This window comes from Colius striatus, unplaced genomic scaffold, assembly GCF_028858725.1.
Source record: "Colius striatus isolate bColStr4 unplaced genomic scaffold, bColStr4.1.hap1 scaffold_34, whole genome shotgun sequence".
NCBI classification, from domain to species: Eukaryota; Metazoa; Chordata; class Aves; order Coliiformes; family Coliidae; genus Colius; species Colius striatus.
Genome location: NW_026908518.1, coordinates 3,286,733 through 3,358,821, shown reverse-complemented (window position 1 = coordinate 3,358,821; position 72,089 = coordinate 3,286,733).

Here is a 72,089-nt window from a genome sequence, read left to right as displayed (position 1 = left end):
CCCCATGCAGTCTAGCAGCCAGCACGGTGTCACATTTGCAGCTGCTTTCCTGTGGGAGCTATCTTCAATACCACACTTTTTCTGTTCAGCTCCCATTGAAAGAATACATTTGTCAGTTACGGTATACCGCTGAGTATGGGAGCTACAAGAAAGCAGGAAGGCAGACCCCAGCTACAGTAGTAAGTAGGTCCCCATGCAGTCTAGCAGCCAGCACGGTGTCACATTTGCAGCTGCTTTCCTGTGGGAGCTATCTTCAATACCACACTTTTTCTGTTCAGCTCCCATTGAAAGAATACATTTGTCAGTTAAGGTATACCACTGAGTATGGGAGCTACAAGAAAGCAGGAAGGCAGACCCCAGCTACAGTAGTAAGTAGGTCCCCATGCAGTCTAGCAGCCAGCACGGTGTCACATTTGCAGCTGCTTTCCTGTGGGACCTATCTTCAATACCACACTTTTTCTGTTCAGCTCCCATTGAAAAAATACATTTGTCTCTTAAGGTATACAACTGAGTATGGGAGCTACAAGAAAGCAGGAAGATAGATCCCAGCTACAGTAGTAAGTAGGTCCCCATGCAGTCTAGCAGCCAGCACGGTGTCACATTTGCAGCTGCTTTCCTGTGGGAGCTATCTTCAATACCACACTTTTTCTGTTCAGCTCCCATTGAAAGAATACATTTGTCTCTTAAGGTATACCACTGAGTACGGGAGCTACAAGAAAGCAGGAAGGCAGACCCCAGCTACAGTAGTAAGTAGGTCCCCATGCAGTCTAGCAGCCAGCACGGTGTCACATTTGCAGCTGCTTTCCTGTGGGAGCTATCTTCAATACCACACTTTTTCTGTTCAGCTCCCATTGAAAGAATACATTTGTCAGTTAAGGTATACCACTGAGTACGGGAGCTACAAGAAAGTAGGAAGATAGATCCCAGCTACAGTAGTAAGTAGGTCCCCATGCAGTCTAGCAGCCAGCACGGTGTCACATTTGCAGCTGCTTTCCTGTGGGAGCTATCTTCAATACCACACTTTTTCTGTTCAGCTCCCATTGAAAGAATACATTTGTCAGTTAAGGTATACCACTGAGTATGGGAGCTACAAGAAAGCAGGAAGGCAGACCCCAGCTACAGTAGTAAGTAGGTCCCCATGCAGTCTAGCAGCCAGCACGGTGTCACATTTGCAGCTGCTTTCCTGTGGGAGCTATCTTCAATACCACACTTTTTCTGTTCAGCTCCCATTGAAAGAATACATTTGTCAGTTAAGGTATACCACTGAGTATGGGAGCTACAAGAAAGCAGGAAGGCAGACCCCAGCTACAGTAGTAAGTAGGTCCCCATGCAGTCTAGCAGCCAGCACGGTGTCACATTTGCAGCTGCTTTCCTGTGGGACCTATCTTCAATACCACACTTTTTCTGTTCAGTTCCCATTGAAAAAACTACATTTTGTCTCTTAAGGTATACAACTGAGTATGGGAGCTACAAGAAAGCAGGAAGATAGATCCCAGCTACAGTAGTGAGTAGGTCCCCATGCAGTCTATCAACCAGCACGGTGTTACATTTGCAGCTGCTTTCCTGTGGGAGCTATCTTCAATACCACACTTTTTCAGTTCAGCTCCCATTGAAAAAATACATTTGTCTCTTAAGGTATACAACTGAGTATGGGAGCTACAAGAAAGCAGGAAGATAGATCCCAGCTACAGTAGTAAGTAGGTCCCCATGCAGTCTAGCAGCCAGCACGGTGTCACATTTGCAGCTGCTTTCCTGTGGGAGCTATCTTCAATACCACACTTTTTCTGTTCAGCTCCCATTGAAAAAATACATTTGTCTCTTAAAGTATACCGCTGAGTATGGGAGCTACAAGAAAGCAGGAAGGCAGACCCCAGCTACAGTAGCAAGTAGGTCCCCATGCAGTCTATCAGCCAGCACGGTGTCACATTTGCAGCTGCTTTCCTGTGGGAGCTATCTTCAATACCACACTTTTTCTTCTCAGCTCCCATTGAAAAAACTACATTTTGTCAGTTAAGGTATACCGCTGAGTATGGGAGCTACAAGAAAGCAGGAAGGCAGACCCCAGCTACAGTAGTAAGTAGGTCCCCATGCAGTCTAGCAGCCAGCACGGTGTCACATTTGCAGCTGCTTTCCTGTGGGAGCTATCTTCAATACCACACTTTTTCTGTTCAGCTCCCATTGAAAGAATACATTTGTCAGTTAAGGTATACCACTGAGTATGGGAGCTACAAGAAAGCAGGAAGGCAGACCCCAGCTACAGTAGTAAGTAGGTCCCCATGCAGTCTAGCAGCCAGCACGGTGTCACATTTGCAGCTGCTTTCCTGTGGGAGCTATCTTCAATATCACACTTTTTCTGTTCAGCTCCCATTGAAAAAATTCATTTGTCTCTTAAGGTATACCACTGAGTACGGGAGCTACAAGAAAGCAGGAAGGCAGACCCCAGCTACAGTAGTAAGTAGGTCCCCATGCAGTCTAGCAGCCAGCACGGTGTCACATTTGCAGCTGCTTTCCTGTGGGAGCTATCTTCAATACCACACTTTTTCTGTTCAGCTCCCATTGAAAGAATACATTTGTCAGTTAAGGTATACCACTGAGTACGGGAGCTACAAGAAAGCAGGAAGGCAGATCCCAGCTACAGTAGTAAGTAGGTCCCCATGCAGTCTAGCAGCCAGCACGGTGTCACATTTGCAGCTGCTTTCCTGTGGGAGCTATCTTCAATACCACACTTTTTCTTCTCAGCTCCCATTGAAAAAACTACATTTTGTCAGTTAAGGTATACCGCTGATTATGGGAGCTACAAGAAAGCAGGAAGGCAGACCCCAGCTACAGTAGTAAGTAGGTCCCCATGCAGTCTTGCAGCCAGCACGGTGTCACATTTGCAGCTGCTTTCCTGTGGGAGCTATCTTCAATACCACACTTTTTCTGTTCAGCTCCCATTGAAAGAATACATTTGTCAGTTAAGGTATACCACTGAGTATGGGAGCTACAAGAAAGCAGGAAGATAGATCCCAGCTACAGTAGTAAGTAGGTCCCCATGCAGTCTATCAGCCAGCACGGTGTCACATTTGCAGCTGCTTTCCTGTGGGAGCTATCTTCAATACCAAACTTTTTCTGTTCAGCTCCCATTGAAAGAATACATTTGTCAGTTAAGGTATACCACTGAGTATGGGAGCTACAAGAAAGCAGGAAGGCAGACCCCACCTACAGTAGTAAGTAGGTCCCCATGCAGTCTTGCAGCCAGCACGGTGTGACATTTGCAGCTGATTTCCTGTGGGAGCTATCTTCAATACCACACTTTTTCTGATCAGCTCCCATTGAAAGAATACACTTGTCTCTTAAGGTATACCACTGAGTACGGGAGCTACAAGAAAGCAGGAAGGCAGACCCCAGCTACAGTACTAAGTAGGTCCCCATGCAGTCTAGCAGCCAGCACGGTGTCACATTTGCAGCTGCTTTCCTGTGGGAGCTATCTTCAATATCACACTTTTTCTGTTCAGCTCCCATTGAAAAAACTACATTTTGTCTCTTAAAGTATACAACTGAGTATGGGAGCTACAAGAAAGCAGGAAGATAGATCCCAGCTACAGTAGTAAGTAGGTCCCCATGCAGTCTAGCAGCCAGCACGGTGTCACACTTGCAGCTGCTTTCCTGTGGGAGCTATCTTCAATACCACACTTTTTCAGTTCAGCTCCCATTGAAAAAACTACATTTTGTCTCTTAAGGTATACAAGTGAATATGGGAGCTACAAGAAAGCAGGAAGATAGATCCCAGCTACAGCAGTAAGTAGGTCCCCATGCAGTCTAGCAGCCAGCACGGTGTCATATTTGCAGCTGCTTTCCTGTGGGAGCTATCTTCAATACCACACTTTTTCAGTTCAGCTCCCATTGAAAGAATACAGTTGTCAGTTAAGGTACACCACTGAGAATGGGAGCTACAAGAAAGTAGGAAGGCAGACCCCAGCTACAGTAGTAAGTAGGTCTCCATGCAGTCTATCAGCCAGCACGGTGTCACATTTGCAGCTGCTTTCCTGTGGGAGCTATCTTCAATACCACACTTTTTCAATTCAGCTCCCATTGAAAAAATACATTTGTCTCTTAAGATATACCACTGAGTACGGGAGTTACAAGAAAGCAGGAAGGCAGACCCCAGCTACAGTAGTAAGTAGGTCCCCATGCAGTCTATCAGCCAGCACGGTGTCACATTTACAGCTGCTTTCCTGTGGGAGCTATCTTCAATACCAAACTTTTTCTGTTCAGCTCCCATTGAAAGAATACATTTGTCAGTTAAGGTATACCGCTGAGTATGGGAGCTACAAGAAACCAGGAAGGCAGACCCCAGCTACAGTAGTAAGTAGGTCCCCATGCAGTCTTGCAGCCAGCACGGTGTCACATTTGCAGCTGCTTTCCTGTGGGAGCTATCTTCAATACCACACTTTTTCTGTTCAGCTCCCATTGAAAAAACTACATTTGTCTCTTAAGGTATACCACTGAGTACGGGAGCTACAAGAAAGCAGGAAGGCAGACCCCAGCTACAGTAGTAAGTAGGTCCCCATGCAGTCTAGCAGCCAGCACGGTGTCACATTTGCAGCTGCTTTCCTATGGGAGCTATCTTCAATATCACACTTTTTCTGTTCAGCTCCCATTGAAAAAACTACATTTTGTCTCTTAAGGTATACAACTGAGTATGGGAGCTACAAGAAAGCAGGAAGATAGATCCCAGCTATAGTAGTAAGTAGGTCCCCATGCAGTCTAGCAGCCAGCACGGTGTCACATTTGCAGCTGCTTTCCTGTGGGAGCTATCTTCAATACCACACTTTTTCTGTGCAGCTCCCATTGAAAAAATACATTTGTCAGTTAAGGTATACCACTGAGTATGGGAGCTACAAGAAAGCAGGAAGGCAGACCCCAGCTACAGTAGTAAGTAGATCCCCATGCAGTCTATCAGCCAGCACGGTGTCACATTTGCAGCTGCTTTCGTGTGGGAGCTATCTTCAATACCAGAGTTTTTCTGTTCAGCTCCCATTGAAAAAATACATTTGTCTCTTAAGGTATACCACTGAGTACTGGACCTACAAGAAAGCAGGAAGGCAGACCCCAGCTACAGTAGTAAGTAGGTCCCCATGCAGTCTAGCAGCCAGCACGGTTTCACATTTACAGCTGCTTTTCTGTGGGAGCTATCTTCAATACCACACTTTTTCTGTTCAGCTCCCATTGAAAGAATACATTTGTCAGTTAAGGTATACCACTGAGTATGGGAGCTACAAGAAAGCAGGAAGGCAGACCCCAGCTACAGTAGTAAGTAGGTCCCCATGCAGTCTAGCAGCCAGCACGGTGTCACACTTGCAGCTGCTTTCCTGTGGGAGCTATCTTCAATACCACACTTTTTCTGTTCAGCTCCCATTGAAAAAACTACATTTTGTCTCTTAAGGTATACAACTGAATATGGGAGCTACAAGAAAGCAGGAAGATAGTTCCCAGCTACAGTAGTAAGTAGGTCCCCATGCAGTCTAGCAGCCAGCACGGTGTCACATTTGCAGCTGCTTTCCTGTGGGAGCTATCTTCAATACCACACTTTTTCAGTTCAGCTCCCATTGAAAGAATACAGTTGTCAGTTAAGGTACACCACTGAGAATGGGAGCTACAAGAAAGCAGGAAGGCAGACCCCAGCTACAGTAGTAAGTAGGTCCCCATGCAGTCTAGCAGCCAGCACGGTGTCACATTTGCAGCTGCTTTCCTGTGGGAGCTATCTTCAATACCACACTTTTTCTGTTCAGCTCCCATTGAAAAAATACATTTGTCTCTTAAGGTATACCACTGAGTACGGGAGCTACAAGAAAGCAGGAAGATAGATCCCAGCTACAGTAGTAAGTAGGTCCCCATGCAGTCTAGCAGCCAGCACGGTGTCACATTTGCAGCTGCTTTCCTGTGGGAGCTATCTTCAATACCACACTTTTTCTGTTCAGCTCCCATTGAAAGAATACATTTGTCAGTTAAGGTATACCACTGAGTACAGGAGCTACAAGAAAGCAGGAAGGCAGACCCCAGCTACAGTAGTAAGTAGGTCCCCATGCAGTCTAGCAGCCAGCACGGTGTCACATTTGCAGCTGCTTTCCTGTGGGAGCTATCTTCAATATCACACTTTTCCTGTTCAGCTCCCATTGAAAAAACTACATTTTGTCTCTTAAAGTATACAACTGAGTATGGGAGCTACAAGAAAGCAGGAAGATAGATCCCAGCTACAGTAGTAAGTAGGTCCCCATGCAGTCTAGCAGCCAGCACGGTGTCACATTTGCAGCTGTTTTCCTGTGGGAGCTATCTTCAATACCACACTTTTTCAGTTCAGCTCCCATTGAAAAAATACATTTGTCAGTTAAGGTATACCACTGTGTACGGGAGCTACAAGAAAGCAGGAAGGCAGACCCCAGCTACAGTAGTAAGTAGGTCCCCATGCAGTCTAGCAGCCAGCACGGTGTCACATTTACAGCTGCTTTCCTGTGGGAGCTATCTTCAATACCAAACTTTTTCTGTTCAGCTCCCATTGAAAGAATACATTTGTCAGTTAAGGTATACCACTGAGTATGGGAGCTACAAGAAAGCAGGAAGGCAGATCCCAGCTACAGTAGTAAGTAGGTCCCCATGCAGTCTAGCAGCCAGCACGGTGTCACATTTGCAGCTGCTTTCCTGTGGGAGCTATCTTCAATATCACACTTTTTCTGTTCAGCTCCCATTGAAAAAACTACATTTTGTCTCTTAAAGTATACAACTGAGTATGGGAGCTACAAGAAAGCAGGAAGATAGATCCCAGCTACAGTAGTAAGTAGGTCCCCATGCAGTCTAGCAGCCAGCACGGTGTCACATTTGCAGCTGCTTTCCTGTGGGAGCTATCTTCAATACCACACTTTTTCTGTTCAGCTCCCATTGAAAAAATACATTTGTCTCTTAAGGTATACCACTGTGTACGGGAGCTACAAGAAAGCAGGAAGGCAGACCCCAGCTACAGTAGTAAGTAGGTCCCCATGCAGTCTAGCAGCCAGCACGGTGTCACATTTGCAGCTGCTTTCCTGTGGGAGCTATCTTCAATACCACACTTTTTCTGTTCAGCTCCCATTGAAAGAATACATTTGTCAGTTAAGGTATACCACTGAGTATGGGAGCTACAAGAAAGCAGGAAGATAGATCCCAGCTACAGTAGTAAGTAGGTCCCCATGCAGTCTAGCAGCCAGCACGGTGTCACATTTGCAGCTGCTTTCCTGTGGGAGCTATCTTCAATACCACACTTTTTCTGTTCAGCTCCCTTTGAAAAAATACATTTGTCTCTTAAGGTATACCAGTGAGTACGGGAGCTACAAGAAAGCAGGAAGGCAGACCCCAGCTACAGTAGTAAGTAGGTCCCCATGCAGTCTATCAGCCAGCACGGTGTCACATTTGCAGCTGCTTTCCTGTGGGAGCTATCTTCAATACCACACTTTTTCTTCTCATCTCCCATTGAAAAAACTACATTTTGTCAGTTAAGGTATACCGCTGAGTATGGGAGCTACAAGAAAGCAGGAAGGCAGACCCCAGCTACAGTAGTAAGTAGGTCCCCATGCAGTCTATCAGCCAGCACGGTGTTACATTTGCAGCTGCTTTCCTGTGGGAGCTATCTTCAATACCACACTTTTTCAGTTCAGCTCCCATTGAAAAAATACATTTGTCTCTTAAGGTATACAACTGACTATGGGAGCTACAAGAAAGCAGGAAGATAGATCCCAGCTACAGTAGTAAGTAGGTCCCCATGCAGTCTAGCAGCCAGCACGGTGTCACATTTGCAGCTGCTTTCCTGTGGGACCTATCTTCAATACCACACTTTTTCTGTTCAGCTCCCATTGAAAGAATACATTTGTCAGTTAAGGTATACCACTGAGTATGGGAGCTACAAGAAAGCAGGAAGATAAATCCCAGCTACAGTAGTAAGTAGGTCCCCATGCAGTCTAGCAGCCAGCACGGTGTCACATTTGCAGCTGTTTTCCTGTGGGAGCTATCTTCAATACCACACTTTTTCTGTTCAGCTCCCATTGAAAAAATACATTTGTCTCTTAAGGTATACCACTGAGTACGGGAGCTACAAGAAAGCAGGAAGGCAGACCCCAGCTACAGTAGTAAGTAGGTCCCCATGCAGTCTATCAGCCAGCACGGTGTCACATTTGCAGCTGCTTTCCTGTGGGAGCTATCTTCAATACCACACTTTTTCTGTTCAGCTCCCATTGAAAGAATACATTTGTCAGTTAAGGTATACCACTGAGTATGGGAGCTACAAGAAAGCAGGAAGGCAGACCCCAGCTACAGTAGTAAGTAGGTCCCCATGCAGTGTAGCAGCCAGCACGGTGTCACATTTGCAGCTGCTTTCCTGTGGGAGCTATCTTCAATACCACACTTTTTCTGTTCAGCTCCCATTGAAAAAACTACATTTTGTCAGTTAAGGTATACCGCTGAGTACGGGAGCTACAAGAAAGCAGGAAGGCAGAACCCAGCTACAGTAGTAAGTAGGTCCCCATGCAGTCTAGCAGCCAGCACGGTGTCACATTTGCAGCTGCTTTCCTGTGGGAGCTATCTTCAATACCACACTTTTTCTGTTCAGCTCCCATTGAAAGAATACATTTGTCAGTTAAGGTATACCACTGAGTATGGGAGCTACAAGAAAGCAGGAAGATAGATCCCAGCTACAGTAGTAAGTAGGTCCCCATGCAGTCTATCAGCCAGCACGGTGTCACATTTGCAGCTGCTTTCCTGTGGGAGCTATCTTCAATACCACACTTTTTTTGTTCATCCCCCATTAAAAAAACTACATTTGTCTCTTAAGGTATACCACTGAGTACGGGAGCTACAAGAAAGCAGGAAGGCAGACCCCGGCTACAGTAGTAAGTAGGTCCCCATGCAGTCTAGCAGCCAGCACGGTGTCACATTTGCAGCTGCTTTCCTGTGGGAGCTATCTTCAATACCACACTTTTTCTGTTCAGCTCCCATTGAAAGAATACATTTGTCAGTTAAGGTATACCACTGAGTATGGGAGCTACAAGAAAGCAGGAAGATAGATCCCAGCTACAGTAGTAAGTAGGTCCCCATGCAGTCTAGCAGCCAGCACGGTGTCACATTTGCAGCTGTTTTCCTGTGGGAGCTATCTTCAATACCACACTTTTTCTGTTCAGCTCCCTTTGAAAAAATACATTTGTCTCTTAAGGTATACCACTGAGTACGGGAGCTACAAGAAAGCAGGAAGGCAGACCCCAGCTACAGTAGTAAGTAGGTCCCCATGCAGTCTATCAGCCAGCACGGTGTCACATTTGCAGCTGCTTTCCTGTGGGAGCTATCTTCAATACCACACTTTTTCTTCTCATCTCCCATTGAAAAAACTACATTTTGTCTCTTAAGGTATACCGCTGAGTATGGGAGCTACAAGAAAGCAGGAAGGCAGACCCCAGCTACAGTAGTAAGTAGGTCCCCATGCAGTCTATCAGCCAGCACGGTGTTACATTTGCAGCTGCTTTCCTGTGGGAGCTATCTTCAATACCACACTTTTTCAGTTCAGCTCCCATTGAAAAAATACATTTGTCTCTTAAGGTATACAACTGAGTATGGGAGCTACAAGAAAGCAGGAAGATAGATCCCAGCTACAGTAGTAAGTAGGTCCCCATGCAGTCTAGCAGCCAGCACGGTGTCACATTTGCAGCTGCTTTCCTGTGGGAGCTATCTTCAATACCACACTTTTTCTGTTCAGCTCCCATTGAAAAAATACATTTTGTCAGTTAAGGTATACCGCTGAGTATGGGAGCTACAAGAAAGCAGGAAGGCAGACCCCAGCTACAGTAGTAAGCAGGTCCCCATGCAGTCTAGCAGCCAGCACGGTGTCACATTTGCAGCTGCTTTCCTGTGGGAGCTATCTTCAATACCACACTTTTTCTGTTCAGCTCCCATTGAAAGAATACATTTGTCAGTTAAGGTATACCACTGAGTATGGGAGCTACAAGAAAGCAGGAAGGCAGACCCCAGCTACAGTAGTAAGTAGGTCCCCATGCAGTCTAGCAGCCAGCACGGTGTCACATTTGCAGCTGCTTTCCTGTGGGAGCTATCTTCAATACAACACTTTTTCTGTTCAGCTCCCATTGAAAGAATACATTTGTCAGTTAAGGTATACCACTGAGTATGGGAGCTACAAGAAAGTAGGAAGATAGATCCCAGCTACAGTAGTAAGTAGGTCCCCATGCAGTCTATCAGCCAGCACGGTGTCACATTTGCAGCTGCTTTCCTGTGGGAGCTATCTTCAATACCACACTTTTTCTGTTCAGCTCCCATTGAAAGAATACATTTGTCAGTTAAGGTATACCACTGAGTATGGGAGCTACAAGAAAGCAGGAAGATAGATCCCAGCTACAGTAGTAAGTAGGTCCCCATGCAGTCTAGCAGCCAGCACGGTGTCACATTTGCAGCTGCTTTCCTGTGGGAGCTATCTTCAATACCACACTTTTTCTGTTTAGCTCCCATTGAAAAAACTACATTTGTCTCTTAAGGTATACCACTGAGTAAGGGAGCTACAAGAAAGCAGGAAGGCAGACCCCAGCTACAGTAGTAAGTAGGTCCCCATGCAGTCTAGCAGCCAGCACGGTGTCACATTTGCAGCTGCTTTCCTGTGGGAGCTATCTTCAATATCACACTTTTTCTGTTCAACTCCCATTGAAAAAACTACATTTTGTCTCTTAAAGTATACAACTGAGTATGGGAGCTAAAAGTAAGCAGGAAGATAGATCCCAGCTACAGTAGTAAGTAGGTCCCCATGCAGTCTAGCAGCCAGCACGGTGTCACATTTGCAGCTGCTTTCCTGTGGGAGCTATCTTCAATACCACACTTTTTCTGTTCAGCTCCCATTGAAAGAATACATTTGTCAGTTAAGGTATACCACTGAGTATGGGAGCTACAAGAAAGCAGGAAGGCAGACCCCAGCTACAGTAGTAAGTAGGTCCCCATGCAGTGTAGCAGCCAGCACGGTGTCACATTTGCAGCTGCTTTCCTGTGGGAGCTATCTTCAATACCACACTTTTTCTGTTCAGCTCCCATTGAAAAAACTACATTTTGTCAGTTAAGGTATACCGCTGAGTACGGGAGCTACAAGAAAGCAGGAAGGCAGAACCCAGCTACAGTAGTAAGTAGGTCCCCATGCAGTCTAGCAGCCAGCACGGTGTCACATTTGCAGCTGCTTTCCTGTGGGAGCTATCTTCAATACCACACTTTTTCTGTTCAGCTCCCATTGAAAGAATACATTTGTCAGTTAAGGTATACCACTGAGTATGGGAGCTACAAGAAAGCAGGAAGATAGATCCCAGCTACAGTAGTAAGTAGGTCCCCATGCAGTCTAGCAGCCAGCACGGTGTCACATTTGCAGCTGCTTTCCTGTGGGAGCTATCTTCAATACCACACTTTTTCTGTTTAGCTCCCATTGAAAAAACTACATTTGTCTCTTAAGGTATACCACTGAGTAAGGGAGCTACAAGAAAGCAGGAAGGCAGACCCCAGCTACAGTAGTAAGTAGGTCCCCATGCAGTCTAGCAGCCAGCACGGTGTCACATTTGCAGCTGCTTTCCTGTGGGAGCTATCTTCAATATCACACTTTTTCTGTTCAACTCCCATTGAAAAAACTACATTTTGTCTCTTAAAGTATACAACTGAGTATGGGAGCTAAAAGTAAGCAGGAAGATAGATCCCAGCTACAGTAGTAAGTAGGTCCCCATGCAGTCTAGCAGCCAGCACGGTGTCACATTTGCAGCTGCTTTCCTGTGGGAGCTATCTTCAATACCACACTTTTTCTGTTCAGCTCCCATTGAAAGAATACATTTGTCAGTTAAGGTATACCACTGAGTATGGGAGCTACAAGAAAGCAGGAAGGCAGACCCCAGCTACAGTAGTAAGTAGGTCCCCATGCAGTGTAGCAGCCAGCACGGTGTCACATTTGCAGCTGCTTTCCTGTGGGAGCTATCTTCAATACCACACTTTTTCTGTTCAGCTCCCATTGAAAAAACTACATTTTGTCAGTTAAGGTATACCGCTGAGTACGGGAGCTACAAGAAAGCAGGAAGGCAGAACCCAGCTACAGTAGTAAGTAGGTCCCCATGCAGTCTAGCAGCCAGCACGGTGTCACATTTGCAGCTGCTTTCCTGTGGGAGCTATCTTCAATACCACACTTTTTCTGTTCAGCTCCCATTGAAAGAATACATTTGTCAGTTAAGGTATACCACTGAGTATGGGAGCTACAAGAAAGCAGGAAGATAGATCCCAGCTACAGTAGTAAGTAGGTCCCCATGCAGTCTATCAGCCAGCACGGTGTCACATTTGCAGCTGCTTTCCTGTGGGAGCTATCTTCAATACCACACTTTTTTTGTTCATCCCCCATTGAAAAAACTACATTTGTCTCTTAAGGTATACCACTGAGTACGGGAGCTACAAGAAAGCAGGAAGGCAGACCCCGGCTACAGTAGTAAGTAGGTCCCCATGCAGTCTAGCAGCCAGCAAGGTGTCACATTTGCAGCTGCTTTCCTGTGGGAGCTATCTTCAATATCACACTTTTTCTATTCAGCTCCCATTGAAAAAACTACATTTTGTCTCTTAAGGTATAAAACTGAGTATGGGAGCTACAAGAAAGCAGGAAGATAGATCCCAGCTACAGTAGTAAGTAGGTCCCCATGCAGTCTAGCAGCCAGCACGGTGTCACATTTGCAGCTGCTTTCCTATGGGAGCTATCTTCAATACCACACTTTTTCTGTTCAGCTCCCATTGAAAGAATACATTTGTCAGTTAAGGTATACCACTGAGTATGGGAGCTACAAGAAAGCAGGAAGATAGATCCCAGCTACAGTAGTAAGTAGGTCGCCATGCAGTCTAGCAGCCAGCACGGTGTCACATTTGCAGCTGCTTTCCTGTGGGAGCTATCTTCAATACCACACTTTTTCTGTTCAGCTCCCTTTGAAAAAATACATTTGTCTCTTAAGGTATACCACTGAGTACGGGAGCTACAAGAAAGCAGGAAGGCAGACCCCAGCTACAGTAGTAAGTAGGTCCCCATGCAGTCTAGCAGCCAGCACGGTGTCACATTTGCAGCTGCTTTCCTGTGGGAGCTATCTTCAATACCACACATTTTCTTCTCAGCTCCCATTGAAAAAACTACATTTTGTCAGTTAAGGTATACCGCTGAGTATGGGAGCTACAAGAAAGCAGGAAGGCAGACCCCAGCTACAGTAGTAAGTAGGTCCCCATGCAGTCTAGCAGCCAGCACGGTGTCACATTTGCAGCTGCTTTCCTGTGGGAGCTATCTTCAATACCACACTTTTTCTGTTCAGTTCCCATTGAAATAACTACATTTTGTCTCTTAAGGTATACAACTGAGTATGGGAGCTACAAGAAAGCAGGAAGATAGATCCCAGCTACAGTAGTAAGTAGGTCCCCATGCAGTCTATCAGCCAGCACGGTGTTACATTTGCAGCTGCTTTCCTGTGGGAGCTATCTTCAATACCACACTTTTTCAGTTCAGCTCCCATTGAAAAAATACATTTGTCTCTTAAGGTATACAACTGAGTATGGGAGCTACAAGAAAGCAGGAAGATAGATCCCAGCTACAGTAGTAAGTAGGTCCCCATGCAGTCTAGCAGCCAGCACGGTGTCACATTTGCAGCTGCTTTCCTGTGGGAGCTATCTTCAATACCACACTTTTTCTGTTCAGCTCCCATTGAAAAAATACATTTTGTCAGTTAAGGTATACCGCTGAGTATGGGAGCTACAAGAAAGCAGAAAGGCAGACCACAGCTACAGTAGTAAGTAGGTCCCCATGCAGTCTAGCAGCCAGCACGGTGTCACATTTACAGCTGCTTTCCTGTGGGAGCTATCTTCAATACCACACTTTTTCTTCTCATCTACCATTGAAAGAATACATTTGTCTCTTAAGGTATACCACTGAGTATGGGAGCTACAAGAAAGCAGGAAGGCAGACCCCAGCTACAGTAGTAAGTAGGTCCCCATGCAGTCTAGCAGCCAGCACGGTGTCACATTTGCAGCTGCTTTCCTGTGGGAGCTATCTTCAATATCACACTTTTTCTGTTCAGCTCCCATTGAAAAAACTACATTTTGTCTCTTAAAGTATACAACTGAGTATGGGAGCTACAAGAAAGCAGGAAGATAGATCCCAGCTACAGTAGTAAGTAGGTCCCCATGCAGTCTAGCAGCCAGCACGGTGTCACATTTGCAGCTGCTTTCCTGTGGGAGCTATCTTCAATACCACACTTTTTCTGTTCAGCTCCCATTGAAAAAATACATTTGTCTCTTAAGGTCTACCACTGAGTACGGGAGCTACAAGAAAGCAGGAAGGCAGACCCCAGCTACAGTAGTAAGTAGGTCCCCATGCAGTCTAGCAGCCAGCACGGTGTCACATTTGCAGCTGCTTTCCTGTGGGAGCTATCTTCAATACCACACTTTTTCTGTTCAGCTCCCATTGAAAGAATACATTTGTCAGTTAAGGTATACCACTGAGTATGGGAGCTACAAGAAAGCAGGAAGATAGATCCCAGCTACAGTAGTAAGTAGGTCCCCATGCAGTCTAGCAGCCAGCACGGTGTCACATTTGCAGCTGCTTTCCTGTGGGAGCTATCTTCAATACCACACTTTTTCTGTTCAGCTCCCTTTGAAAAAATACATTTGTCTCTTAAGGTATACCACTGAGTACGGGAGCTACAAGAAAGCAGGAAGGCAGACCCCAGCTACAGTAGTAAGTAGGTCCCCATGCAGTCTATCAGCCAGCACGGTGTCACATTTGCAGCTGCTTTCCTGTGGGAGCTATCTTCAATACCACACTTTTTCTTCTCAGCTCCCATTGAAAAAACTACATTTTGTCAGTTAAGGTATACCGCTGAGTATGGGAGCTACAAGAAAGCAGGAAGGCAGACCCCAGCTACAGTAGTAAGTAGGTCCCCATGCAGTCTAGCAGCCAGCACGGTGTCACATTTGCAGCTGCTTTCCTGTGGGACCTATCTTCAATACCACACTTTTTCTGTTCAGTTCCCATTGAAAAAACTACATTTTGTCTCTTAAGGTATACAACTGAGTATGGGAGCTACAAGAAAGCAGGAAGATAGATCCCAGCTACAGTAGTAAGTAGGTCCCAATGCAGTCTATCAGCCAGCACGGTGTTACATTTGCAGCTGCTTTCCTGTGGGAGCTATCTTCAATACCACACTTTTTCAGTTCAGCTCCCATTGAAAAAATACATTTGTCTCTTAAGGTATACAACTGAGTATGGGAGCTACAAGAAAGCAGGAAGATAGATCCCAGCTACAGTAGTAAGTAGGTCCCCATGCAGTCTAGCAGCCAGCACGGTGTCACATTTGCAGCTGCTTTCCTGTGGGAGCTATCTTCAATACCACACTTTTTCTGTTCAGCTCCCATTGAAAAAATACATTTTGTCAGTTAAGGTATACCGCTGAGTATGGGAGCTACAAGAAAGCAGGAAGGCAGACCCCAGCTACAGTAGTAAGTAGGTCCCCATGCAGTCTAGCAGCCAGCACGGTGTCACATTTGCAGCTGCTTTCCTGTGGGAGCTATCTTCAATACCACACTTTTTCTGTTCAGCTCCCATTGAAAGAATACATTTGTCAGTTAAGGTATACCACTGAGTATGGGAGCTACAAGAAAGCAGGAAGGCAGACCCCAGCTACAGTAGTAAGTAGGTCCCCATGCAGTCTAGCAGCCAGCACGGTGTCACATTTGCAGCTGCTTTCCTGTGGGAGCTATCTTCAATACCACACTTTTTCTGTTCAGCTCCCATTGAAAGAATACATTTGTCTCTTAAGGTATACCACTGAGTATGGGAGCTACAAGAAAGTAGGAAGATAGATCCCAGCTACAGTAGTAAGTAGGTCCCCATGCAGTCTATCAGCCAGCACGGTGTCACATTTGCAGCTGCTTTCCTGTGGGAGCTATCTTCAATACCACACTTTTTCTGTTCAGCTCCCATTGAAAAAATACATTTGTCTCTTAAGGTCTACCACTGAGTACGGGAGCTACAAGAAAGCAGGAATGCAGACCCCAGCTACAGTAGTAAGTAGGTCCCCATGCAGTCTAGCAGCCAGCACGGTGTCACATTTGCAGCTGCTTTCCTGTGGGAGCTATCTTCAATACCACACTTTTTCTGTTCAGCTCCCATTGAAAGAATACATTTGTCAGTTAAGGTATACCACTGAGTATGGGAGCTACAAGAAAGCAGGGAGGCAGACCCCAGCTACAGTAGTAAGTAGGTCCCCATGCAGTCTAGCAGCCAGCACGGTGTCACATTTGCAGCTGCTTTCCTGTGGGAGCTATCTTCAATACCACACTTTTTTTGTTCAGCTCCCATTGAAAAAATACATTTGTCTCTTAAGGTATACCACTGAGTATGGGAGCTACAAGAAAGCAGGAAGGCAGACCCCAGCTACAGTAGTAAGTACGTCCCCATGCAGTCTATCAGCCAGCACGGTGTCACATTTGCAGCTGCTTTCCTGTGGGAGCTATCTTCAATACCACAGTTTTTCTTCTCAGCTCCCATTGAAAAAACTACATTTTGTCAGTTAAGGTATACCGCTGAGTATGGGAGCTACAAGAAAGCAGGAAGGCAGACCCCAGCTACAGTAGTAAGTAGGTCCCCATGCAGTCTAGCAGCCAGCACGGTGTCACATTTGCAGCTGCTTTCCTGTGGGACCTATCTTCAATACCACACTTTTTCTGTTCAGTTCCCATTGAAAAAACTACATTTTGTCTGTTAAGGTATACAACTGAGTATGGGAGCTACAAGAAAGCAGGAAGATAGATCCCAGCTACAGTAGTAAGTAGGTCCCCATGCAGTCTAGCAGCCAGCACGGTGTTACATTTGCAGCTGCTTTCCTGTGGGAGCTATCTTCAATACCACACTTTTTCAGTTCAGCTCCCATTGAAAAAATACATTTGTCTCTTAAGGTATACAACTGAGTATGGGAGCTACAAGAAAGCAGGAAGATAGATCCCAGCTACAGTAGTAAGTAGGTCCCCATGCAGTCTAGCAGCCAGCACGGTGTCACATTTGCAGCTGCTTTCCTGTGGGAGCTATCTTCAATACCACACTTTTTCTGTTCAGCTCCCATTGAAAAAATACATTTTGTCAGTTAAGGTATACCGCTGAGTATGGGAGCTACAAGAAAGCAGGAAGGCAGACCCCAGCTACAGTAGTAAGTAGGTCCCCATGCAGTCTAGCAGCCAGCACGGTGTCACATTTGCAGCTGCTTTCCTGTGGGAGCTATCTTCAATACCACACTTTTTCTGTTCAGCTCCCATTGAAAGAATACATTTGTCAGTTAAGGTATACCACTGAGTATGGGAGCTACAAGAAAGCAGGAAGGCAGACCCCAGCTACAGTAGTAAGTAGGTCCCCATGCAGTCTAGCAGCCAGCACGGTGTGACATTTGCAGCTGCTTTCCTGTGGGAGCTATCTTCAATACCACACTTTTTCTGTTCAGCTCCCATTGAAAGAATACATTTGTCAGTTAAGGTATACCACTGAGTATGGGAGCTACAAGAAAGTAAGAAGATAGATCCCAGCTACAGTAGTAAGTAGGTCCCCATGCAGTCTATCAGCCAGCACGGTGTCACATTTGCAGCTGCTTTCCTGTGGGAGCTATCTTCAATACCACACTTTTTCTGTTCAGCTCCCATTGAAAAAATACATTTGTCTCTTAAGGTATACCACTGAGTACGGGAGCTACAAGAAAGCAGGAATGCAGACCCCAGCTACAGTAGTAAGTATGTCCCCATGCAGTCTAGCAGCCAGCACGGTGTCACATTTTCAGCTGCTTTCCTGTGGGAGCTATCTTCAATACCACACTTTTTCTGTTCAGCTCCCATTGAAAGAATACATTTGTCAGTTAAGGTATACCACTGAGTATGGGAGCTACAAGAAAGCAGGGAGGCAGACCCCAGCTACAGTAGTAAGTAGGTCCCCATGCAGTCTATCAGCCAGCACGGTGTCACATTTGCAGCTGCTTTCCTGTGGGAGCTATCTTCAATACCACACTTTTTTTGTTCAGCTCCCATTGAAAAAATACATTTGTCTCTTAAGGTATACCACTGAGTATGGGAGCTACAAGAAAGCAGGAAGGCAGACCCCAGCTACAGTAGTAAGTACGTCCCCATGCAGTCTTGCAGCCAGCACGGTGTCACATTTGCAGCTGCTTTCCTATGGGAGCTATCTTCAATACCACACTTTTTCTGTTCAGCTCCCATTGAAAGAATACATTTGTCTCTTAAGGTATACCACTGAGTATGGGAGCTACAAGAAAGCAGGAACATAGATCCCAGCTACAGTAGTAAGTAGGTCCCCATGCAGTCTATCAGCCAGCACGGTGTCACATTTGCAGCTGCTTTCCTGTGGGAGCTATCTTCAATACCACACTTTTTCTTTTCAGCTCCCATTGAAAAAATACATTTGTCAGTTAAGGTATACCACTGAGTACGGGAGCTACAAGAAAGCAGGAAGGCAGACCCCAGCTACAGTAGTAAGTAGGTCCCCATGCAGTCTAGCAGCCAGCACGGTGTCACATTTACAGCTGCTTTCCTGTGGGAGCTATCTTCAATACCAAACTTTTTCTGTTCAGCTCCCATTGAAAGAATACATTTGTCTCTTAAGGTATACCACTGAGTATGGGAGCTACAAGAAAGCAGGAAGGCAGACCCCAGCTACAGTATTAACTAGGTCCCCATGCAGTCTAGCAGCCAGCACGGTGTCACATTTGCAGCTGCTTTCCTGTGGGAGCTATCTTCAATACCACACTTTTTCTGTTCAGCTCCCATTGAAAGAATACATTTGTCAGTTAAGGTATACCACTGAGTATGGGAGCTACAAGAAAGCAGGGAGGCAGACCCCAGCTACAGTAGTAAGTAGGTCCCCATGCAGTCTAGCAGCCAGCACGGTGTCACATTTGCAGCTGCTTTCCTGTGGGAGCTATCTTCAATACCACACTTTTTTTGTTCAGCTCCCATTGAAAAAATACATTTGTCTCTTAAGGTATACCACTGAGTATGGGAGCTACAAGAAAGCAGGAAGGCAGACCCCAGCTACAGTAGTAAGTACGTCCCCATGCAGTCTATCAGCCAGCACGGTGTCACATTTGCAGCTGCTTTCCTGTGGGAGCTATCTTCAATACCACAGTTTTTCTTCTCAGCTCCCATTGAAAAAACTACATTTTGTCAGTTAAGGTATACCGCTGAGTATGGGAGCTACAAGAAAGCAGGAAGGCAGACCCCAGCTACAGTAGTAAGTAGGTCCCCATGCAGTCTAGCAGCCAGCACGGTGTCACATTTGCAGCTGCTTTCCTGTGGGACCTATCTTCAATACCACACTTTTTCTGTTCAGTTCCCATTGAAAAAACTACATTTTGTCTGTTAAGGTATACAACTGAGTATGGGAGCTACAAGAAAGCAGGAAGATAGATCCCAGCTACAGTAGTAAGTAGGTCCCCATGCAGTCTAGCAGCCAGCACGGTGTTACATTTGCAGCTGCTTTCCTGTGGGAGCTATCTTCAATACCACACTTTTTCAGTTCAGCTCCCATTGAAAAAATACATTTGTCTCTTAAGGTATACAACTGAGTATGGGAGCTACAAGAAAGCAGGAAGATAGATCCCAGCTACAGTAGTAAGTAGGTCCCCATGCAGTCTAGCAGCCAGCACGGTGTCACATTTGCAGCTGCTTTCCTGTGGGAGCTATCTTCAATACCACACTTTTTCTGTTCAGCTCCCATTGAAAAAATACATTTTGTCAGTTAAGGTATACCGCTGAGTATGGGAGCTACAAGAAAGCAGGAAGGCAGACCCCAGCTACAGTAGTAAGTAGGTCCCCATGCAGTCTAGCAGCCAGCACGGTGTCACATTTGCAGCTGCTTTCCTGTGGGAGCTATCTTCAATACCACACTTTTTCTGTTCAGCTCCCATTGAAAGAATACATTTGTCAGTTAAGGTATACCACTGAGTATGGGAGCTACAAGAAAGCAGGAAGGCAGACCCCAGCTACAGTAGTAAGTAGGTCCCCATGCAGTCTAGCAGCCAGCACGGTGTGACATTTGCAGCTGCTTTCCTGTGGGAGCTATCTTCAATACCACACTTTTTCTGTTCAGCTCCCATTGAAAGAATACATTTGTCAGTTAAGGTATACCACTGAGTATGGGAGCTACAAGAAAGTAAGAAGATAGATCCCAGCTACAGTAGTAAGTAGGTCCCCATGCAGTCTATCAGCCAGCACGGTGTCACATTTGCAGCTGCTTTCCTGTGGGAGCTATCTTCAATACCACACTTTTTCTGTTCAGCTCCCATTGAAAAAATACATTTGTCTCTTAAGGTATACCACTGAGTACGGGAGCTACAAGAAAGCAGGAATGCAGACCCCAGCTACAGTAGTAAGTATGTCCCCATGCAGTCTAGCAGCCAGCACGGTGTCACATTTTCAGCTGCTTTCCTGTGGGAGCTATCTTCAATACCACACTTTTTCTGTTCAGCTCCCATTGAAAGAATACATTTGTCAGTTAAGGTATACCACTGAGTATGGGAGCTACAAGAAAGCAGGGAGGCAGACCCCAGCTACAGTAGTAAGTAGGTCCCCATGCAGTCTATCAGCCAGCACGGTGTCACATTTGCAGCTGCTTTCCTGTGGGAGCTATCTTCAATACCACACTTTTTTTGTTCAGCTCCCATTGAAAAAATACATTTGTCTCTTAAGGTATACCACTGAGTATGGGAGCTACAAGAAAGCAGGAAGGCAGACCCCAGCTACAGTAGTAAGTACGTCCCCATGCAGTCTTGCAGCCAGCACGGTGTCACATTTGCAGCTGCTTTCCTATGGGAGCTATCTTCAATACCACACTTTTTCTGTTCAGCTCCCATTGAAAGAATACATTTGTCTCTTAAGGTATACCACTGAGTATGGGAGCTACAAGAAAGCAGGAACATAGATCCCAGCTACAGTAGTAAGTAGGTCCCCATGCAGTCTATCAGCCAGCACGGTGTCACATTTGCAGCTGCTTTCCTGTGGGAGCTATCTTCAATACCACACTTTTTCTTTTCAGCTCCCATTGAAAAAATACATTTGTCAGTTAAGGTATACCACTGAGTACGGGAGCTACAAGAAAGCAGGAAGGCAGACCCCAGCTACAGTAGTAAGTAGGTCCCCATGCAGTCTAGCAGCCAGCACGGTGTCACATTTACAGCTGCTTTCCTGTGGGAGCTATCTTCAATACCAAACTTTTTCTGTTCAGCTCCCATTGAAAGAATACATTTGTCTCTTAAGGTATACCACTGAGTATGGGAGCTACAAGAAAGCAGGAAGGCAGACCCCAGCTACAGTATTAACTAGGTCCCCATGCAGTCTAGCAGCCAGCACGGTGTCACATTTGCAGCTGCTTTCCTGTGGGAGCTATCTTCAATACCACACTTTTTCTGTTCAGCTCCCATTGAAATAATACACTTGTCTCTTAAGGTATACCACTGAGTACGGGAGCTACAAGAAAGCAGGAAGGCAGACCCCAGCTACAGTAGTAAGTAGGTCCCCATGCAGTCTATCAGCCAGCACGGTGTCACATTTGCAGCTGCTTTCCTGTGGGAGCTATCTTCAATACCACACTTTTTCTGTTCAGCTCCCGTTGAAAAAATACATTTGTCTCTTAAGGTATACCACTGAGTATGGGAGCTACAAGAAAGCAGGAAGGTAGACCCCAGCTACAGTAGTAAGTAGGTCCCCATGCAGTCTAGCAGCCAGCACGGTGTCACATTTGCAGCTGCTTTCCTGTGGGAGCTATCTTCAATACCACACTTTTTCTGTTCAACTCCCATTGAAAGAATACATTTGTCAGTTAAGGTATACCACTGAGTATGGGAGCTACAAGAAAGCAGGAAGGCAGACCCCAGCTACAGTAGTAAGTAGGTCCCCATGCAGTCTAGCAGCCAGCACGGTGTCACATTTGCAGCTGCTTTCCTGTGGGAGCTATCTTCAATACCACACTTTTTCTTCTCAGCTCCCATTGAAAAAACTACATTTTGTCAGTTAAGGTATACCGCTGAGTACGGGAGCTACAAGAAAGCAGGAAGGCAGACCCCAGCTACAGTAGTAAGTAGGTCCCCATGCAGTCTAGCAGCCAGCACGGTGTCACATTTGCAGCTGCTTTCCTGTGGGAGCTATCTTCAATACCACAATTTTTCTCTTCAGTTCCCATTTAAAGAATACATTTGTCAGTTAAGGTATACCGCTGAGTATGGGAGCTACAAGAAAGCAGGAAGGCAGACCCCAGCTACAGTAGTAAGTAGGTCCCCATGCAGTCTAGCAGCCAGCACGGTGTCACATTTGCAGCTGCTTTCCTGTGGGAGCTATCTTCAATATCACACTTTTTCTGTTCAGCTCCCATTGAAAAAACTACATTTTGTCTCTTAAAGTATAAAACTGAGTATGGGAGCTACAAGAAAGCAGGAAGATAGATCCCAGCTACAGTAGTAAGTAGGTCCCCATGCAGTCTAGCAGCCAGCACGGTGTCACATTTGCAGCTGCTTTCCTGTGGGAGCTATCTTCAATACCACACTTTTTCTTCTCAGCTCCCATTGAAAAAACTACATTTTGTCAGTTAAGGTATACCGCTGAGTATGGGAGCTACAAGAATGCAGGAAGGGAGACCCCAGCTACAGTAGTAAGTAGGTCCCCATGCAGTCTAGCAGCCAGCACGGTGTCACATTTGCAGCTGCTTTCCTGTGGGAGCTATCTTCAATACCACACTTTTTCTTCTCAGCTCCCATTGAAAAAACTACATTTTGTCAGTTAAGGTATACCGCTGAGTATGGGAGCTACAAGAAAGCAGGAAGGCAGACCCCAGCTACAGTAGTAAGTAGGTCCCCATGCAGTCTAGCAGCCAGCATGGTGTCACATTTGCAGCTGCTTTCCTGTGGGAGCTATCTTCAATACCACACTTTTTCTGTTCAGCTCCCATTGAAAGAATACATTTGTCTCTTAAGGTATACCACTGAGTACGGGAGCTACAAGAAAGCAGGAAGGCAGACCCCAGCTACAGTAGTAAGTAGGTCCCCATGCAGTCTAGCAGCCAGCACGGTGTCACATTTGCAGCTGCTTTCCTGTGGGAGCTATCTTCAATACCACACTTTTTCTGTTCAGCTCCCATTGAAAGAATACATTTGTCAGTTAAGGTATACCACTGAGTATGGGAGCTACAAGAAAGCAGGAAGATAGATCCCAGCTACAGTAGTAAGTAGATCCCCATGCAGTCTATCAGCCAGCACGGTGTCACATTTGCAGCTGCTTTCCTGTGGGAGCTATCTTCAATACCACACTTTTTCTTCTCAGCTCCCATTGAAAAAACTACATTTTGTCAGTTAAGGTATACCGCTGATTATGGGAGCTACAAGAAAGCAGGAAGGCAGACCCCAGCTACAGTAGTAAGTAGGTCCCCATGCAGTCTAGCAGCCAGCACGGTGTCACATTTGCAGCTGCTTTCCTGTGGGAGCTATCTTCAATACCACACTTTTTCTGTTCAGCTCCCATTGAAAGAATACATTTGTCAGTTACGGTATACCGCTGAGTATGGGAGCTACAAGAAAGCAGGAAGGCAGACCCCAGCTACAGTAGTAAGTAGGTCCCCATGCAGTCTAGCAGCCAGCACGGTGTCACATTTGCAGCTGCTTTCCTGTGGGAGCTATCTTCAATACCACACTTTTTCTGTTCAGCTCCCATTGAAAGAATACATTTGTCAGTTAAGGTATACCACTGAGTATGGGAGCTACAAGAAAGCAGGAAGGCAGACCCCAGCTACAGTAGTAAGTAGGTCCCCATGCAGTCTAGCAGCCAGCACGGTGTCACATTTGCAGCTGCTTTCCTGTGGGACCTATCTTCAATACCACACTTTTTCAGTTCAGCTCCCATTGAAAAAATACATTTGTCTCTTAAGGTATACAACTGAGTATGGGAGCTACAAGAAAGCAGGAAGGCAGACCCCAGCTACAGTAGTAAGTAGGTCCCCATGCAGTCTATCAGCCAGCACGGTGTCACATTTGCAGCTGCTTTCCTGTGGGAGCTATCTTCAATACCACACTTTTTCTTCTCAGCTCCCATTGAAAAAACTACATTTTGTCAGTTAAGGTATACCGCTGAGTATGGGAGCTACAAGAAAGCAGGAAGGCAGACCCCAGCTACAGTAGTAAGTAGGTCCCCATGCAGTCTAGCAGCCAGCACGGTGTCACATTTGCAGCTGCTTTCCTGTGGGAGCTATCTTCAATACCACACTTTTTCTGTTCAGCTCCCATTGAAAGAATACATTTGTCAGTTAAGGTATACCACTGAGTATGGGAGCTACAAGAAAGCAGGAAGGCAGACCCCAGCTACAGTAGTAAGTAGGTCCCCATGCAGTCTAGCAGCCAGCACGGTGTCACATTTGCAGCTGCTTTCCTGTGGGAGCTATCTTCAATATCACACTTTTTCTGTTCAGCTCCCATTGAAAAAACTACATTTTGTCTCTTAAGATATACAACTGAGTATGGGAGCTACAAGAAAGCAGGAAGATAGATCCCAGCTACAGTAGTAAGTAGGTCCCCATGCAGTCTATCAGCCAGCACGGTGTCACATTTACAGCTGCTTTCCTGTGGGAGCTATCTTCAATACCACACTTTTTCTGTTCAGCTCCCATTGAAAAAATTCATTTGTCTCTTAAGGTATACCACTGAGTACGGGAGCTACAAGAAAGCAGGAAGGCAGACCCCAGCTACAGTAGTAAGTAGGTCCCCATGCAGTCTAGCAGCCAGCACGGTGTCACATTTGCAGCTGCTTTCCTGTGGGAGCTATCTTCAATACCACACTTTTTATGTTCAGCTCCCATTGAAAGAATACATTTGTCAGTTAAGGTATACCACTGAGTACGGGAGCTACAAGAAAGCAGGAAGGCAGATCCCAGCTACAGTAGTAAGTAGGTCCCCATGCAGTCTAGCAGCCAGCACGGTGTCACATTTGCAGCTGCTTTCCTGTGGGAGCTATCTTCAATACCACACTTTTTCTTCTCAGCTCCCATTGAAAAAACTACATTTTGTCAGTTAAGGTATACCGCTGATTATGGGAGCTACAAGAAAGCAGGAAGGCAGACCCCAGCTACAGTAGTAAGTAGGTCCCCATGCAGTCTTGCAGCCAGCACGGTGTCACATTTGCAGCTGCTTTCCTGTGGGAGCTATCTTCAATACCACACTTTTTCTGTTCAGCTCCCATTGAAAGAATACATTTGTCAGTTAAGGTATACCACTGAGTATGGGAGCTACAAGAAAGCAGGAAGATAGATCCCAGCTACAGTAGTAAGTAGGTCCCCATGCAGTCTATCAGCCAGCACGGTGTCACATTTGCAGCTGCTTTCCTGTGGGAGCTATCTTCAATACCAAACTTTTTCTGTTCAGCTCCCATTGAAAAAACTACATTTTGTCAGTTAAGGTATACCGCTGAGTATGGGAGCTACAAGAAAGCAGGAAGGCAGACCCCAGCTACAGTAGTAAGTAGGTCCCCATGCAGTCTATCAGCCAGCACGGTGTCACATTTGCAGCTGCTTTCCTGTGGGAGCTATCTTCAATACCACACTTTTTCTGTTCAGCTCCCATTGAAAGAATACATTTGTCTCTTAAGGTATACCGCTGAGTACGGGAGCTACAAGAAAGCAGGAAGGCAGATCCCAGCTACAGTAGTAAGTAGGTCCCCATGCAGTCTAGCAGCCAGCACGGTGTCACATTTGCAGCTGCTTTCCTGTGGGAGCTATCTTCAATACCACACTTTTTCTTCTCAGCTCCCATTGAAAAAACTACATTTTGTCAGTTAAGGTATACCGCTGAGTATGGGAGCTACAAGAAAGCAGGAAGGCAGACCCCAGCTACAGTAGTAAGTAGGTCCCCATGCAGTCTAGCAGCCAGCACGGTGTCACATTTGCAGCTGCTTTCCTGTGGGAGCTATCTTCAATACCACACTTTTTCTGTTCAGCTCCCATTGAAAGAATACATTTGTCTCTTAAGGTATACCACTGAGTATGGGAGCTACAAGAAAGCAGGAAGGCAGACCCCACCTACAGTAGTAAGTAGGTCCCCATGCAGTCTAGCAGCCAGCACGGTGTCACATTTGCAGCTGCTTTCCTGTGGGACCTATCTTCAATACCACACTTTTTCTGTTCAGCTCCCATTGAAAGAATACATTTGTCTCTTAAGGTCTACCACTGAGAACGGGAGCTACAAGAAAGCAGGAAGGCAGACCCCAGCTACAGTAGTAAGTAGGTCCCCATGCAGTCTAGCAGCCAGCACGGTGTCACATTTGCAGCTGCTTTCCTGTGGGAGCTATCTTCAATACCACACTTTTTCTTCTCAGCTCCCATTGAAAAAACTACATTTTGTCATTAAGGTATACCGCTGATTATGGGAGCTACAAGAAAGCAGGAAGGCAGACCCCAGCTACAGTAGTAAGTAGGTCCCCATGCAGTCTAGCAGCCAGCACGGTGTCACATTTGCAGCTGCTTTCCTGTGGGAGCTATCTTCAATACCACACTTTTTCTGTTCAGCTCCCATTGAAAGAATACATTTGTCAGTTACGGTATACCGCTGAGTATGGGAGCTACAAGAAAGCAGGAAGGCAGACCCCAGCTACAGTAGTAAGTAGGTCCCCATGCAGTCTAGCAGCCAGCACGGTGTCACATTTGCAGCTGCTTTCCTGTGGGAGCTATCTTCAATACCACACTTTTTCTGTTCAGCTCCCATTGAAAGAATACATTTGTCAGTTAAGGTATACCACTGAGTATGGGAGCTACAAGAAAGCAGGAAGGCAGACCCCAGCTACAGTAGTAAGTAGGTCCCCATGCAGTCTAGCAGCCAGCACGGTGTCACATTTGCAGCTGCTTTCCTGTGGGACCTATCTTCAATACCACACTTTTTCTGTTCAGCTCCCATTGAAAAAATACATTTGTCTCTTAAGGTATACAACTGAGTATGGGAGCTACAAGAAAGCAGGAAGATAGATCCCAGCTACAGTAGTAAGTAGGTCCCCATGCAGTCTAGCAGCCAGCACGGTGTCACATTTGCAGCTGCTTTCCTGTGGGAGCTATCTTCAATACCACACTTTTTCTGTTCAGCTCCCATTGAAAGAATACATTTGTCTCTTAAGGTATACCACTGAGTACGGGAGCTACAAGAAAGCAGGAAGGCAGACCCCAGCTACAGTAGTAAGTAGGTCCCCATGCAGTCTAGCAGCCAGCACGGTGTCACATTTGCAGCTGCTTTCCTGTGGGAGCTATCTTCAATACCACACTTTTTCTGTTCAGCTCCCATTGAAAGAATACATTTGTCAGTTAAGGTATACCACTGAGTACGGGAGCTACAAGAAAGTAGGAAGATAGATCCCAGCTACAGTAGTAAGTAGGTCCCCATGCAGTCTAGCAGCCAGCACGGTGTCACATTTGCAGCTGCTTTCCTGTGGGAGCTATCTTCAATACCACACTTTTTCTGTTCAGCTCCCATTGAAAGAATACATTTGTCAGTTAAGGTATACCACTGAGTATGGGAGCTACAAGAAAGCAGGAAGGCAGACCCCAGCTACAGTAGTAAGTAGGTCCCCATGCAGTCTAGCAGCCAGCACGGTGTCACATTTGCAGCTGCTTTCCTGTGGGAGCTATCTTCAATACCACACTTTTTCTGTTCAGCTCCCATTGAAAGAATACATTTGTCAGTTAAGGTATACCACTGAGTATGGGAGCTACAAGAAAGCAGGAAGGCAGACCCCAGCTACAGTAGTAAGTAGGTCCCCATGCAGTCTAGCAGCCAGCACGGTGTCACATTTGCAGCTGCTTTCCTGTGGGACCTATCTTCAATACCACACTTTTTCTGTTCAGTTCCCATTGAAAAAACTACATTTTGTCTCTTAAGGTATACAACTGAGTATGGGAGCTACAAGAAAGCAGGAAGATAGATCCCAGCTACAGTAGTGAGTAGGTCCCCATGCAGTCTATCAACCAGCACGGTGTTACATTTGCAGCTGCTTTCCTGTGGGAGCTATCTTCAATACCACACTTTTTCAGTTCAGCTCCCATTGAAAAAATACATTTGTCTCTTAAGGTATACAACTGAGTATGGGAGCTACAAGAAAGCAGGAAGATAGATCCCAGCTACAGTAGTAAGTAGGTCCCCATGCAGTCTAGCAGCCAGCACGGTGTCACATTTGCAGCTGCTTTCCTGTGGGAGCTATCTTCAATACCACACTTTTTCTGTTCAGCTCCCATTGAAAAAATACATTTGTCTCTTAAAGTATACCGCTGAGTATGGGAGCTACAAGAAAGCAGGAAGGCAGACCCCAGCTACAGTAGCAAGTAGGTCCCCATGCAGTCTATCAGCCAGCACGGTGTCACATTTGCAGCTGCTTTCCTGTGGGAGCTATCTTCAATACCACACTTTTTCTTCTCAGCTCCCATTGAAAAAACTACATTTTGTCAGTTAAGGTATACCGCTGAGTATGGGAGCTACAAGAAAGCAGGAAGGCAGACCCCAGCTACAGTAGTAAGTAGGTCCCCATGCAGTCTAGCAGCCAGCACGGTGTCACATTTGCAGCTGCTTTCCTGTGGGAGCTATCTTCAATACCACACTTTTTCTGTTCAGCTCCCATTGAAAGAATACATTTGTCAGTTAAGGTATACCACTGAGTATGGGAGCTACAAGAAAGCAGGAAGGCAGACCCCAGCTACAGTAGTAAGTAGGTCCCCATGCAGTCTAGCAGCCAGCACGGTGTCACATTTGCAGCTGCTTTCCTGTGGGAGCTATCTTCAATATCACACTTTTTCTGTTCAGCTCCCATTGAAAAAATTCATTTGTCTCTTAAGGTATACCACTGAGTACGGGAGCTACAAGAAAGCAGGAAGGCAGACCCCAGCTACAGTAGTAAGTAGGTCCCCATGCAGTCTAGCAGCCAGCACGGTGTCACATTTGCAGCTGCTTTCCTGTGGGAGCTATCTTCAATACCACACTTTTTCTGTTCAGCTCCCATTGAAAGAATACATTTGTCAGTTAAGGTATACCACTGAGTACGGGAGCTACAAGAAAGCAGGAAGGCAGATCCCAGCTACAGTAGTAAGTAGGTCCCCATGCAGTCTAGCAGCCAGCACGGTGTCACATTTGCAGCTGCTTTCCTGTGGGAGCTATCTTCAATACCACACTTTTTCTTCTCAGCTCCCATTGAAAAAACTACATTTTGTCAGTTAAGGTATACCGCTGATTATGGGAGCTACAAGAAAGCAGGAAGGCAGACCCCAGCTACAGTAGTAAGTAGGTCCCCATGCAGTCTTGCAGCCAGCACGGTGTCACATTTGCAGCTGCTTTCCTGTGGGAGCTATCTTCAATACCACACTTTTTCTGTTCAGCTCCCATTGAAAGAATACATTTGTCAGTTAAGGTATACCACTGAGTATGGGAGCTACAAGAAAGCAGGAAGATAGATCCCAGCTACAGTAGTAAGTAGGTCCCCATGCAGTCTATCAGCCAGCACGGTGTCACATTTGCAGCTGCTTTCCTGTGGGAGCTATCTTCAATACCAAACTTTTTCTGTTCAGCTCCCATTGAAAGAATACATTTGTCAGTTAAGGTATACCACTGAGTATGGGAGCTACAAGAAAGCAGGAAGGCAGACCCCACCTACAGTAGTAAGTAGGTCCCCATGCAGTCTTGCAGCCAGCACGGTGTGACATTTGCAGCTGATTTCCTGTGGGAGCTATCTTCAATACCACACTTTTTCTGATCAGCTCCCATTGAAAGAATACACTTGTCTCTTAAGGTATACCACTGAGTACGGGAGCTACAAGAAAGCAGGAAGGCAGACCCCAGCTACAGTACTAAGTAGGTCCCCATGCAGTCTAGCAGCCAGCACGGTGTCACATTTGCAGCTGCTTTCCTGTGGGAGCTATCTTCAATATCACACTTTTTCTGTTCAGCTCCCATTGAAAAAACTACATTTTGTCTCTTAAAGTATACAACTGAGTATGGGAGCTACAAGAAAGCAGGAAGATAGATCCCAGCTACAGTAGTAAGTAGGTCCCCATGCAGTCTAGCAGCCAGCACGGTGTCACACTTGCAGCTGCTTTCCTGTGGGAGCTATCTTCAATACCACACTTTTTCAGTTCAGCTCCCATTGAAAAAACTACATTTTGTCTCTTAAGGTATACAAGTGAATATGGGAGCTACAAGAAAGCAGGAAGATAGATCCCAGCTACAGCAGTAAGTAGGTCCCCATGCAGTCTAGCAGCCAGCACGGTGTCATATTTGCAGCTGCTTTCCTGTGGGAGCTATCTTCAATACCACACTTTTTCAGTTCAGCTCCCATTGAAAGAATACAGTTGTCAGTTAAGGTACACCACTGAGAATGGGAGCTACAAGAAAGTAGGAAGGCAGACCCCAGCTACAGTAGTAAGTAGGTCTCCATGCAGTCTATCAGCCAGCACGGTGTCACATTTGCAGCTGCTTTCCTGTGGGAGCTATCTTCAATACCACACTTTTTCAATTCAGCTCCCATTGAAAAAATACATTTGTCTCTTAAGATATACCACTGAGTACGGGAGTTACAAGAAAGCAGGAAGGCAGACCCCAGCTACAGTAGTAAGTAGGTCCCCATGCAGTCTATCAGCCAGCACGGTGTCACATTTACAGCTGCTTTCCTGTGGGAGCTATCTTCAATACCAAACTTTTTCTGTTCAGCTCCCATTGAAAGAATACATTTGTCAGTTAAGGTATACCGCTGAGTATGGGAGCTACAAGAAACCAGGAAGGCAGACCCCAGCTACAGTAGTAAGTAGGTCCCCATGCAGTCTTGCAGCCAGCACGGTGTCACATTTGCAGCTGCTTTCCTGTGGGAGCTATCTTCAATACCACACTTTTTCTGTTCAGCTCCCATTGAAAAAACTACATTTGTCTCTTAAGGTATACCACTGAGTACGGGAGCTACAAGAAAGCAGGAAGGCAGACCCCAGCTACAGTAGTAAGTAGGTCCCCATGCAGTCTAGCAGCCAGCACGGTGTCACATTTGCAGCTGCTTTCCTATGGGAGCTATCTTCAATATCACACTTTTTCTGTTCAGCTCCCATTGAAAAAACTACATTTTGTCTCTTAAGGTATACAACTGAGTATGGGAGCTACAAGAAAGCAGGAAGATAGATCCCAGCTATAGTAGTAAGTAGGTCCCCATGCAGTCTAGCAGCCAGCACGGTGTCACATTTGCAGCTGCTTTCCTGTGGGAGCTATCTTCAATACCACACTTTTTCTGTGCAGCTCCCATTGAAAAAATACATTTGTCAGTTAAGGTATACCACTGAGTATGGGAGCTACAAGAAAGCAGGAAGGCAGACCCCAGCTACAGTAGTAAGTAGATCCCCATGCAGTCTATCAGCCAGCACGGTGTCACATTTGCAGCTGCTTTCGTGTGGGAGCTATCTTCAATACCAGAGTTTTTCTGTTCAGCTCCCATTGAAAAAATACATTTGTCTCTTAAGGTATACCACTGAGTACTGGACCTACAAGAAAGCAGGAAGGCAGACCCCAGCTACAGTAGTAAGTAGGTCCCCATGCAGTCTAGCAGCCAGCACGGTTTCACATTTACAGCTGCTTTTCTGTGGGAGCTATCTTCAATACCACACTTTTTCTGTTCAGCTCCCATTGAAAGAATACATTTGTCAGTTAAGGTATACCACTGAGTATGGGAGCTACAAGAAAGCAGGAAGGCAGACCCCAGCTACAGTAGTAAGTAGGTCCCCATGCAGTCTAGCAGCCAGCACGGTGTCACACTTGCAGCTGCTTTCCTGTGGGAGCTATCTTCAATACCACACTTTTTCTGTTCAGCTCCCATTGAAAAAACTACATTTTGTCTCTTAAGGTATACAACTGAATATGGGAGCTACAAGAAAGCAGGAAGATAGTTCCCAGCTACAGTAGTAAGTAGGTCCCCATGCAGTCTAGCAGCCAGCACGGTGTCACATTTGCAGCTGCTTTCCTGTGGGAGCTATCTTCAATACCACACTTTTTCAGTTCAGCTCCCATTGAAAGAATACAGTTGTCAGTTAAGGTACACCACTGAGAATGGGAGCTACAAGAAAGCAGGAAGGCAGACCCCAGCTACAGTAGTAAGTAGGTCCCCATGCAGTCTAGCAGCCAGCACGGTGTCACATTTGCAGCTGCTTTCCTGTGGGAGCTATCTTCAATACCACACTTTTTCTGTTCAGCTCCCATTGAAAAAATACATTTGTCTCTTAAGGTATACCACTGAGTACGGGAGCTACAAGAAAGCAGGAAGATAGATCCCAGCTACAGTAGTAAGTAGGTCCCCATGCAGTCTAGCAGCCAGCACGGTGTCACATTTGCAGCTGCTTTCCTGTGGGAGCTATCTTCAATACCACACTTTTTCTGTTCAGCTCCCATTGAAAGAATACATTTGTCAGTTAAGGTATACCACTGAGTACAGGAGCTACAAGAAAGCAGGAAGGCAGACCCCAGCTACAGTAGTAAGTAGGTCCCCATGCAGTCTAGCAGCCAGCACGGTGTCACATTTGCAGCTGCTTTCCTGTGGGAGCTATCTTCAATATCACACTTTTCCTGTTCAGCTCCCATTGAAAAAACTACATTTTGTCTCTTAAAGTATACAACTGAGTATGGGAGCTACAAGAAAGCAGGAAGATAGATCCCAGCTACAGTAGTAAGTAGGTCCCCATGCAGTCTATCAGCCAGCACGGTGTCACATTTGCAGCTGCTTTCCTGTGGGAGCTATCTTCAATACTACACTTTTTCTGTTCAGCTCCCATTGAAAGAATACATTTGTCAGTTAAGGTATACCACTGAGTATGGGAGCTACAAGAAAGCAGGAAGGCAGACCCCAGCTACAGTAGTAAGTAGGTCCCCATGCAGTCTAGCAGCCAGCACGGTGTCACACTTGCAGCTGCTTTCCTGTGGGAGCTATCTTCAATACCACACTTTTTCAGTTCAGCTCCCATTGAAAAAACTACATTTTGTCTCTTAAGGTATACAAGTGAATATGGGAGCTACAAGAAAGCAGGAAGATAGATCCCAGCTACAGCAGTAAGTAGGTCCCCATGCAGTCTAGCAGCCAGCTCGGTGTCACATTTGCAGCTGCTTTCCTGTGGGAGCTATCTTCAATACCACACTTTTTCAGTTCAGCTCCCATTGAAAAAATACATTTGTCTCTTAAGATATACCACTGAGTACGGGAGTTACAAGAAAGCAGGAAGGCAGACCCCAGCTACAGTAGTAAGTAGGTCCCCATGCAGTCTATCAGCCAGCACGGTGTCACATTTACAGCTGCTTTCCTGTGGGAGCTATCTTCAATACCAAACTTTTTCTGTTCAGCTCCCATTGAAAGAATACATTTGTCAGTTAAGGTATACCTCTGAGTATGGGAGCTACAAGAAACCAGGAAGGCAGACCCCAGCTACAGTAGTAAGTAGGTCCCCATGCAGTCTTGCAGCCAGCACGGTGTCACATTTGCAGCTGCTTTCCTGTGGGAGCTATCTTCAATACCACACTTTTTCTGTTCAGCTCCCATTGAAAGAATACACTTGTCTCTTAAGGTATACCACTGAGTACGGGAGCTACAAGAAAGCAGGAAGGCAGACCCCAGCTACAGTAGTATGTAGGTCCCCATGCAGTCTAGCAGCCAGCACGGTGTCACATTTGCAGCTGCTTTCCTGTGGGAGCTATCCTCAATACCACACTTTTTCTGTTCAGCTCCCATTGAAAAAACTACATTTGTCTCTTAAGGTATACCACTGAGTACGGGAGCTACAAGAAAGCAGGAAGGCAGACCCCAGCTACAGTAGTAAGTAGGTCCCCATGCAGTCTAGCAGCCAGCACGGTGTCACATTTGCAGCTGCTTTCCTGTGGGAGCTATCTTCAATATCACACTTTTTCTATTCAGCTCCCATTGAAAGAATACATTTGTCAGTTAAGGTATACCACTGAGTATGGGAGCTACAAGAAAGCAGGAAGGAAGACCCCAGATACAGTAGTAAGTAGGTCCCCATGCAGTCTAGCAGCCAGCACGGTTTCACATTTGCAGCTGCTTTCCTGTGGGAGCTATCTTCAATACCACACTTTTTCTGTTCAGCTCCCATTGAAAAAATTCATTTGTCTCTTAAGGTATACCACTGAGTATGGGAGCTACAAGAAAGCAGGAAGGCAGACCCCAGCTACAGTAGTAAGTAGGTCCCCATGCAGTCTAGCAGCCAGCACGGTGTCACACTTGCAGCTGCTTTCCTGTGGGAGCTATCTTCAATACCACACTTTTTCTGTTCAGCTCCCATTGAAAAAACTACATTTTGTCTCTTAAGGTATACAACTGAATATGGGAGCTACAAGAAAGCAGGAAGATAGATCCCAGCTACAGTAGTAAGTAGGTCCCCATGCAGTCTTGCAGCCAGCACGGTGTCACATTTGCAGCTGCTTTCCTGTGGGAGCTATCTTCAATACCACACTTTTTCAGTTCAGCTCCCATTGAAAGAATACAGTTGTCAGTTAAGGTACACCACTGAGAATGGGAGCTACAAGAAAGCAGGAAGGCAGACCCCAGCTACAGTAGTAAGTAGGTCCCCATGCAGTCTAGCAGCCAGCACGGTGTCACATTTGCAGCTGCTTTCCTGTGGGAGCTATCTTCAATACCACACTTTTTCTGTTCAGCTCCCATTGAAAAAATACATTTGTCTCTTAAGGTATACCACTGAGTACGGGAGCTACAAGAAAGCAGGAAGGCAGACCCCAGCTACAGTAGTAAGTAGGTCCCCATGCAGTCTATCAGCCAGCACGGTGTCACATTTGCAGCTGCTTTCCTGTGGGAGCTATCTTCAATACCACACTTTTTCTGTTCAGCTCCCATTGAAAGAATACATTTGTCAGTTAAGGTATACCACTGAGTACAGCAGCTACAAGAAAGCAGGAAGGCAGACCCCAGCTACAGTAGTAAGTAGGTCCCCATGCAATCTAGCAGCCAGCACGGTGTCACATTTGCAGCTGCTTTCCTGTGGGAGCTATCTTCAATATCACACTTTTTCTGTTCAGCTCCCATTGAAAAAACTACATTTTGTCTCTTAAAGTATACAACTGAGTATGGGAGCTACAAGAAAGCAGGAAGATAGATCCCAGCTACAGTAGTAAGTAGGTCCCCATGCAGTCTATCAGCCAGCACGGTGTCACATTTGCAGCTGCTTTCCTGTGGGAGCTATCTTCAATACCACACTTTTTCTGTTCAGCTCCCATTGAAAGAATACATTTGTCAGTTAAGGTATACCACTGAGTATGGGAGCTACAAGAAAGCAGGAAGGCAGACCCCAGCTACAGTAGTAAGTAGGTCCCCATGCAGTCTAGCAGCCAGCACGGTGTCACACTTGCAGCTGCTTTCCTGTGGGAGCTATCTTCAATACCACACTTTTTCAGTTCAGCTCCCATTGAAAAAACTACATTTTGTCTCTTAAGGTATACAAGTGAATATGGGAGCTACAAGAAAGCAGGAAGATAGATCCCAGCTACAGCAGTAAGTAGGTCCCCATGCAGTCTAGCAGCCAGCACGGTGTCACATTTGCAGCTGCTTTCCTGTGGGAGCTATCTTCAATACCACACTTTTTCAGTTCAGCTCCCATTGAAAGAATACAGTTGTCAGTTAAGGTACACCACTGAGAATGGGAGCTATAAGAAAGCAGGAAGGCAGACCCCAGCTACAGTAGTAAGTAGGTCCCCATGCAGTCTAGCAGCCAGCACGGTGTCACATTTGCAGCTGCTTTCCTGTGGGAGCTATCTTCAATACCACACTTTTTCAGTTCAGCTCCCATTGAAAAAACTACATTTTGTCTCTTAAGGTATACAAGTGAATATGGGAGCTACAAGAAAGCAGGAAGATAGATCCCAGCTACAGCAGTAAGTAGGTCCCCATGCAGTCTAGCAGCCAGCACGGTGTCACATTTGCAGCTGCTTTCCTGTGGGAGCTATCTTCAATACCACACTTTTTCAGTTCAGCTCCCATTGAAAGAATACAGTTGTCAGTTAAGGTACACCACTGAGAATGGGAGCTACAAGAAAGCAGGAAGGCAGACCCCAGCTACAGTAGTAAGTAGGTCCCCATGCAGTCTATCAGCCAGCACGGTGTCACATTTGCAGCTGCTTTCCTGTGGGAGCTATCTTCAATACCACACTTTTTCAGTTCAGCTCCCATTGAAAAAATACATTTGTCTCTTAAGATATACCACTGAGTACGGGAGTTACAAGAAAGCAGGAAGGCAGACCCCAGCTACAGTAGTAAGTAGGTCCCCATGCAGTCTATCAGCCAGCACGGTGTCACATTTACAGCTGCTTTCCTGTGGGAGCTATCTTCAATACCAAACTTTTTCTGTTCAGCTCCCATTGAAAGAATACATTTGTCAGTTAAGGTATACCGCTGAGTATGGGAGCTACAAGAAACCAGGAAGGCAGACCCCAGCTACAGTAATAAGTAGGTCCCCATGCAGTCTTGCAGCCAGCACGGTGTCACATTTGCAGCTGCTTTCCTGTGGGAGCTATCTTCAATACCACACTTTTTCTGTTCAGCTCCCATTGAAAGAATACACTTGTCTCTTAAGGTATACCACTGAGTACGGGAGCTACAAGAAAGCAGGAAGGCAGACCCCAGCTACAGTAGTAAGTAGGTCCCCATGCAGTCTAGCAGCCAGCACGGTGTCACACTTGCAGCTGCTTTCCTGTGGGAGCTATCTTCAATACCACACTTTTTCTGTTCAGCTCCCATTGAAAAAACTACATTTTGTCTCTTAAGGTATACAACTGAATATGGGAGCTACAAGAAAGCAGGAAGATAGATCCCAGCTACAGTAGTAAGTAGGTCCCCATGCAGTCTAGCAGCCAGCACGGTGTCACATTTGCAGCTGCTTTCCTGTGGGAGCTATCTTCAATACCACACTTTTTCAGTTCAGCTCCCATTGAAAGAATACAGTTGTCAGTTAAGGTACACCACTGAGAATGGGAGCTACAAGAAAGCAGGAAGGCAGACCCCAGCTACAGTAGTAAGTAGGTCCCCATGCAGTCTAGCAGCCAGCACGGTGTCACATTTGCAGCTGCTTTCCTGTGGGAGCTATCTTCAATACCACACTTTTTCTGTTCAGCTCCCATTGAAAAAATACATTTGTCTCTTAAGGTATACCACTGAGTACGGGAGCTACAAGAAAGCAGGAAGGCAGACCCCAGCTACAGTAGTAAGTAGGTCCCCATGCAGTCTAGCAGCCAGCACGGTGTCACATTTGCAGCTGCTTTCATGTGGGAGCTATCTTCAATACCACACTTTTTCTGTTCAGCTCCCATTGAAAGAATACATTTGTCAGTTAAGGTATACCACTGAGTACGGGAGCTACAAGAAAGCAGGAAGGCAGACCCCAGCTACAGTAGTAAGTAGGTCCCCATGCAGTCTAGCAGCCAGCACGGTGTCACATTTGCAGCTGCTTTCCTGTGGGAGCTATCTTCAATAACACACGTTTTCTGTTCAGCTCCCATTGAAAGAATACATTTGTCACTTAAGGTATACCACTGAGTATGAGAGCTACAAGAAAGCAGGAAGGCAGACCCCAGCTACAGTAGTAAGTAGGTCCCCATGCAGTCTAGCAGCCAGCACGGTGTCACATTTGCAGCTGCTTTCCTGTGGGAGCTATCTTCAATACCACACTTTTTCTTCTCAGCTCCCATTTAAAGAATACATTTGTCAGTTAAGGTATACCGCTGATTATGGGAGCTACAAGAAAGCAGGAAGGCAGACCCCAGCTACAGTAGTAAGTAGGTCCCCATGCAGTCTAGCAGCCAGCACGGTGTCACATTTGCAGCTGCTTTCCTGTGGGAGCTATCTTCAATATCACACTTTTTCTGTTCAGCTCCCATTGAAAAAACTACATTTTGTCTCTTAAGGTATACAACTGAGTATGGGAGCTACAAGAAAGCAGGAAGATAGATCCCAGCTACAGTAGTAAGTAGGTCCCCATGCAGTCTAGCAGCCAGCACGGTGTCACATTTGCAGCTGCTTTCCTGTGGGAGCTATCTTCAATACCACACTTTTTCTGTTCAGCTCCCATTGAAAGAATACATTTGTCTCTTAAGGTATACCACTGAGTACGGGAGCTACAAGAAAGCAGGAAGGCAGACCCCAGCTACAGTAGTAAGTAGGTCCCCATGCAGTCTTGCAGCCAGCACGGTGTCACATTTGCAGCTGCTTTCCTGTGGGAGCTATCTTCAATACCACACTTTTTCTGTTCAGCTCCCATTGAAAGAATACACTTGTCTCTTAAGGTATACCACTGAGTACGGGAGCTACAAGAAAGCAGGAAGGCAGACTCCAGCTACAGTAGTAAGTAGGTCCCCATGCAGTCTATCAGCCAGCATGGTGTCACATTTGCAGCTGCTTTCCTGTGGCAGCTATCTTCAATACCACAATTTTTCTTTTCAGCTCCCATTGAAACAACTACATTTGACTCTTAAGGTATAACACTGAGTACGGGAGCTACAAGAAAGCAGGAAGGCAGACCCCAGCTACAGTAGTAAGTAGGTCCCCATGCAGTCTAGCAGCCAGCACGGTGTCACATTTGCAGCTGCTTTCCTGTGGGAGCTATCTTCAATACCACACTTTTTCTTCTCAGCTCCCATTGAAAAAACTACATTTTGTCAGTTAAGGTATACCGCTGAGTATGGGAGCTACAAGAAAGCAGGAAGGCAGACCCCAGCTACAGTAGTAAGTAGGTCCCCATGCAGTCTAGCAGCCAGCACGGTGTCACATTTGCAGCTGCTTTCCTGTGGGAGCTATCTTCAATACCACACTTTTTCTTCTCAGCTCCCATTGAAAAAACTACATTTTGTCAGTTAAGGTATACCACTGAGTATGGGAGCTACAAGAAAGCAGGAAGGCAGACCCCAGCTACAGTAGTAAGTAGGTCCCCATGCAGTCTAGCAGCCAGCACGGTGTCACATTTGCAGCTGCTTTCCTGTGGGAGCTATCTTCAATACCACACATTTTCTGTTCAGCTCCCATTGAAAAAACTACATTTGTCTCTTAAGTTATACCACTGAGTACGGGAGCTACAAGAAAGCAGGAAGGCAGACCCCAGCTACAGTAGTAAGTAGGTCCCCATGCAGTCTAGCAGCCAGCACGGTGTCACATTTGCAGCTGCTTTCCTGTGGGAGCTATCTTCAATATCACACTTTTTCTGTTCAGCTCCCATTGAAAAAACTACATTTTGTCTCTTAAAGTATACAACTGAGTATGGGAGCTACAAGAAAGCAGGAAGATAGATCCCAGCTACAGTAGTAAGTAGGTCCCCATGCAATCTAGCAGCCAGCACGGTGTCACATTTGCAGCTGCTTTCCTGTGGGAGCTATCTTCAATACCACACTTTTTCTTCTCAGCTCCCATTGAAAAAACTACATTTTGTCAGTTAAGGTACACCGCTGAGTACGGGAGCTACAAGAAAGCAGGAAGGCAGACCCCAGCTACAGTAGTAAGTAGGTCCCCATGCGGTCTAGCAGCCAGCACGGTGTCACATTTGCAGCTGCTTTCCTGTGGGAGCTATCTTCAATACCACACTTTTTCTGTTCAGCTCCCATTGAAAGAATACATTTGTCAGTTATGGTATACCACTGAGTATGGGAGCTACAAGAAAGCAGGAAGATAGATCCCAGCTACAGTAGTAAGTAGGTCCCCATGCAGTCTATCAGCCAGCACGGTGTCACATTTGCAGCTGCTTTCCTGTGGGAGCTATCTTCAATACCACACTTTTTCTTCTCAGCTCCCATTGAAAAAACTACATTTTGTCAGTTAAGGTATACCGCTGAGTATGGGAGCTACAAGAAAGCAGGAAGGCAGACCCCAGCTACAGTAGTAAGTAGGTCCCCATGCAGTCTAGCAGCCAGCACGGTGTTACATTTGCAGCTGCTTTCCTGTGGGAGCTATCTTCAATACCACACTTTTTCTGTTCAGCTCCCATTGAAAGAATACATTTGTCAGTTAAGGTATACCACTGAGTACAGGAGCTACAAGAAAGCAGGAAGGCAGACCCCAGCTACAGTAGTAAGTAGGTCCCCATGCAGTCTAGCAGCCAGCACGGTGTCACATTTGCAGCTGCTTTCCTGTGGGAGCTATCTTCAATACCACACTTTTTCTTCTCAGCTCCCATTTAAAGAATACATTTGTCAGTTAAGGTATACCACTGAGTACGGGAGCTACAAGAAAGCGGGAAGGCAGACCCCAGCTACAGTAGTAAGTAGGTCCCCATGCAGTCTAGCAGCCAGCACGGTGTCACATTTGCAGCTGCTTTCCTGTGGGAGCTATCTTCAATACCACACTTTTTCTGTTCAGCTCCCATTGAAAGAATACATTTGTCAGTTAAGGTATACCACTGAGTATGGGAGCTACAAGAAAGCAGGAAGATAGATCCCAGCTACAGTAGTAAGTAGGTCCCCATGCAGTCTAGCAGCCAGCACGGTGTTACATTTGCAGCTGCTTTCCTGTGGGAGCTATCTTCAATATCACACTTTTTAGTTCAGCTCCCATTAAAAAAACTACATTTTGTCTCTTAAGGTATACAACTGAGTATGGGAGCTACAAGAAAGCAGGAAGTAGATCCCAGCTACAGTAGTAAGTAGGTCCCCATGCAGTCTAGCAGCCAGCACGGTGTCACATTTGCAGCTGCTTTCCTGTGGGAGCTATCTTCAATACCACACTTTTTCTGTTCAGCTCCCATTGAAAGAATACATTTGTCAGTTAAGGTATGCCACTGAGTACGGGACCTACAAGAAAGCAGGAAGGCAGACTCCAGCTACAGTAGTAAGTAGGTCCCCATGCAGTCTAGCAGCCAGCATGGTGTCACATTTGCAGCTGCTTTCCTGTGGGAGCTATCTTCAATACCACACTTTTTCTGTTCAGCTCCCATTGAAAAAATACATTTGTCTCTTAAGGTATACCACTGAGTACGGGAGCTACAAGAAAGCAGGAAGATAGATCCCAGCTACAGTAGTAAGTAGGTCCCCATGCAGTCTAGCAGCCAGCACGGTGTCACATTTGCAGCTGCTTTCCTGTGGGAGCTATCTTCAATACCACACTTTTTCTTCTCAGCTCCCATTGAAAGAATACATTTGTCTCTTAAGGTATACCACTGAGTACAGGAGCTACAAGAAAGCAGGAAGGCAGATCCCAGCTACAGTAGTAAGTAGGTCCCCATGCAGTCTAGCAGCCAGCACGGTGTCACATTTGCAGCTGCTTTCCTGTGGGAGCTATCTTCAATACCACACTTTTTCTCTTCAGCTCCCATTGAAAAAATACATTTGTCTCTTATGGTATACCACTGAGTACGGGAGCTACAAGAAAGCAGGAAGGCAGACCCCAGCTACAGTAGTAAGTAGGTCCCCATGCAGTCTAGCAGCCAGCACGGTGTTACATTTGCAGCTGCTTTCCTGTGGGAGCTATCTTCAATATCACACTTTTTCTGTTCAGCTCCTATTGAAAAAACTACATTTTGACTCTTAAAGTATACAACTGAGTATGGGAGCTACAAGAAAGCAGGAAGATAGATCCCAGCTACAGTAGTAAGTAGGTCCCCATGCAGTCTAGCAGCCAGCACGGTGTCACATTTGCAGCTGCTTTCCTGTGGGAGCTATCTTCAATACCACACTTTTTCTGTTCAGCTCCCATTGAAAGAATACATTTGTCTCTTAAGGTATACCACTGAGTACAGGAGCTACAAGAAAGCAGGAAGGCAGACCCCAGCTACAGTAGTAAGTAGGTCCCCATGCAGTCTAGCAGCCAGCACGGTGTCACATTTGCAGCTGCTTTCCTGTGGGAGCTATCTTCAATACCACACTTTTTCTTCTCAGCTCACATTGAAAAAAGTACATTTTGTCAGTTAAGGTATACCGCTGAGTACGGGAGCTACAAGAAAGCAGGAAGGCAGACCCCAGCTACAGTAGTAAGTAGGTCCCCATGCAGTCTAGCAGCCAGCACGGTGTTACATTTGCAGCTGCTTTCCTGTGGGAGCTATCTTCAATACCACACTTTTTCTGTTCAGCTCCCATTGAAAGAATACATTTGTCAGTTAAGGTATACCACTGAGTACAGGAGCTACAAGAAAGCAGGAAGGCAGACCCCAGCTACAGTAGTAAGTAGGTCCCCATGCAGTCTAGCAGCCAGCACGGTGTCACATTTGCAGCTGCTTTCCTGTGGGACCTATCTTCAATACCACACTTTTTCTGTTCAGCTCCCATTGAAAAAATACATTTGTCTCTTAAGGTATACCACTGAGTACGGGAGCTACAAGAAAGCAGGAAGGCAGACCCCAGCTACAGTAGTAAGTAGGTCCCCATGTAATCTAGCAGCCAGCAGGGTGTCACATTTGCAGCTGCTTTCCTGTGGGAGCTATCTTCAATACCACACGTTTTCTGTTCAGCTCCCATTGAAAGAATACATTTGTCAGTTAAGGTATACCACTGAGTATGGGAGTTACAAGAAAGCAGGAAGGCAGACCCCAGCTACAGTAGTAAGTAGGTCCCCATGCAGTGTAGCAGCCAGCACGGTGTCACATTTGCGGCTGCTTTCCTGTGGGAGCTATCTTCAATACCACACTTTTTCTGTTCAGCTCCCATTGAAAAAATACATTTGTCTCTTAAGGTATACCACTGAGTACGGGAGCTACAAGAAAGCGGGAAGGCAGACCCCAGCTACAGTAGTAAGTAGGTCCCCATGCAGTCTAGCAGCCAGCACGGTGTCACATTTGCAGCTGCTTTCCTGTGGGAGCTATCTTCAATACCACACTTTTTCTGTTCAGCTCCCATTGAAAGAATACATTTGTCAGTTAAGGTATACCACTGAGTATGGGAGCTACAAGAAAGCAGGAAGATAGATCCCAGCTACAGTAGTAAGTAGGTCCCCATGCAGTCTAGCAGCCAGCACGGTGTCACATTTGCAGCTGCTTTCCTGTGGGAGCTATCTTCAATACCACACTTTTTCTGTTCAGCTCCCATTGAAAAAATACATTTGTCTCTTAAGGTCTACCACTGAGTACGGGAGCTACAAGAAAGCAGGAAGGCAGACCCCAGCTACAGTAGTAAGTAGGTCCCCATGCAGTCTAGCAGCCAGCACGGTGTCACATTTGCAGCTGCTTTCCTGTGGGAGCTATCTTCAATACCACACTTTTTTTGTTCAGCTCCCATTGAAAAAATACATTTGTCTCTTAAGGTATACCACTGAGTACAGGACCTACAAGAAAGCAGGAAGGCAGACCCCAGCTACAGTAGTAAGTAGGTCCCCATGCAGTCTAGCAGCCAGCACGGTGTCACATTTGCAGCTGCTTTCCTGTGGGAGCTATCTTCAATACCACACTTTTTCTGTTCAACTCCCATTGAAAAAATACATTTGTCTCTTAAGGTATACCACTGAGTACGGGAGCTACAAGAAAGCAGGAAGGCAGACCCCAGCTACAGTAGTAAGTAGGTCCCCATGCAGTCTAGCAGCCAGCACGGTGTCACATTTGCAGCTGCTTTCCTGTGGGAGCTATCTTCAATACCACACTTTTTCTTCTCAGCTCCCATTGAAAAAACTACATTTTGTCAGTTAAGGTATACCGCTGAGTATGGGAGCTACAAGGAAGCAGGAAGGCAGATCCCAGCTACAGTAGTAAGTAGGTCCCCATGCAGTCTAGCAGCCAGCACGGTGTCACATTTGCAGCTGCTTTCCTGTGGGAGCTATCTTCAATACCACACTTTTTCTCTTCAGCTCCCATTGAAAAAATACATTTGTCTCTTATGGTATACCACTGAGTACGGGAGCTACAAGAAAGCAGGAAGGCAGACCCCAGCTACAGTAGTAAGTAGGTCCCCATGCAGTCTAGCAGCCAGCACGGTGTTACATTTGCAGCTGCTTTCCTGTGGGAGCTATCTTCAATACCACACTTTTTCTGTTCAGCTCCCATTGAAAGAATACATTTGTCAGTTAAGGTATACCACTGAGTACAGGAGCTACAAGAAAGCAGGAAGGCAGACCCCAGCTACAGTAGTAAGTAGGTCCCCATGCAGTCTAGCAGCCAGCACGGTGTCACATTTGCAGCTGCTTTCCTGTTGGACCTATCTTCAATACCACACTTTTTCTGTTCAGCTCCCATTGAAAAAATACATTTGTCTCTTAAGGTATACCACTGAGTACGGGAGCTACAAGAAAGCAGGAAGGCAGACCCCAGCTACAGTAGTAAGTAGGTCCCCATGTAATCTAGCAGCCAGCAGGGTGTCACATTTGCAGCTGCTTTCCTGTGGGAGCTATCTTCAATACCACACGTTTTCTGTTCAGCTCCCATTGAAAGAATACATTTGTCAGTTAAGGTATACCACTGAGTATGGGAGTTACAAGAAAGCAGGAAGGCAGACCCCAGCTACAGTAGTAAGTAGGTCCCCATGCAGTGTAGCAGCCAGCACGGTGTCACATTTGCGGCTGCTTTCCTGTGGGAGCTATCTTCAATACCACACTTTTTCTGTTCAGCTCCCATTGAAAAAATACATTTGTCTCTTAAGGTATACCACTGAGTACGGGAGCTACAAGAAAGCGGGAAGGCAGACCCCAGCTACAGTAGTAAGTAGGTCCCCATGCAGTCTAGCAGCCAGCACGGTGTCACATTTGCAGCTGCTTTCCTGTGGGAGCTATCTTCAATACCACACTTTTTCTGTTCAGCTCCCATTGAAAGAATACATTTGTCAGTTAAGGTATACCACTGAGTATGGGAGCTACAAGAAAGCAGGAAGATAGATCCCAGCTACAGTAGTAAGTAGGTCCCCATGCAGTCTAGCAGCCAGCACGGTGTCACATTTGCAGCTGCTTTCCTGTGGGAGCTATCTTCAATACCACACTTTTTCTGTTCAGCTCCCATTGAAAAAATACATTTGTCTCTTAAGGTCTACCACTGAGTACGGGAGCTACAAGAAAGCAGGAAGGCAGACCCCAGCTACAGTAGTAAGTAGGTCCCCATGCAGTCTAGCAGCCAGCACGGTGTCACATTTGCAGCTGCTTTCCTGTGGGAGCTATCTTCAATACCACACGTTTTCTGTTCAGCTCCCATTGAAAGAATACATTTGTCAGTTAAGGTATACCACTGAGTATGGGAGTTACAAGAAAGCAGGAAGGCAGACCCCAGCTACAGTAGTAAGTAGGTCCCCATGCAGTGTAGCAGCCAGCACGGTGTCACATTTGCGGCTGCTTTCCTGTGGGAGCTATCTTCAATACCACACTTTTTCTGTTCAGCTCCCATTGAAAAAATACATTTGTCTCTTAAGGTATACCACTGAGTACGGGAGCTACAAGAAAGCGGGAAGGCAGACCCCAGCTACAGTAGTAAGTAGGTCCCCATGCAGTCTAGCAGCCAGCACGGTGTCACATTTGCAGCTGCTTTCCTGTGGGAGCTATCTTCAATACCACACTTTTTCTGTTCAGCTCCCATTGAAAGAATACATTTGTCAGTTAAGGTATACCACTGAGTATGGGAGCTACAAGAAAGCAGGAAGATAGATCCCAGCTACAGTAGTAAGTAGGTCCCCATGCAGTCTAGCAGCCAGCACGGTGTCACATTTGCAGCTGCTTTCCTGTGGGAGCTATCTTCAATACCACACTTTTTCTGTTCAGCTCCCATTGAAAAAATACATTTGTCTCTTAAGGTCTACCACTGAGTACGGGAGCTACAAGAAAGCAGGAAGGCAGACCCCAGCTACAGTAGTAAGTAGGTCCCCATGCAGTCTAGCAGCCAGCACGGTGTCACATTTGCAGCTGCTTTCCTGTGGGAGCTATCTTCAATACCACACTTTTTTTGTTCAGCTCCCATTGAAAAAATACATTTGTCTCTTAAGGTATACCACTGAGTACAGGACCTACAAGAAAGCAGGAAGGCAGACCCCAGCTACAGTAGTAAGTAGGTCCCCATGCAGTCTAGCAGCCAGCACGGTGTCACATTTGCAGCTGCTTTCCTGTGGGAGCTATCTTCAATACCACACTTTTTCTGTTCAACTCCCATTGAAAAAATACATTTGTCTCTTAAGGTATACCACTGAGTACGGGAGCTACAAGAAAGCAGGAAGGCAGACCCCAGCTACAGTAGTAAGTAGGTCCCCATGCAGTCTAGCAGCCAGCACGGTGTCACATTTGCAGCTGCTTTCCTGTGGGAGCTATCTTCAATACCACACTTTTTCTTCTCAGCTCCCATTGAAAAAACTACATTTTGTCAGTTAAGGTATACCGCTGAGTATGGGAGCTACAAGGAAGCAGGAAGGCAGATCCCAGCTACAGTAGTAAGTAGGTCCCCATGCAGTCTAGCAGCCAGCACGGTGTCACATTTGCAGCTGCTTTCCTGTGGGAGCTATCTTCAATACCACACTTTTTCTCTTCAGCTCCCATTGAAAAAATACATTTGTCTCTTATGGTATACCACTGAGTACGGGAGCTACAAGAAAGCAGGAAGGCAGACCCCAGCTACAGTAGTAAGTAGGTCCCCATGCAGTCTAGCAGCCAGCACGGTGTTACATTTGCAGCTGCTTTCCTGTGGGAGCTATCTTCAATATCACACTTTTTCTGTTCAGCTCCTATTGAAAAAACTACATTTTGACTCTTAAAGTATACAACTGAGTATGGGAGCTACAAGAAAGCAGGAAGATAGATCCCAGCTACAGTAGTAAGTAGGTCCCCATGCAGTCTAGCAGCCAGCACGGTGTCACATTTGCAGCTGCTTTCCTGTGGAAGCTATCTTCAATACCACACTTTTTCTGTTCAGCTCCCATTGAAAGAATACATTTGTCTCTTAAGGTATACCACTGAGTACAGGAGCTACAAGAAAGCAGGAAGGCAGACCCCAGCTACAGTAGTAAGTAGGTCCCCATGCAGTCTAGCAGCCAGCACGGTGTCACATTTGCAGCTGCTTTCCTGTGGGAGCTATCTTCAATACCACACTTTTTCTTCTCAGCTCACATTGAAAAAAGTACATTTTGTCAGTTAAGGTATACCGCTGAGTACGGGAGCTACAAGAAAGCAGGAAGGCAGACCCCAGCTACAGTAGTAAGTAGGTCCCCATGCAGTCTAGCAGCCAGCACGGTGTTACATTTGCAGCTGCTTTCCTGTGGGAGCTATCTTCAATACCACACTTTTTCTGTTCAGCTCCCATTGAAAGAATACATTTGTCAGTTAAGGTATACCACTGAGTACAGGAGCTACAAGAAAGCAGGAAGGCAGACCCCAGCTACAGTAGTAAGTAGGTCCCCATGCAGTCTAGCAGCCAGCACGGTGTCACATTTGCAGCTGCTTTCCTGTGGGACCTATCTTCAATACCACACTTTTTCTGTTCAGCTCCCATTGAAAAAATACATTTGTCTCTTAAGGTATACCACTGAGTACGGGAGCTACAAGAAAGCAGGAAGGCAGACCCCAGCTACAGTAGTAAGTAGGTCCCCATGTAATCTAGCAGCCAGCACGGTGTCACATTTGCAGCTGCTTTCCTGTGGGAGCTATCTTCAATACCACACTTTTTCTGTTCAGCTCCCATTGAAAGAATACATTTGTCAGTTAAGGTATACCACTGAGTATGGGAGCTACAAGAAAGCAGGAAGATAGATCCCAGCTACAGTAGTAAGTAGGTCCCCATGCAGTCTAGCAGCCAGCACGGTGTCACATTTGCAGCTGCTTTCCTGTGGGAGCTATCTTCAATACCACACTTTTTCTGTTCAGCTCCCATTGAAAAAATACATTTGTCTCTTAAGGTCTACCACTGAGTACGGGAGCTACAAGAAAGCAGGAAGGCAGACCCCAGCTACAGTAGTAAGTAGGTCCCCATGCAGTCTAGCAGCCAGCACGGTGTCACATTTGCAGCTGCTTTCCTGTGGGAGCTATCTTCAATACCACACTTTTTTTGTTCAGCTCCCATTGAAAAAATACATTTGTCTCTTAAGGTATACCACTGAGTACAGGACCTACAAGAAAGCAGGAAGGCAGACCCCAGCTACAGTAGTAAGTAGGTCCCCATGCAGTCTAGCAGCCAGCACGGTGTCACATTTGCAGCTGCTTTCCTGTGGGAGCTATCTTCAATACCACACTTTTTCTGTTCAACTCCCATTGAAAAAATACATTTGTCTCTTAAGGTATACCACTGAGTACGGGAGCTACAAGAAAGCAGGAAGGCAGACCCCAGCTACAGTAGTAAGTAGGTCCCCATGCAGTCTAGCAGCCAGCACGGTGTCACATTTGCAGCTGCTTTCCTGTGGGAGCTATCTTCAATACCACACTTTTTCTTCTCAGCTCCCATTGAAAAAACTACATTTTGTCAGTTAAGGTATACCGCTGAGTATGGGAGCTACAAGGAAGCAGGAAGGCAGACCCCAGCTACAGTAGTAAGTAGGTCCCCATGCAGTCTAGCAGCCAGCACGGTGTCACATTTGCAGCTGCTTTCCTGTGGGAGCTATCTTCAATACCACACTTTTTCTCTTCAGCTCCCATTGAAAAAATACATTTGTCTCTTATGGTATACCACTGAGTACGGGAGCTACAAGAAAGCAGGAAGGCAGACCCCAGCTACAGTAGTAAGTAGGTCCCCATGCAGTCTAGCAGCCAGCACGGTGTTACATTTGCAGCTGCTTTCCTGTGGGAGCTATCTTCAATATCACACTTTTTCTGTTCAGCTCCTATTGAAAAAACTACATTTTGTCTCTTAAGGTATACAACTGAGTATGGGAGCTACAAGAAAGCAGGAAGATAGATCCCAGCTACAGTAGTAAGTAGGTCCCCATGCAGTCTAGCAGCCAGCACGGTGTCACATTTGCAGCTGCTTTCCTGTGGGAGCTATCTTCAATACCACACTTTTTCTTCTCAGCTCACATTGAAAAAACTACATTTTGTCAGTTAAGGTATACCGCTGAGTACGGGAGCTACAAGAAAGCAGGAAGGCAGACCCCAGCTACAGTAGTAAGTAGGTCCCCATGCAGTCTAGCAGCCAGCACGGTGTTACATTTGCAGCTGCTTTCCTGTGGGAGCTATCTTCAATACCACACTTTTTCTGTTCAGCTCCCATTGAAAGAATACATTTGTCAGTTAAGGTATACCACTGAGTACAGGAGCTACAAGAAAGCAGGAAGGCAGACCCCAGCTACAGTAGTAAGTAGGTCCCCATGCAGTCTAGCAGCCAGCACGGTGTCACATTTGCAGCTGCTTTCCTGTGGGAGCTATCTTCAATACCACACTTTTTCTGTTCAGCTCCCATTGAAAAAATACATTTGTCTCTTAAGGTATACCACTGAGTACGGGAGCTACAAGAAAGCAGGAAGGCAGACCCCAGCTACAGTAGTAAGTAGGTCCCCATGCAGTCTAGCAGCCAGCACGGTGTCACATTTGCAGCTGCTTTCCTGTGGGAGCTATCTTCAATACCACACGTTTTCTGTTCAGCTCCCATTGAAAGAATACATTTGTCAGTTAAGGTATACCACTGAGTATGGGAGCTACAAGAAAGCAGGAAGATAGATCCCAGCTACCGTAGTAAGTAGGTCCCCATGCAGTCTAGCAGCCAGCACGGTGTCACATTTGCAGCTGCTTTCCTGTGGGAGCTATCTTCAATACCACACTTTTTCTGTTCAGCTCCCATTGAAAAAATACATTTGTCTCTTAAGGTCTACCACTGAGTACGGGAGCTACAAGAAAGGAGGAAGGCAGACCGCAGCTACAGTAGTAAGTAGGTCCCCATGCAGTCTAGCAGCCAGCACGGTGTCACATTTGCAGCTGCTTTCCTGTGGGAGCTATCTTCAATACCACACTTTTTCTTCTCACCTCCCATTGAAAAAACTACATTTTGTCAGTTAAGGTATACCGCTGAGTATGGGAGCTACAAGAAAGCAGGAAGGCAGACCCCAGCTACAGTAGTAAGTAGGTCCCCATGCAGTCTAGCAGCCAGCACGGTGTCACATTTGCAGCTGCTTTCCTGTGGGAGCTATCTTCAATACCACACTTTTTCTGTTCAGCTCCCATTGAAAGAATACATTTGTCAGTTAAGGTATACCACTGAGTATGGGAGCTACAAGGAAGGAGGAAGGCAGACCCCAGCTACAGTAGTAAGTAGGTCCCCATGCAGTCTAGCAGCCAGCACGGTGTCACATTTGCAGCTCCTTTCCTGTGGGAGCTATCGTCAATACCACACTTTTTCTGTTCAGCTCCCATTGAAAGAATACATTTGTCAGTTAAGGTATACCACTGAGTACGGGAGCTACAAGAAAGCAGGAAGGCAGACCCCAGCTACAGTAGTAAGTAGGTCCCCATGCAGTCTAGCAGCCAGCACGGTGTCACATTTGCAGCTGCTTTCCTGTGGGAGCTATCTTCAATACCACACTTTTTCAGCTCCCATTGAAAAAACTACATTTTGTTTCTTAAGATATACAAATGAGTATGGGAGCTACAAGAAAGCAGGAAGATAGATCCCAGCTACAGTAGTAAGTAGGTCCCCATGCAGTCTAGCAGCCAGCACGGTGTTACATTTGCAGCTGCTTTCCTGTGGGAGCTATCTTCAATACCACACTTTTTCTGTTCAGCTCCCATTGAAAAAATACATTTGTCTCTTAAGGTATACCACTGAGTACAGGACCTACAAGAAAGCAGGAAGGCAGACCCCAGCTACAGTAGTAAGTAGGTCCCCATGCAGTCTAGCAGCCAGCACGGTGTCACATTTGCAGCTGCTTTCCTGTGGGAGCTATCTTCAATACCACACTTTTTCTGTTCAGCTCCCATTGAAAAAATACATTTGTCTCTTAAGGTATACCACTGAGTACGGGAGCTACAAGAAAGCAGGAAGGCAGACCCCAGCTACAGTAGTAAGTAGGTCCCCATGCAGTCTAGCAGCCAGCACGGTGTCACATTTGCAGCTGCTTTCCTGTGGGAGCTATCTTCAATACCACACTTTTTCTGTTCAGCTCCCATTGAAAAAACGACATTTGTCTCTTAAGTTATACCACTGAGTATGGGAGCTACAAGAAAGCAGGAAGATAGATCCCAGCTACAGTAGTAAGTAGGTCCCCATGCAGTCTAGCAGCCAGCACGGTGTCACATTTGCAGCTGCTTTCCTGTGGGACCTATCTTCAATACCACACTTTTTCTGTTCAGCTCCCATTGAAAGAATACATTTGTCAGTTAAGGTATACCACTGAGTATGGGAGCTACAAGGAAGGAGGAAGGCAGACCCCAGCTACAGTAGTAAGTAGGTCCCCATGCAGTCTAGCAGCCAGCACGGTGTCACATTTGCAGCTCCTTTCCTGTGGGAGCTATCGTCAATACCACACTTTTTCTGTTCAGCTCCCATTGAAAGAATACATTTGTCAGTTAAGGTATACCACTGAGTACGGGACCTACAAGAAAGCAGGAAGGCAGACCCCAGCTACAGTAGTAAGTAGGTCCCCATGCAGTCTATCAGCCAGCACGGTGTCACATTTGCAGCTGCTTTCCTGTGGGAGCTATCTTCAATACCACACTTTTTCAGCTCCCATTGAAAAAACTACATTTTGTTTCTTAAGATATACAAATGAGTATGGGAGCTACAAGAAAGCAGGAAGATAGATCCCAGCTACAGTAGTAAGTAGGTCCCCATGCAGTCTAGCAGCCAGCACGGTGTTACATTTGCAGCTGCTTTCCTGTGGGAGCTATCTTCAATACCACACTTTTTCAGTTCAGCTCCCATTGAAAAAATACATTTGTCTCTTAAGGTATACCACTGAGTACAGGACCTACAAGAAAGCAGGAAGGCAGACCCCAGCTACAGTAGTAAGTAGGTCCCCATGCAGTCTAGCAGCCAGCACGGTGTCACATTTGCAGCTGCTTTCCTGTGGGAGCTATCTTCAATACCACACTTTTTCTGTTCAGCTCCCATTGAAAAAACGACATTTGTCTCTTAAGTTATACCACTGAGTATGGGAGCTACAAGAAAGCAGGAAGATAGATCCCAGGTACAGTAGTAAGTAGGTCCCCATGCAGTCTATCAGCCAGCACGGTGTCACATTTGCAGCTGCTTTCCTGTGGGAGCTATCTTCAATATCACACTTTTTCTGTTCAGCTCCCTTTGAAAAAACTACATTTTGTCTCTTAAAGTATACAACTGAGTATGGGAGCTACAAAAAAGCAGGAAGATAGATCCCAGCTACAGTAGTAAGTAGGTCCCCATGCAGTCTAGCAGCCAGCACGGTGTCACATTTGCAGCTGCTTTCCTGTGGGAGCTATCTTCAATACCACACTTTTTCTGTTCAGCTCCCATTGAAAGAATACATTTGTCAGTTAAGGTATACCACTGAGTATGGGAGCTACAAGAAAGCAGGAAGGCAGACCCCAGCTACAGTAGTAAGTAGGTCCCCATGCAGTCTAGCAGCCAGCACGGTGTCACATTTGCAGCTCCTTTCCTGTGGGAGCTATCGTCAATACCACACTTTTTCTGTTCAGCTCCCATTGAAAGAATACATTTGTCAGTTAAGGTATACAACTGAGTACGGGACCTACAAGAAAGCAGGAAGGCAGACCCCAGCTACAGTAGTAAGTAGGTCCCCATGCAGTCTATCAGCCAGCACGGTGTCACATTTGCAGCTGCTTTCCTGTGGGAGCTATCTTTAATACCACACTTTTTCAGCTCCCATTGAAAAAACTACATTTTGTTTCTTAAGGTATACAAATGAGTATGGGAGCTACAAGAAAGCAGGAAGATAGATCCCAGCTACAGTAGTAAGTAGGTCCCCATGCAGTCTAGCAGCCAGCACGGTGTTACATTTGCAGCTGCTTTCCTGTGGGAGCTATCTTCAATACCACACTTTTTCAGTTCAGCTCCCATTGAAAAAATACATTTGTCTCTTAAGGTATACCACTGAGTACAGGACCTACAAGAAAGCAGGAAGGCAGACCCCAGCTACAGTAGTAAGTAGGTCCCCATGCAGTCTAGCAGCCAGCACAGTGTCACATTTGCAGCTGCTTTCCTGTGGGAGCTATCTTCAATACCACACTTTTTCTGTTCAGCTCCCATTGAAAAAATACATTTGTCTCTTAAGGTATACCACTGAGTACGGGAGCTACAAGAAAGCAGGAAGGCAGACCCCAGCTACAGTAGTACGTAGGTCCCCATGCAGTCTAGCAGCCAGCACGGTGTCACATTTGCAGCTGCTTTCCTGTGGGAGCTATCTTCAATATCACACTTTTTCTGTTCAGCTCCCATTGAAAAAACTACATTTTGTCTCTTAAAGTATACAACTGAGTATGGGAGCTACAAAAAAGCAGGAAGATAGATCCCAGCTACAGTAGTAAGTAGGTCCCCATGCAGTCTAGCAGCCAGCACGGTGTCACATTTGCAGCTGCTTTCCTGTGGGAGCTATCTTCAATACCACACTTTTTCTGTTCAGCTCCCATTGAAAGAATACATTTGTCAGTTAAGGTATACCACTGAGTATGGGAGCTACAAGAAAGCAGGAAGGCAGACCCCAGCTACAGTAGTAAGTAGGTCCCCATGCAGTCTAGCAGCCAGCACGGTGTCACATTTGCAGCTGCTTTCCTGTGGGAGCTATCTTCAATACCACACTTTTTTTGTTCAGCTCCCATTGAAAAAATACATTTGTCTCTTAAGGTATACCACTGAGTACGGGACCTACAAGAAAGCAGGAAGGCAGACCCCAGCTACAGTAGTAAGTAGGTCCCCATGCAGTCTAGCAGCCAGCACGGTGTCACATTTGCAGCTGCTTTCCTGTGGGAGCTATCTTCAATACCACACTTTTTCTGTTCAGCTCCCATTGAAAAAATACATTTGTCTCTTAAGGTATACCACTGAGTACGGGAGCTACAAGAAAGCAGGAAGGCAGATCCCAGCTACAGTAGTAAGTAGGTCCCCATGCAGTCTAGCAGCCAGCACGGTGTCACATTTGCAGCTGCTTTCCTGTGGGAGCTGTCTTCAATACCACACTTTTTCTTCTCAGCTCCCATTGAAAAAACTACATTTTGTCAGTTAAGGTATACCGCTGAGTATGGGAGCTACAAGAAAGCAGGAAGATAGATCCCAGCTACAGTAGTAAGTAGGTCCCCATGCAGTCTAGCAGCCAGCACGGTGTCACATTTGCAGCTGCTTTCCTGTGGGAGCTATCTTCAATACCACACTTTTTCAGTTCAGCTCCCATTGAAAGAATACACTTGTCTCTTAAGGTATACCAGTGAGTACGGGAGCTACAAGAAAGCAGGAAGGCAGACCCCACCTACAGTAGTAAGTAGGTCCCCATGCAGTCTATCAGCCAGCACGGTGTCACATTTGCAGCTGCTTTCCTTTGGGAGCTATCTTCAATATCACACTTTTTCTGTTCATCTCCCATTGGAAAAACTACATTTTGTCTCTTAAAGTATACAACTGAGTATGGCAGCTACAAAAAAGCAGGAAGATAGATCCCAGCTACAGTAGTAAATAGGTCCCCATGCAGTCTAGCAGCCAGCACGGTGTCACATTTGCAGCTGCTTTCCTGTGGGAGCTATCTTCAATACCACACTTTTTCTGTTCAGCTCCCATTGAAAGAATACATTTGTCAGTTAAGGTATACCACTGAGTATGGGAGCTACAAGAAAGCAGGAAGGCAGACCCCAGCTACAGTAGTAAGTAGGTCCCCATGCAGTGTAGCAGCCAGCACGGTGTCACATTTGCGGCTGCTTTCCTGTGGGAGCTATCTTCAATACCACACTTTTTCTGTTCAGCTCCCATTGAAAAAATACATTTGTCTCTTAAGGTATACCACTGAGTACGGGACCTACAAGAAAGCAGGAAGGCAGACCCCAGCTACAGTAGTAAGTAGGTCCCCATGCAGTCTATCAGCCAGCACGGTGTCACATTTGCAGCTGCTTTCCTGTGGGAGCTATCTTCAATACCACACTTTTTCTGTTCAGCTCCCATTGAAAATATACATTTGTTTCTTAAGGTATACCACTGAGTACGGGAGCTACAAGAAAGCAGGAAGGCAGATCCCAGCTACAGTAGTAAGTAGGTCCCCATGCAGTCTATCAGCCAGCACGGTGTCACATTTGCAGCTGCTTTCCTGTGGGAGCTATCTTCAATACCACACTTTTTCTTCTCAGCTCCCATTGAAAAAACTACATTTTGTCAGTTAAGGTATACCGCTGAGTATGGGAGCTACAAGAAAGCAGGAAGATAGATCCCAGCTACAGTAGTAAGTAGGTCCCCATGCAGTCTAGCAGCCAGCACGGTGTCACATTTGCAGCTGCTTTCCTGTGGGAGCTATCTTCAATATCACACTTTTTCTGTTCAGCTCCCATTGAAAAAACTACATTTTGTCTCTTAAAGTATACAACTGAGTATGGGAGCTACAAGAAAGCAGGAAGATAGATCCCAGCTACAGTAGTAAGTAGGTCCCCATGCAGTCTAGCAGCCAGCACGGTGTCACATTTGCAGCTGCTTTCCTGTGGGAGCTATCTTCAATACCACACTTTTTCTGTTCAGCTCCCATTGAAATAATACATTTGTCTCTTAAGGTCTACCACTGAGTACGGGAGCTACAAGAAAGCAGGAAGGCAGACCCCAGCTACAGTAGTAAGTAGGTCCCCACGCAGTCTAGCAGCCAGCACGGTGTGACATTTGCAGCTCCTTTCCTGTGGGAGCTATCTTCAATACCACACTTTTTCTGTTCAGCTCCCATTGAAAGAATACATTTGTCAGTTAAGGTATACCACTGAGTATGGGAGCTACAAGAAAGCAGGAAGGCAGACCCCAGCTACAGTAGTAAGTAGGTCCCCATGCAGTCTAGCAGCCAGCACGGTGTCACACTTGCAGCTGCTTTCCTGTGGGAGCTATCTTCAATACCACACTTTTTCTGTTCAGCTCCCATTGAAAAAACTACATTTTATCTCTTAAGGTATACAACTGAATATGGGAGCTACAAGAAAGCAGGAAGATAGATCCCAGCTACAGTAGTAAGTAGGTCCCCATGCAGTCTAGCAGCCAGCACGGTGTCACATTTGCAGCTGCTTTCCTGTGGGAGCTATCTTCAATACCACACTTTTTCAGTTCAGCTCCCATTGAAAGAATACAGTTGTCAGTTAAGGTACACCACTGAGAATGGGAGCTACAAGAAAGCAAGAAGGCAGACCCCAGCTACAGTAGTAAGTAGGTCCCCATGCAGTCTAGCAGCCAGCACGGTGTCACATTTGCAGCTCCTTTCCTGTGGGAGCTATCTTCAATACCACACTTTTTCTGTTCAGCTCCCATTGAAAGAATACATTTGTCAGTTAAGGTATACCACTGAGTATGGGAGCTACAAGAAAGCAGGAAGGCAGACCCCAGCTACAGTAGTAAGTAGGTCCCCATGCAGTCTAGCAGCCAGCACGGTGTCACATTTGCAGCTGCTTTCCTGTGGGAGCTATCTTTAATACCACACTTTTTCAGCTCCCATTGAAAAAACTACATTTTGTTTCTTAAAGTATACAACTGAGTATGGGAGCTACAAGAAAGCAGGAAGATAGATCCCAGCTACAGTAGTAAGTAGGTCCCCATGCAGTCTAGCAGCCAGCACGGTGTTACATTTGCAGCTGCTTTCCTGTGGGAGCTATCTTCAATACCACACTTTTTCAGTTCAACTCCCATTGAAAAAATACATTTGTCTCTTAAGGTATACCACTGAGTACGGGAGCTACAAGAAAGCAGGAAGGCAGACCCCAGCTACAGTAGTAAGTAGGTCCCCATGCAGTCTATCAGCAAGCACGGTGTCACATTTGCAGCTGCTTTCCTGTGGGAGCTATCTTCAATACCACACTTTTTCTCTTCAGCTCCCTTTGAAAAAATACATTTGTCTCTTAAGGTATACAACTGAGTATGGGAGCTACAAGAAAGCAGGAAGATAGATCCCAACTACAGTAGGAAGTAGGTCCCCATGCAGTCTAGCAGCCAGCACGGTGTTACATTTGCTGTTGCTTTCCTGTGGGAGCTATCTTCAATATCACACTTTTCTGTTCAGCTCCCATTGAAAAACCTACATTTTGTCTCTTAAGGTATACAACTGAATATGGGAGCTACAAGAAAGCAGGAAGATAGATCCCAGCTACAGTAGTAAGTAGGTCCCCATGCAGTCTATCAGCCAGCACGGTGTCACATTTGCAGCTGCTTTCCTGTGGGAGCTATCTTCAATACCACACTTTTTCAGTTCAGCTCCCATTGAAAGAATACAGTTGTCAGTTAAGGTACACCACTGAGTATGGGAGCTACAAGAAAGCAGGAAGGCAGACCCCAGCTACAGTAGTAAGTAGGTCCCCATGCAGTCCATCAGCCAGCACGGTGTCACATTTGCAGCTGCTTTCCTGTGGGAGCTATCTTTAATACCACACTTTTTCAGCTCCCATTGAAAAAACTACATTTTGTTTCTAAAAGTATACAACTGAGTATGGGAGCTACAAGAAAGCAGGAAGATAGATCCCAGCTACAGTAGTAAGTAGGTCCCCATGCAGTCTAGCAGCCAGCAAGGTGTTACATTTGCAGCTGCTTTCCTGTGGGAGCTATCTTCAATACCACACTTTTTCAGTTCAACTCCCATTGAAAAAATACATTTGTCTCTTAAGGTATACCACTGAGTACGGGAGCTACAAGAAAGCAGGAAGGCAGACCCCAGCTACAGTAGTAAGTAGGTCCCCATGCAGTCTAGCAGCCAGCACGGTGTCACATTTGCGGCTGCTTTCCTGTGGGAGCTATCTTCAATACCACACTTTTTCTCTTCAGCTCCCATTGAAAAAATACATTTGTCTCTTAAGGTATACAACTGAGTATGGGAGCTACAAGAAAGCAGGAAGATAGATCCCAGCTACAGTAGGAAGTAGGTCCCCATGCAGTCTAGCAGCCAGCACGGTGTTACATTTGCAGTTGCTTTCCTGTGGGAGCTATCTTCAATATCACACTTTTTTGTTCAGCTCCCATTGAAAAAACTACATTTTGTCTCTTAAGGTATACAACTGAGTATGGGAGCTACAAGAAAGCAGGAAGATAGATCCCAGCTACAGTAGTAAGTAGGTCCCCATGCAGTCTAGCAGCCAGCACGGTGTCACATTTGCAGCTGCTTTCCTGTGGGAGCTATCTTCAATACCACACTTTTTCTGTTCAGCTCCCATTGAAAAAATACATTTGTCAGTTAAGGTATACCACTGAGTACGGGAGCTACAAGAAAGCAGGAAGGCAGACCCCAGCTACAGTAGTAAGTAGGTCCCCATGCAGTCTATCAGCCAGCACGGTGTCACATTTGCAGCTGCTTTCCTGTGGGAGCTATCTTCAATACCACACTTTTTCTGTTCAGCTCCCATTGAAAAAACTACATTTGTCTCTTAAGGTATACCACTGAGTACGGGAGCTACAAGAAAGCAGGAAGGCAGACCCCAGCTACAGTAGTAAGTAGGTCCCCATGCAGTCTAGCAGCCAGCATGGTGTCACATTTGCAGCTGCTTTCCTGTGGGAGCTATCTTCAATACCACACTTTTTCTTCTCAGCTCCCATTTAAAGAATACTTTTGTCAGTTAAGGTATACCGCTGAGTATGGGAGCTACAAGAAAGCAGGAAGGCAGACCCCAGCTACAGTAGTAAGTAGGTCCCCATGCAGTCTAGCAGCCAGCACGGTGTCACATTTGCAGCTGCTTTCCTGTGGGAGCTATCTTCAATATCACACTTTTTCTGTTCAGCTCCTATTGAAAAAACTACATTTTGTCTCTTAAGGTATACAACTGAGTATGGGAGCTACAAGAAAGCAGGAAGATAGATCCCAGCTACAGTAGTAAGTAGGTCCCCATGCAGTCTAGCAGCCAGCACGGTGTCACATTTGCAGCTGCTTTCCTGTGGGAGCTATCTTCAATACCACACTTTTTCCTCTCAGCTCCCATTGAAAGAATACATTTGTCTCTTAAGGTATACCACTGAGTACAGGAGCTACAAGAAAGCAGGAAGGCAGACCCCAGCTACAGTAGTAAGTAGGTCCCCATGCAGTCTAGCAGCCAGCACGGTGTTACATTTTCAGCTGCTTTCCTGTGGGAGCTATCTTTAATACCACACTTTTTCTGTTCAGCTCCCATTGAAAGAATACATTTGTCAGTTAAGGTATACCACTGAGTACAGGAGCTACAAGAAAGCAGGAAGGCAGACCCCAGCTACAGTAGTAAGTAGGTCCCCATGCAGTGTAGCAGCCAGCACGGTGTCACATTTGCGGCTGCTTTGCTGTGGGAGCTATCTTCAATACCACACTTTTTCTGTTCAGCTCCCATTAAAAAAATACATTTGTCTTTTAAGGTATACCACTGAGTACGGGAGCTACAAGAAAGCGGGAAGGCAGACCCCAGCTACAGTAGTAAGTAGGTCCCCATGCAGTCTATCAGCCAGCACGGTGTCACATTTGCAGCTGCTTTCCTGTGGGAGCTATCTTCAATACCACACTTTTTCAGCTCCCATTGAAAAAACTACATTTTGTTTCTAAAAGTATACAACTGAGTATGGGAGCTACAAGAAAGCAGGAAGATAGATCCCAGCTACAGTAGTAAGTAGGTCCCCATGCAGTCTAGCAGCCAGCACGGTGTTACATTTGCAGCTGCTTTCCTGTGGGAGCTATCTTCAATACCACACTTTTTCTCTTCAGCTCCCATTGAAAAAATACATTTGTCTCTTAAGGTATACCACTGAGTACGGGAGCTACAAGAAAGCAGGAAGGCAGACCCCAGCTACAGTAGTAAGTAGGTCCCCATGCAGTCTATCAGCCAGCACGGTGTCACATTTGCAGCTGCTTTCCTGTGGGAGTTATCTTCAATACCACACTTTTTCTTCTCAGCTCCCTTTGAAAAAACTACATTTTGTCAGTTAAGGTATACCGCTGAGTACGGGAGCTACAAGAAAGCAGGAAGGCAGATCCCAGCTACAGTAGTAAGTAGGTCCCCATGCAGTCTAGCAGCCAGCACGGTGTCACATTTGCAGCTGCTTTCCTGTGGGAGCTGTCTTCAATACCACACTTTTTCTTCTCAGCTCCCATTGAAAAAACTACATTTTGTCAGTTAAGGTATACCGCTGAGTATGGGAGCTACAAGAAAGCAGGAAGATAGATCCCAGCTACAGTAGTAAGTAGGTCCCCATGCAGTCTAGCAGCCAGCACGGTGTCACATTTGCAGCTGCTTTCCTGTGGGAGCTATCTTCAATACCACACTTTTTCAGTTCAGCTCCCATTGAAAGAATACACTTGTCTCTTAAGGTATACCAGTGAGTACGGGAGCTACAAGAAAGCAGGAAGGCAGACCCCACCTACAGTAGTAAGTAGGTCCCCATGCAGTCTATCAGCCAGCACGGTGTCACATTTGCAGCTGCTTTCCTTTGGGAGCTATCTTCAATATCACACTTTTTCTGTTCATCTCCCATTGGAAAAACTACATTTTGTCTCTTAAAGTATACAACTGAGTATGGCAGCTACAAAAAAGCAGGAAGATAGATCCCAGCTACAGTAGTAAATAGGTCCCCATGCAGTCTAGCAGCCAGCACGGTGTCACATTTGCAGCTGCTTTCCTGTGGGAGCTATCTTCAATACCACACTTTTTCTGTTCAGCTCCCATTGAAAGAATACATTTGTCAGTTAAGGTATACCACTGAGTATGGGAGCTACAAGAAAGCAGGAAGGCAGACCCCAGCTACAGTAGTAAGTAGGTCCCCATGCAGTGTAGCAGCCAGCACGGTGTCACATTTGCGGCTGCTTTCCTGTGGGAGCTATCTTCAATACCACACTTTTTCTGTTCAGCTCCCATTGAAAAAATACATTTGTCTCTTAAGGTATACCACTGAGTACGGGACCTACAAGAAAGCAGGAAGGCAGACCCCAGCTACAGTAGTAAGTAGGTCCCCATGCAGTCTATCAGCCAGCACGGTGTCACATTTGCAGCTGCTTTCCTGTGGGAGCTATCTTCAATACCACACTTTTTCTGTTCAGCTCCCATTGAAAATATACATTTGTTTCTTAAGGTATACCACTGAGTACGGGAGCTACAAGAAAGCAGGAAGGCAGATCCCAGCTACAGTAGTAAGTAGGTCCCCATGCAGTCTATCAGCCAGCACGGTGTCACATTTGCAGCTGCTTTCCTGTGGGAGCTATCTTCAATACCACACTTTTTCTTCTCAGCTCCCATTGAAAAAACTACATTTTGTCAGTTAAGGTATACCGCTGAGTATGGGAGCTACAAGAAAGCAGGAAGATAGATCCCAGCTACAGTAGTAAGTAGGTCCCCATGCAGTCTAGCAGCCAGCACGGTGTCACATTTGCAGCTGCTTTCCTGTGGGAGCTATCTTCAATATCACACTTTTTCTGTTCAGCTCCCATTGAAAAAACTACATTTTGTCTCTTAAAGTATACAACTGAGTATGGGAGCTACAAGAAAGCAGGAAGATAGATCCCAGCTACAGTAGTAAGTAGGTCCCCATGCAGTCTAGCAGCCAGCACGGTGTCACATTTGCAGCTGCTTTCCTGTGGGAGCTATCTTCAATACCACACTTTTTCTGTTCAGCTCCCATTGAAATAATACATTTGTCTCTTAAGGTCTACCACTGAGTACGGGAGCTACAAGAAAGCAGGAAGGCAGACCCCAGCTACAGTAGTAAGTAGGTCCCCACGCAGTCTAGCAGCCAGCACGGTGTGACATTTGCAGCTCCTTTCCTGTGGGAGCTATCTTCAATACCACACTTTTTCTGTTCAGCTCCCATTGAAAGAATACATTTGTCAGTTAAGGTATACCACTGAGTATGGGAGCTACAAGAAAGCAGGAAGGCAGACCCCAGCTACAGTAGTAAGTAGGTCCCCATGCAGTCTAGCAGCCAGCACGGTGTCACACTTGCAGCTGCTTTCCTGTGGGAGCTATCTTCAATACCACACTTTTTCTGTTCAGCTCCCATTGAAAAAACTACATTTTATCTCTTAAGGTATACAACTGAATATGGGAGCTACAAGAAAGCAGGAAGATAGATCCCAGCTACAGTAGTAAGTAGGTCCCCATGCAGTCTAGCAGCCAGCACGGTGTCACATTTGCAGCTGCTTTCCTGTGGGAGCTATCTTCAATACCACACTTTTTCAGTTCAGCTCCCATTGAAAGAATACAGTTGTCAGTTAAGGTACACCACTGAGAATGGGAGCTACAAGAAAGCAAGAAGGCAGACCCCAGCTACAGTAGTAAGTAGGTCCCCATGCAGTCTAGCAGCCAGCACGGTGTCACATTTGCAGCTCCTTTCCTGTGGGAGCTATCTTCAATACCACACTTTTTCTGTTCAGCTCCCATTGAAAGAATACATTTGTCAGTTAAGGTATACCACTGAGTATGGGAGCTACAAGAAAGCAGGAAGGCAGACCCCAGCTACAGTAGTAAGTAGGTCCCCATGCAGTCTAGCAGCCAGCACGGTGTCACATTTGCAGCTGCTTTCCTGTGGGAGCTATCTTTAATACCACACTTTTTCAGCTCCCATTGAAAAAACTACATTTTGTTTCTTAAAGTATACAACTGAGTATGGGAGCTACAAGAAAGCAGGAAGATAGATCCCAGCTACAGTAGTAAGTAGGTCCCCATGCAGTCTAGCAGCCAGCACGGTGTTACATTTGCAGCTGCTTTCCTGTGGGAGCTATCTTCAATACCACACTTTTTCAGTTCAACTCCCATTGAAAAAATACATTTGTCTCTTAAGGTATACCACTGAGTACGGGAGCTACAAGAAAGCAGGAAGGCAGACCCCAGCTACAGTAGTAAGTAGGTCCCCATGCAGTCTATCAGCAAGCACGGTGTCACATTTGCAGCTGCTTTCCTGTGGGAGCTATCTTCAATACCACACTTTTTCTCTTCAGCTCCCTTTGAAAAAATACATTTGTCTCTTAAGGTATACAACTGAGTATGGGAGCTACAAGAAAGCAGGAAGATAGATCCCAACTACAGTAGGAAGTAGGTCCCCATGCAGTCTAGCAGCCAGCACGGTGTTACATTTGCTGTTGCTTTCCTGTGGGAGCTATCTTCAATATCACACTTTTCTGTTCAGCTCCCATTGAAAAACCTACATTTTGTCTCTTAAGGTATACAACTGAATATGGGAGCTACAAGAAAGCAGGAAGATAGATCCCAGCTACAGTAGTAAGTAGGTCCCCATGCAGTCTATCAGCCAGCACGGTGTCACATTTGCAGCTGCTTTCCTGTGGGAGCTATCTTCAATACCACACTTTTTCAGTTCAGCTCCCATTGAAAGAATACAGTTGTCAGTTAAGGTACACCACTGAGTATGGGAGCTACAAGAAAGCAGGAAGGCAGACCCCAGCTACAGTAGTAAGTAGGTCCCCATGCAGTCCATCAGCCAGCACGGTGTCACATTTGCAGCTGCTTTCCTGTGGGAGCTATCTTTAATACCACACTTTTTCAGCTCCCATTGAAAAAACTACATTTTGTTTCTAAAAGTATACAACTGAGTATGGGAGCTACAAGAAAGCAGGAAGATAGATCCCAGCTACAGTAGTAAGTAGGTCCCCATGCAGTCTAGCAGCCAGCAAGGTGTTACATTTGCAGCTGCTTTCCTGTGGGAGCTATCTTCAATACCACACTTTTTCAGTTCAACTCCCATTGAAAAAATACATTTGTCTCTTAAGGTATACCACTGAGTACGGGAGCTACAAGAAAGCAGGAAGGCAGACCCCAGCTACAGTAGTAAGTAGGTCCCCATGCAGTCTAGCAGCCAGCACGGTGTCACATTTGCGGCTGCTTTCCTGTGGGAGCTATCTTCAATACCACACTTTTTCTCTTCAGCTCCCATTGAAAAAATACATTTGTCTCTTAAGGTATACAACTGAGTATGGGAGCTACAAGAAAGCAGGAAGATAGATCCCAGCTACAGTAGGAAGTAGGTCCCCATGCAGTCTAGCAGCCAGCACGGTGTTACATTTGCAGTTGCTTTCCTGTGGGAGCTATCTTCAATATCACACTTTTTTGTTCAGCTCCCATTGAAAAAACTACATTTTGTCTCTTAAGGTATACAACTGAGTATGGGAGCTACAAGAAAGCAGGAAGATAGATCCCAGCTACAGTAGTAAGTAGGTCCCCATGCAGTCTAGCAGCCAGCACGGTGTCACATTTGCAGCTGCTTTCCTGTGGGAGCTATCTTCAATACCACACTTTTTCTGTTCAGCTCCCATTGAAAAAATACATTTGTCAGTTAAGGTATACCACTGAGTACGGGAGCTACAAGAAAGCAGGAAGGCAGACCCCAGCTACAGTAGTAAGTAGGTCCCCATGCAGTCTATCAGCCAGCACGGTGTCACATTTGCAGCTGCTTTCCTGTGGGAGCTATCTTCAATACCACACTTTTTCTGTTCAGCTCCCATTGAAAAAACTACATTTGTCTCTTAAGGTATACCACTGAGTACGGGAGCTACAAGAAAGCAGGAAGGCAGACCCCAGCTACAGTAGTAAGTAGGTCCCCATGCAGTCTAGCAGCCAGCATGGTGTCACATTTGCAGCTGCTTTCCTGTGGGAGCTATCTTCAATACCACACTTTTTCTTCTCAGCTCCCATTTAAAGAATACTTTTGTCAGTTAAGGTATACCGCTGAGTATGGGAGCTACAAGAAAGCAGGAAGGCAGACCCCAGCTACAGTAGTAAGTAGGTCCCCATGCAGTCTAGCAGCCAGCACGGTGTCACATTTGCAGCTGCTTTCCTGTGGGAGCTATCTTCAATATCACACTTTTTCTGTTCAGCTCCTATTGAAAAAACTACATTTTGTCTCTTAAGGTATACAACTGAGTATGGGAGCTACAAGAAAGCAGGAAGATAGATCCCAGCTACAGTAGTAAGTAGGTCCCCATGCAGTCTAGCAGCCAGCACGGTGTCACATTTGCAGCTGCTTTCCTGTGGGAGCTATCTTCAATACCACACTTTTTCCTCTCAGCTCCCATTGAAAGAATACATTTGTCTCTTAAGGTATACCACTGAGTACAGGAGCTACAAGAAAGCAGGAAGGCAGACCCCAGCTACAGTAGTAAGTAGGTCCCCATGCAGTCTAGCAGCCAGCACGGTGTTACATTTTCAGCTGCTTTCCTGTGGGAGCTATCTTTAATACCACACTTTTTCTGTTCAGCTCCCATTGAAAGAATACATTTGTCAGTTAAGGTATACCACTGAGTACAGGAGCTACAAGAAAGCAGGAAGGCAGACCCCAGCTACAGTAGTAAGTAGGTCCCCATGCAGTGTAGCAGCCAGCACGGTGTCACATTTGCGGCTGCTTTGCTGTGGGAGCTATCTTCAATACCACACTTTTTCTGTTCAGCTCCCATTAAAAAAATACATTTGTCTTTTAAGGTATACCACTGAGTACGGGAGCTACAAGAAAGCGGGAAGGCAGACCCCAGCTACAGTAGTAAGTAGGTCCCCATGCAGTCTATCAGCCAGCACGGTGTCACATTTGCAGCTGCTTTCCTGTGGGAGCTATCTTCAATACCACACTTTTTCAGCTCCCATTGAAAAAACTACATTTTGTTTCTAAAAGTATACAACTGAGTATGGGAGCTACAAGAAAGCAGGAAGATAGATCCCAGCTACAGTAGTAAGTAGGTCCCCATGCAGTCTAGCAGCCAGCACGGTGTTACATTTGCAGCTGCTTTCCTGTGGGAGCTATCTTCAATACCACACTTTTTCTCTTCAGCTCCCATTGAAAAAATACATTTGTCTCTTAAGGTATACCACTGAGTACGGGAGCTACAAGAAAGCAGGAAGGCAGACCCCAGCTACAGTAGTAAGTAGGTCCCCATGCAGTCTATCAGCCAGCACGGTGTCACATTTGCAGCTGCTTTCCTGTGGGAGTTATCTTCAATACCACACTTTTTCTTCTCAGCTCCCTTTGAAAAAACTACATTTTGTCAGTTAAGGTATACCGCTGAGTACGGGAGCTACAAGAAAGCAGGAAGATAGATCCCAGCTACAGTAGTAAGTAGGTCCCCATGCAGTCTATCAGCCAGCACGGTGTCACATTTGCAGCTGCTTTCCTGTGGGAGCTATCTTCACTACCACACTTTTTCTGTTCAGCTCCCATTGAAAGAATACATTTGTCAGTTAAGGTATACCACTGAGTACGGGAGCTACAAGAAAGCAGGAAGGCAGACCCCAGCTACAGTAGTAAGTAGGTCCCCATGCAGTCTAGCAGCCAGCACGGTGTCACATTTGCAGCTGCTTTCCTGTGGGAGCTATCTTCAATACCACACTTATTCTGTTCAGCTCCCATTGAAAAAACGACATTTGTCTCTTAAGTTATACCACTGAGTACGGGAGCTACAAGAAAGCAGGAAGGCAGACCCCAGCTACAGTAGTAAGTAGGTCCCCATGCAGTCTATCAGCCAGCACGGTGTCACATTTGCAGCTGCTTTCCTGTGGGAGCTATCTTCAATATCACACTTTTTCTGTTCAGCTCCCATTGAAAAAACTACATTTTGTCTCTTAAGGTATACAACTGAGTATGGGAGCTACAAAAAAGCAGGAAGATAGATCCCAGCTACAGTAGTAAGTAGGTCCCCATGCAGTCTAGCAGCCAGCACGGTGTCACATTTGCAGCTGCTTTCCTGTGGGACCTATCTTCAATACCACACTTTTTCTGTTCAGCTCCCATTGAAAGAATACATTTGTCAGTTAAGGTATACCACTGAGTATGGGAGCTACAAGAAAGCAGGAAGGCAGACCCCAGCTACAGTAGTAAGTAGGTCCCCATGCAGTCTAGCAGCCAGCACGGTGTCACATTTGCAGCTGCTTTCCTGTGGGAGCTATCTTCAATACCACACTTTTTTTGTTCAGCTCCCATTGAAAAAATACATTTGTCTCTTAAGGTATACCACTGAGTACGGGACCTACAAGAAAGCAGGAAGGCAGACCCCAGCTACAGTAGTAAGTAGGTCCCCATGCAGTCTATCAGCCAGCACGGTGTCACATTTGCAGCTGCTTTCCTGTGGGAGCTATCTTCAATACCACACTTTTTCTGTTCAGCTCCCATTGAAAAAACTACATTTGTCTCTTAAGGTATACCACTGAGTACGGGAGCTACAAGAAAGCAGGAAGGCAGACCCCAGCTACAGTAGTAAGTAGGTCCCCATGCAGTCTAGCAGCCAGCATGGTGTCACATTTGCAGCTGCTTTCCTGTGGGAGCTATCTTCAATACCACACTTTTTCTTCTCAGCTCCCATTTAAAGAATACTTTTGTCAGTTAAGGTATACCGCTGAGTATGGGAGCTACAAGAAAGCAGGAAGGCAGACCCCAGCTACAGTAGTAAGTAGGTCCCCATGCAGTCTAGCAGCCAGCACGGTGTCACATTTGCAGCTGCTTTCCTGTGGGAGCTATCTTCACTACCACACTTTTTCTGTTCAGCTCCCATTGAAAGAATACATTTGTCAGTTAAGGTATACCACTGAGTACGGGAGCTACAAGAAAGCAGGAAGGCAGACCCCAGCTACAGTAGTAAGTAGGTCCCCATGCAGTCTAGCAGCCAGCACGGTGTCACATTTGCAGCTGCTTTCCTGTGGGAGCTATCTTCAATATCACACTTTTTCTGTTCAGCTCCCATTGAAAAAACTACATTTTGTCTCTTAAGGTATACAACTGAGTATGGGAGCTACAAAAAAGCAGGAAGATAGATCCCAGCTACAGTAGTAAGTAGGTCCCCATGCAGTCTAGCAGCCAGCACGGTGTCACATTTGCAGCTGCTTTCCTGTGGGACCTATCTTCAATACCACACTTTTTCTGTTCAGCTCCCATTGAAAGAATACATTTGTCAGTTAAGGTATACCACTGAGTATGGGAGCTACAAGAAAGCAGGAAGGCAGACCCCAGCTACAGTAGTAAGTAGGTCCCCATGCAGTCTATCAGCCAGCACGGTGTCACATTTGCAGCTGCTTTCCTGTGGGAGCTATCTTCAATACCACACTTTTTCTGTTGAGCTCCCATTGAAAAAACTACATTTGTCTCTTAAGGTATACCACTGAGTACGGGAGCTACAAGAAAGCAGGAAGGCAGACCCCAGCTACAGTAGTAAGTAGGTCCCCATGCAGTCTAGCAGCCAGCACGGTGTCACATTTGCAGCTGCTTTCCTGTGGGAGCTATCTTCAATACCACACTTTTTCTTCTCAGCTCACATTGAAAAAACTACATTTTGTCAGTTAAGGTATACCGCTGAGTACGGGAGTTACAAGAAAGCAGGAAGGCAGACCCCAGCTACAGTAGTAAGTAGGTCCCCATGCAGTCTAGCAGCCAGCACGGTGTTACATTTGCAGCTGCTTTCCTGTGGGAGCTATCTTTAATACCACACTTTTTCAGTTCAGCTCCCATTGAAAGAATACATTTGTCAGTTAAGGTATACCACTGAGTACAGGAGCTACAAGAAAGCAGGAAGGCAGACCCCAGCTACAGTAGTAAGTAGGTCCCCATGCAGTGTAGCAGCCAGCACGGTGTCACATTTGCGGCTGCTTTCCTGTGGGAGCTATCTTCAATACCACACTTTTTTTGTTCAGCTCCCATTAAAAAAATACATTTGTCTCTTAAGGTATACCACTGAGTACGGGAGCTACAAGAAAGCGGGAAGGCAGACCCCAGCTACAGTAGTAAGTAGGTCCCCATGCAGTCTAGCAGCCAGCACGGTGTCACATTTGCAGCTGCTTTCCTGTGGGAGCTATCTTCACTACCACACTTTTTCTGTTCAGCTCCCATTGAAAGAATACATTTGTCAGTTAAGGTATACCACTGAGTACGGGAGCTACAAGAAAGCAGGAAGGCAGACCCCAGCTACAGTAGTAAGTAGGTCCCCATGCAGTCTAGCAGCCAGCACGGTGTCACATTTGCAGCTGCTTTCCTGTGGGAGCTATCTTCAATACCACACTTTTTCTGTTCAGCTCCCATTGAAAAAACGACATTTGTCTCTTAAGTTATACCACTGAGTAAGGGAGCTACAAGAAAGCAGGAAGGCAGACCCCAGCTACAGTAGTAAGTAGGTCCCCATGCAGTCTATCAGCCAGCACGGTGTCACATTTGCAGCTGCTTTCCTGTGGGAGCTATCTTCAATATCACACTTTTTCTGTTCAGCTCCCATTGAAAAAACTACATTTTGTCTCTTAAGGTATACAACTGAGTATGGGAGCTACAAAAAAGCAGGAAGATAGATCCCAGCTACAGTAGTAAGTAGGTCCCCATGCAGTCTAGCAGCCAGCACGGTGTCACATTTGCAGCTGCTTTCCTGTGGGACCTATCTTCAATACCACACTTTTTCTGTTCAGCTCCCATTGAAAGAATACATTTGTCAGTTAAGGTATACCACTGAGTATGGGAGCTACAAGAAAGCAGGAAGGCAGACCCCAGCTACAGTAGTAAGTAGGTCCCCATGCAGTCTAGCAGCCAGCACGGTGTCACATTTGCAGCTGCTTTCCTGTGGGAGCTATCTTCAATACCACACTTTTTTTGTTCAGCTCCCATTGAAAAAATACATTTGTCTCTTAAGGTATACCACTGAGTACGGGACCTACAAGAAAGCAGGAAGGCAGACCCCAGCTACAGTAGTAAGTAGGTCCCCATGCAGTCTATCAGCCAGCACGGTGTCACATTTGCAGCTGCTTTCCTGTGGGAGCTATCTTCAATATAACACTTTTTCTGTTCAGCTCCCATTGAAAAAACTACATTTTGTCTCTTAAAGTATACAACTGAGTATGGGAGCTACAAAAAAGCAGGAAGATACATCCCACCTACAGTAGTAAGTAGGTCCCCATGCAGTCTATCAGCCAGCACGGTGTCACATTTGCAGCTGCTTTCGTGTGGGAGCTATCTTCAATACCAGAGTTTTTCTGTTCAGCTCCCATTGAAAGAATACATTTGTCAGTTAAGGTATACCACTGAGTACGGGACCTACAAGAAAGCAGGAAGGCAGACCCCAGCTACAGTAGTAAGTAGGTCCCCATGCAGTCTATCAGCCAGCACGGTGTCACATTTGCAGCTGCTTTCCTGTGGGAGCTATCTTCAATACCACACTTTTTCAGCTCCCATTCAAAAAACTACATTTTGTTTCTTAAGGTATACAACTGAGTATGGGAGCTACAAGAAAGCAGGAAGATAGATCCCAGCTACAGTAGTAAGTAGGTCCCCATGCAGTCTAGCAGCCAGCACGGTGTTACATTTGCAGCTGCTTTCCTGTGGGAGCTATCTTCAATACCACACTTTTTCTCTTCAGCTCCCATTGAAAAAATACATTTGTCTCTTAAGGTATACCACTGAGTACGGGAGCTACAAGAAAGCAGGAAGGCAGACCCCAGCTACAGTAGTAAGTAGGTCCCCATGCAGTCTATCAGCCAGCACGGTGTCACATTTGCAGCTGCTTTCCTGTGGGAGTTATCTTCAATACCACACTTTTTCTTCTCAGCTCCCTTTGAAAAAACTACATTTTGTCAGTTAAGGTATACCGCTGAGTACGGGAGCTACAAGAAAGCAGGAAGATAGATCCCAGCTACAGTAGTAAGTAGGTCCCCATGCAGTCTATCAGCCAGCACGGTGTCACATTTGCAACTGCTTTCCTGTGGGAGCTATCTTCACTACCACACTTTTTCTGTTCAGCTCCCATTGAAAGAATACATTTGTCAGTTAAGGTATACCACTGAGTACGGGAGCTACAAGAAAGCAGGAAGGCAGACCCCAGCTACAGTAGTAAGTAGGTCCCCATGCAGTCTATCAGCCAGCACGGTGTCACATTTGCAGCTGCTTTCCTGTGGGAGCTATCTTCAATACCACACTTATTCTGTTCAGCTCCCATTGAAAAAACGACATTTGTCTCTTAAGTTATACCACTGACTACGGGAGCTACAAGAAAGCAGGAAGGCAGACCCCAGCTACAGTAGTAAGTAGGTCCCCATGCAGTCTATCAGCCAGCACGGTGTCACATTTGCAGCTGCTTTCCTGTGGGAGCTATCTTCAATATCACACTTTTTCTGTTCAGCTCCCATTGAAAAAACTACATTTTGTCTCTTAAGGTATACAACTGAGTATGGGAGCTACAAAAAAGCAGGAAGATAGATCCCAGCTACAGTAGTAAGTAGGTCCCCATGCAGTCTAGCAGCCAGCACGGTGTCACATTTGCAGCTGCTTTCCTGTGGGACCTATCTTCAATACCACACTTTTTCTGTTCAGCTCCCATTGAAAGAATACATTTGTCAGTTAAGGTATACCACTGAGTATGGGAGCTACAAGAAAGCAGGAAGGCAGACCCCAGCTACAGTAGTAAGTAGGTCCCCATGCAGTCTAGCAGCCAGCACGGTGTCACATTTGCAGCTGCTTTCCTGTGGGAGCTATCTTCAATACCACACTTTTTTTGTTCAGCTCCCATTGAAAAAATACATTTGTCTCTTAAGGTATACCACTGAGTACGGGACCTAAAAGAAAGCAGGAAGGCAGACCCCAGCTACAGTAGTAAGTAGGTCCCCATGCAGTCTATCAGCCAGCACGGTGTCACATTTGCAGCTGCTTTCCTGTGGGAGCTATCTTCAATATCACACTTTTTCTGTTCAGCTCCCATTGAAAAAACTACATTTTGTCTCTTAAAGTATACAACTGAGTATGGGAGCTACAAAAAAGCAGGAAGATACATCCCAGCTACAGTAGTAAGTAGGTCCCCATGCAGTCTAGCAGCCAGCACGGTGTCACATTTGCAGCTGCTTTCCTGTGGGAGCTATCTTCAATACCACACTTTTTCTGTTCAGCTCCCATTGAAAGAATACATTTGTCAGTTAAGGTATACCACTGAGTATGGGAGCTACAAGAAAGCAGGAAGGCAGACCCCAGCTACAGTAGTAAGTAGGTCCCCATGCAGTCTAGCAGCCAGCACGGTGTCACATTTGCAGCTGCTTTCCTGTGGGAGCTATCTTCAATACCACACTTTTTCTGTTCAGCT